Source organism: Oncorhynchus kisutch, linkage group LG8, assembly GCF_002021735.2.
Source record: "Oncorhynchus kisutch isolate 150728-3 linkage group LG8, Okis_V2, whole genome shotgun sequence".
Lineage (NCBI taxonomy): Eukaryota > Metazoa > Chordata > Actinopteri > Salmoniformes > Salmonidae > Oncorhynchus > Oncorhynchus kisutch.
Genome location: NC_034181.2, coordinates 50,531,533 through 50,603,621, shown reverse-complemented (window position 1 = coordinate 50,603,621; position 72,089 = coordinate 50,531,533).

Genomic DNA, 72,089 nt, shown 5'->3' with positions numbered 1-72,089 from the left:
TTGTATCATCATCTTTACAATGAACAAGATAAAACAAACATTCAGATAGGATGATGGGGACAATTTCAGTGAAAAATATAAGAGGGCAACAGTACTTGTGCAAAGTTTCAGAATGATAACTTCCAAAATGAGTGTGCTACTACATGACATTTATCATGAAGTCACCCAGGTGTCCCACACAAGTAGCCCAAATGTACCCAAGTGGCCAAATTGGTGAAGGTATACATTTTGAAACAAATAACTATATAGTATTCTAACACACACACCCCAAAAAATTGAGGGAAAAAAATTGAAAAAGAAATTGAAAAAAAGTGTTATTGATAAAAACATATATATGAAAAAAATATATATATACATTTACAAAATAACATGGGTAACTATTTACACACTTTCAATATTTGGAAGACCCTCAGTCCTCTATCAAATCAAATCAATTTATATAGCCCCAGCCTAAATCCCCAAACAGCAAGCAATGCAGGTGTAGAAGCACGGTGGCTAGGAAAAACTCCCTAGAAAGGCAAAAACCTAGGAAGAAACCTAGAGAGGAACCAGGCTATGAGGGGTGGCCAGTCCTCTTCTGGCTGTGCCGGGTAGAGATCACAGTGGTTGTAGAGGGTGCAACAGGACAGCGCCTCAAGAGTAAAAATGAACAGTTTAGGGTTCCATAGCCGCAGGCAGAACAGTTGAAACTGGAACAGCAGCAAGGCCAGGTGGACTGGGGACAGCAAAGGAGTCATCATGCCAGGTAGTCCTGACGCATTGTCCTAGGGCTCAGGTCCTCCGAGAGAGAGAAAGAGAGAAATTCACACAGGACACCGGATAAGACTCCCATTCGGAGTCAGTGTCACTGTGAAAGAAAATGTTCAGTTAGAATAGTTTCACATATGAGTCCTGTATCAACAGGTATAATAAGCAGATATATATAGAGAGAGTTGAAGGTTGAAGGTTGAATATATTAGGTTGAATATGTTATTATAACCTGCTAGATCTACTGTCTCTATTATATTATGACAGACCAGCTAGATCTACTGTCTTTATTACAGATAAATATAGAGTTGAAGGTTGAATATATTAGGTTGAATATATTATTATATTATTATTACCTGCTAGATCTACTGTCTCTATTATATTATGACAGACCAGCTAGATCTACTGTCTTTATTATATTACAACAGACCAGCTGTATCTACTGTCTCCATTTCACTTTGGCCATTGATGTGGTCCTGCCCTCTCCTCAACAGCCTCAAATAGGCTAATACATATGGGGTGGGGTGGGGCGCCAGACACACGCATCTCACATTTCATGACATTACATGTTTATATATTGCTTCTAAAATAAAATAAAAATCACAAATATTTTATATTATTAATTTCAAACAAGGGCATTAGCATGATAAGAATTTACCAATCCAAAACGATGTCCTCTCCCGTTCAAAAAATATTCCTCCACAAATGAATCGTCCTACAACAATTTCTGTCTCACCTTCCCAATCAATTTATTCAAAAATTGTGTGTACATCTGTATATCTAGACTTAGATGTAGCTTTCCCTGACTTAGTCGCCATAATGTTTGATATATAAACAGCTGAATCTGCGCTTTCACCAAACAATGCAGTGCGTGATATTTGTTTCTCCTTCCGGTATGAAACTTCAATAGCGAATGACTCACTTTACGCTGGAGCTTACTACATGGGTTGGTCTTGCAACACATAAACATGGTGTATTGCCGTTTAGCTCAGCTCATTGGCTATCTACCCAGCTAGATTTCAAGACGATCAGTGGTCATTGGGTTAAAAGACAGTTAATCAACGAAACAGCGGGCAAATCATTGGTGCACAATGATGTCATGACTTGTTGTCTTCAAATCGGTTTCTTTCAGTCATTACGTCCCGCGAAATGGCCCATCAGGTTTGATTGTGTTACAAACAAACCAGTTGATTGCAGTGAAACCAAACTTGACTGGAAGTCACATTCTGTGTGGGTTATTTACCTGGAATGTGTCATCGAAAATAAAATGAGACAGAATTCACGACACAAGCGGTTCACAAAATGTTTTGTGTTAGGCTATAAAAACGGATTTTATCAAACAAAAGATCATTCATTGTGTAACAATGAGCATTGGAATTGCAAACAGACGAAGATCGTCAAAGGTAAACGATTTATTTTAATGCAGTTTGTGATTATGTTACGCCTGTGCTGGTTAACTTTTTGTTTATTTATGGGGCTCAGATAATCGCATCGTATTCTTTCGCAGTAAATCATTTTTTAAATCTGACAACGCAGTTGGATTAGCAAGATTCTAGGCTTCCGATACATGTGAGATACTTGTATTTTCATGAATGCTTAATATGACTATTTATGTAGCGATCACCGTATGTTGTGGAATTTCAGCCCGCTAGCGGGTTCCGTGCGCAGGGGGGTTAAACAACACAATGTAACTCCAAGTCAATCACACTTCTGTGAAATCAAACTGTCCACTTAGGAAGCAACACTGATTGACAATACATTTCACATGCTGTTGTGCAAATGGAATAGACAACAGGTGGAAATTATAGGCAATTAGCAAGACACCCCCAATAAAGGAGTGGTTTTGCAGGTGGTGACCACAGACCACTTCACAGTTCCTATGCTTCCTGGCTGATGTTTTGGTCACTTTTGAATGCTGGCGGTGCTTTCACTCTAGTGGTAGCATGAGACGGAGTCTACAACCCACACAAGTGGCTCAGGTAGTGCAGCTCATCCAGGATGGCACATAAATGCGAGCTGTGGCAAGAAGGTTTGCTGTGTCTGTCAGCGTAGTGTCCAGAGCATGGAGGCGCTACCAGGAAACAGGCCAGTACATCAGGAGACGTGGAGGAGGCCGTAGGAGGGCAACAACCCAGCAGCAGGACCTCTGCCTCCGCTTTTGTGCAAGGAAGAGCTGGAGGAGCACTGCCAGAGCCCTGCAAAATGACCTCCAGCAGGCCACAAATGTGCATGTGTCTGCTGCTCAAACGGTCAGAAACAGACTCCATGAGGGTAGTATGAAGGCCCAATGTCCACAGGTGGGGGTTGTGCTTACAGCCCAACACCGTGCAGGATGTTTGGCATTTGCCAGAGAACACCAAGATTGGCAAATTCGCCACTGGCACCCTGTGCTCTTCACAGATGAAAGCAGGTTCACACTGAGCACATGTGACAGACGTCGTGGAGAACGTTCTGCTGTCTGCAACATCCTCCAGCATGACCGGTTTGGCGGTGAGTCAGTCATGGTGTGGGGTGGCATTTCTTTGGGGGGCCGCACAGCCCTCCATGTGCTCGCCAGAGGTAGCCTGACTGCCATTAGGTACCGAGATGAGATCCTCAGACCCCTTGTGAGACCATATGCTGGTGCGGTTGGCCCTGGGTTCCTCCTAATGCAAGACAATGCTAGACCTCATGTGGCTGGAGTGTGTCAGCAGTTCCTGCAAGAGGAAGGCATTGATGCTATGGACAGGCCCGCCCGTTCCTCAGACATGAATCCAATTGAGCACATCTGGGACATCATGTCTCGCTCCATCCACCAACGCCACGTTGCTCCACAGACTGTCCAGGAGTTGGCGGATGCTTTAGTCCAGGTCTGGAAGGAGATCCCTCAGGAGACCATCCTCCACCTCATGAGGAGCATGCCCAGGCGTTGTAGGGAGGTCATACAGGCATGTGGAGGCCACACACACTACTGAGCCTCATTTTGACTTGTTTTAAGGACATTACATCAACGTTGGATCAGCCTGTAGTGTGGTTTTCCACTTTAATTTTGAGTGTAACTCCAAATCCAGACCTCCATGGGTTGATACATTTGATTTCCATTGATAATTTTTGTGTGATTTTGTTGTCAGCACATTCCACTACGTAAAGAATAAAGTATTTAATAAGAATAATTCATTCATTCAGATCTAGGATTTAGTGTTCCCTTAATTTTTTTGAGCAGTGTACATATTTGGGATTGAGGGGTTTTAAAACTAATTGTTTTTAACTTGCCCTATCTTGGTTACTTTTTACTGTTCAAAGTTCACAACTTTAAATTACTGATCCCTCGTAAACTATGTCAATATGTGATGACACAGTTCATGAATGCTTTATGACATTAACTCCTCTTCAACCATCCCACACACAATCTTTTCAATTTGTAAAGTGTTCAACACCAGACCTGGGTTCAAATACTATTTGACATGATTTAGCTGGGCTTGATTGAGCTTGCCTGGCACAATGGAACCAATAGAATAGTCACAAAACTGCAAACCCGGTCTATCTGGCACTCTGTGAATATTAGCTAGAGCTAACATTAAAAGTATTTGAAAAATGTCCAATAGTATTTGAACCCAGGTTTGTTCAAAACATCACACATCTCCTATTACTATGAGTGACATTTATACAACATTGTGGTATTCCGTGATTACACCAATTGAAATAATGCACTACACCTGCACATCCAGGGTTTCCTGTCTGTACTCCAATTCCTCAACAGGCACCACTTAATTTTATGCCACATAATTATACATGTTCACAATTTGCTGACACCTGCTAAAATCCCAGCAATTACCAATCACGTTGCTCAATAGGGGCACCCGGCTGTGTAATTATTGTTGTGCTATGAACTGTAATAGCCGGTGATGGTGAAACCCCCTACTCATGGTCTGTCAGAGAAGCTGTCTGGATATAGTGTGATACCCCTAATTGTCATTGATTGTGGGGGTTGAGAGGTAAATATTTATGGTGGTGTGCCACATGGGGGCAAAATTCATCCTATGGATGAATTTACAGTGAAAGGTGTACAGTGTACAGTGAAAGGCCACAGTTTTTACCACTGACTCATGTATGTCACCATTGGAGGAGAGCTGCAGGTGAGTCTGATAGGGTAACTAAGGTCGTGCACATTAATGACTACGCCATTGCTTTGGGGTGGCGGCAAGTTTGAACCTTTTTGTTTTATTTCAAATACATTTTTAAACTCCATTTTGGGAACTTCCCCCAGAACTGCTGGTGCATTTTGTAACCCATCTAAATTGATGCTGTTGTTCCTCCTCTCCAGAAATGTCACATATTTGATCAGAACAGTAAGAAGATCAGAAAATCTAAATTAGTCACTCACAAAATGAGACATTAGATAAATGCTAGCCTCAGCCAAGTCCCCAACAACCGGATATTCTGGTTTTCAGGGAAAATGGAGCCTGTGATGCAACTTCCACTTTTAGACTTTAACAAGGCGACACTCCATCTGAACACCTCCACATTTACTGGATTGGTTGAACAGTTCAGAAGAGAACCTCCCACGACAGTTTAAAAAATATATATATTGTCTAGTAGGGGTGAGCCAAGTATCGTAACAGATATGGATAATTTTTTCGGTGAACAGAAAAAATTATTTTCAGCTGCCAGCTTTTGGGTTGTTGTTTGAAAGACCTGCTATATTAGAAGTTAATGGTTAATGTATGTTGAATGTATATGGTGGGGTCAATGGTGGGTGCATAAGAAGTATTGGTCTGGAAAGTTACTAAGTGAGGGAAAAGGCAATCCCTTGGTTGCGGTCACTGATAAGGTTAGATAGCTGTAGATTAGTAAGGATTGTGGGCCGAGGTCAGGTCAGATGAAGGTAGAAGGAACAGTTTTATTACACACATCACTTAACTTCCTGCCTAGCAACAAAGATGTAGTGTTTACAGGTGCAAGCATGAGACTCTTCCAAAAGGAGGGTATAAATACTTGTGCTGGTGGAAATATGTCTTTGTCTTTTCAGCTGTTTGACCCAGTGGGTGAATAAACTTGGTTTGAGCTTTGACTAGTTGTTTGTTAGTTTTTCACTCTGTTTGTCAGAATATAACACAGCATGTATCTCTCTTTCACTCAAACAGTGTGAAGCACTGTGTGCTCTGAACAACTATTGACTAGTTCTTCTGTCTGTAAAGAAATGAGTGGAGTATCGGTTGAGCGTGCTGCAATGCTCTCATTTCCCCACACAGACACACTCTGTTTCACTCACTCACAGTCACTTGTCTCACAGCACAAGTCTCCCCATCTCCAAACATTGTGTATGAATCAGAATCCGTAGCTAGTCATTGTTGTTCAATCTAGTCATTTCCTGTCAACTTTTCTGAGGCTATATGTTTGTTTTTGTCTGTTTACTATGTGTTGTTTAGTATGCCTACTTTGTCTGTTCGTACAATTATTCCATTGCTGACGAGATATGTCATTATGCTGTGATCCAAGCCCATGCTTGCTTGCTTGCTATTATTTTTTATTCTCTCCCATACATGTTTACTGAGCGATAGATCATTTGAAAATAAAATGACAAATGTAGATAGTTTATTTTGATTGTACAAATGTAAACCCTATTCAGGAAACTAGGCATATGTCGCAAGTCACGACTTCACAAGAGAGCCGTTTGAACGTTTTTTTTTAGCAGAAATGCCTTCTCGAACATGTGAACTTTCATGCGCCTTAATAACAAATGTGTATGCCTTCTGTAAATACAAATACAATTCTTAAAATACGAGCCTTGTTGGTTAAGACACAGAAAAAGCCAGCGACCTTCCCACTGGCCATTATTGGCTGAGATAATGAGTGGGCTGGACAAGCCGAGAGAGGAGTTTGGATTGGTCTGCCATATTGAAGGCTTGTGTCTATTTGAGCTCGTCAGTCTGTGTTGGTAATCCTGTCGAACGCGGCTATTTAAAAAAAAAGTATTGTGTAGTGGAGCTGCATAAGTGTTGCTCTCTACTTTCTGGAGGATCCGTGGAATTAGAGTATGATAGCTAAAGAAATGGAGAAAACACCTGTCTCCGGATTACATCTTCAAACTAAGGGCAACCGTGGTATGGCATTCCTGACAGGGAGACACGTCCATCGATACATTTTCAGATATTACACATTTCTAATTTTGACAGAAAGTGGTTTCATTTCAAGCTAAAGTACTGTTAACTAGCTGGCTTGTTAGCTAATTTTACGTGACGTGCGATTTTAAACTTTGTTCAACTAGGTTAATTATTTACCTAGCTAGCTTGCTACATGTCTTAAGCTAAAGTGTACTGTTAGCTAGCTAACGTTAGCTGGCTGGCTCCCTAGCTGAAGTTATTTTTGTATCGAAACGAGATGGGTGGGAATGATGTTGAATGGGTGTAGACAAAGAAGAGTTCTTCACTAGATACCAAATCATTCAAATGCCATTTTCTCAAAAGTGAGTTTACAAGCTGAGTTTACAAGCTTTCAAAGCTGAATTTCTTTCCCATTGTTCCTTTCGGTTTGTCATTTTAGGCAAAAATTGAAAAAAAGGGTCTAATCCTTAACAGGTTTTAAGTATCAAAAGTAATAGTATAAATCATTTCAAATTCCTCATATTAAGCAAACCAGATGGCACAATTTTGTTGCTTTTTAAATTTACACATAGCCAGGGGCATGGCACAACACATGGTACAACACAACATTTCCAATCAAAGCATTTGTGTTTTGTGAGCCCGCAGTAGGGATGAACCGGGATGTTCCCTTGATTAGTGAGTGAATTGGACCATTTTCCTGACCTGCTAAGCATTCAAAATGTAAGGACTACTTTTGGGTGTCAGAGAAAAGGTATTGAGTAAAACGTACATGATTTTCTTTAGGAATGTAATGAAGTAAAAGTAAAAATTGTAAAAAATATAATTAGTAAAGTACAGATAACCCAAAAAATGACTTAAGTAGTACTTTAAAGTAGTTTTATTTACATCCTTTACACCACTGATAATCCACAATTCCTGGCCATCAACCTCTCCTCATGGTGTAAAAGTTGAGGTTGGTGCACTGTACAACCTGCCGTATAGCCTGCTGTCTAGCTTCCTGCTTCTCCACCGACAGATCCATGCCAGCCCATGCCAGCCAGGATGCCTGCATGCCCCAGATGTGCTTGTTTTTTAAAATAATGTCTGGCATAGACAGGGGTGACAGGGAGGGCACCAGTTGTTCTGGCTCAGGTTCAAGAAGCCATGCCATTCCACTGAACCTGCAGGGGTGACAGTTCCTCAGCCACTGAAGGTCCTGCTCTGTGGGATCTCGGAACAGAAGGTTGTAGTCGTCGGCTAGGTACAGGTCCTCCACTGACTGCACCTGGTTGGGCACGGCTAGCCTCCACTCGCATTCCACATCTGTATGGGCGATAGTGGGCCGCAAAAATAGCCAGCTACACTTATGGGCTCCACGGGGGCATTCGCATGTGGTGGAGAGAAACCCCTGGCCACCCATAGAGACCTGCCAAGAGGATGTTAACCAGTTGGATATAGGGGGCGCTCTTTTAATTTTTGGATGAAAAACGTTCCCGTTTTAAACAAGATATTTTGTCACGAAAAGATGCTCGACTATGCATATAATTGACAGCTTTGGAAAGAAAACACTCTGACGTTTCACAGAACTGATGTTACAGGCGAAACCCAGATAAAAATCCAATCAGGAAGTGCCGCATTTTTTGAAACCGCCTCATGCCAATGACTTATATGGCTGTGAAGGAGCTAGGAGTCAGCTTACGTTTTCCATGTTTTCCCCAAGGTGTCTACAGCATTGTGACGTCTTTTTAGGCATTTCCATTGGAGAATGGCTGTAAGAGACCATATAGGGCGAGTGGTCGCATGGTGTCTCCCGGAGAAAACCTTGCGTAAACTACTGAGGTAGCCATTTTTCCAATCGTTTCTTATGAGAAACCAACTGCCTCGACGGATATATTATTGAATACATATGTTAAAAACACCTTGAGGATGGGATCCTAAACAACGTTTGCCGTGTTTCTGTCGATATTATGGAGTTCATTTTGAAAAAAGTTCGGCGTTGTAATGGTAGCATTTTCCGGTCGATTTCTCAGCCAAAAGCATGATGAACAAACGGGAGCTATTTCGCCTACAAAAATAATATTTTTGGAAAAAAGGAACATTTGCTATCTAACTGGGAGTCTCCTGAGTGAAAGCATCCGAAGTTCTTCAAAGGTAAATTATTTAATTTGGTTGCTTTTCTTATTTTCGTGTTGCCTGCTGCCAGCAGAGCTAGCATAGCATTATGCCATGATAAACTTACACAAATGCTTGTCTAGCGTTGGCTGTAACGCATATTTTGAAAATCTGAGATCACAGTGTTGTTAACAAAAGGCTAAGCTTGTGTTTAAATATATTTATTTTATTTCATTTGCGATTTTCATGAATAGGAAAAGTTGCGTTATGGTAATGCGCTTGAGGCTATGATTACACTCCTGGATACGGGATTGCTCGTCGCTAGAGGTTAAGAGCCACATGCTTTTCAGTGCATGACCTTGAACACCTTGAAATGCATTTGTTGTAATTAATATGCTATATAAATAAAGTTTGATTTGATTGATGACATATCAGCTCTAAAACAGTAGCTGACAGTGTCGGCTAAAGATGAAGTGCAAGAGCTTCCTCAGGGATTTGTATTATGTCTACTAATATTGCTAATGTTGCTAATTAGCATTTATTTTTTTAATTGTTTTTTTTTTACTAATATATTGATAGTACTCACATTGTCCAAGAGATTTTTACACAGTTATCGAATCGTAAGCCTACACCAAAGACAGACATATTTTGCAGTGTTTGATGTATTTCCCCTCAAGGGAAAATGAATGGTGAAAAAATTAATGAAACCATTTCAGTGTTTGACCGCTAGGTTTTATGGGTATTATGACGACAACACTGTGGGGCTCGCTTTTGTCATGACTGGCCTGTGAGGGTCAGGTTACAGTGATTCAGCTCTACAGAGATATCTCTCTCCCGCTGGGCTTTAATGACACCTAGTTTGGGTGTCTGGAATGTTGTGTGCCTTTTGAGAGTCTACTGCCCAAAACTAAAACATCATATAAATGGACTTTGGGACAATATATTTGATCAGCCAAATGGTGGAAAAATGATGCATGTAATATGAAAATGAATGTATGTTTTATGATGTTATTAAAAGTTAAATGAGGACGTCATAACGAAAACATCGTAACTTGAAGAGTTTTCATGTGTATATGATGTTTACATCCTTTAAGTTGTGTATATCCAGATTAACCTGTCATGGCTGCAATCCTGATATCGGGATCGATATGTCAACTACCAGTGAAAATAGAGGGTGCCAAATTCAAACGACAGAAATCTCATAATTACAATTCCTAAAACATACATGTGTCTTATATCATTTTAAAGCTATTCTCATTGTTAATCCCACCAAAGTGTCCGATTTGAAATAGGCTTTTCAGCGAAAGCACGAGAAACGATGAAGTTCGGTCTCCACCAAACCACAATAAAGCACAGCCATTTTCCAGCAAAATATAGCATTCACAAAAAGCATAAATAAAGATAAAATGAATCACTAACCTTGAATTATCTTCATCAGATGACACTCATAGGACTTCATGTTACACAATACATGCATGTTTTGTTTGATGAAGTTCATATTTATGTAAAACAATCTGAGTTTACATTGGCTATTTAGAATTCACCAGTTCCAAAAACATCAAGTGATTTTGCATAGCCACATCGTTTCAACAGAAATACTCATCATAAATGTAGATGATAATACAAGTTATACACATGGAATTATAGATATACCTCTCCTTAATGCAACCACTGTGTCAGATTTTTTTTAAGTTTACAGAATAAGCAACCCATGCAATAATCTGAGACGGCACTCAGAACAGTAGCCATATTAGGCTCCATGTTGGAGTCAACAGAAACCAGAACATACATGATAAATGTTTCCTTATCTTTGATGAACTTCATCAGAATGCAGTCCTAGAAATCCCAGGTCCACAATAAATGCTTGATTTGTTCAAAAATGTCTGTTATTTATGTCCAAATGGCTACTTTGGTTAGCGCGTTTGGTAAACAATTCCAAAGTCACAAAGCGCATCCACTATAACGTGACGAAATGTCAAAAAGTTCCGTAACAGTCAGTAGAAACATGTCAAACGATGTACTGAATCAATCTTTAGAATGTTGTTTACATATATCTTGAATAACGTTCCAACCGGAGAATTAGAATTACTTCAGATGAGTGGTGGAACGCAAGTCCTTCCCCTGTGAACGCGCCTGGTGAAAGCATTGTTCCACTCATGGCTGTGGTGACTATTTCCTGTGTCAATTGACCCCCCTTCAAATGAGTCATCAGACAAAGTTCTATTGACTGCTGACATCTAGTGGAAGGCGTAGGAAGTGAAAACTCCTCCATATCTCGCTGTAATTTCAAAGAGACCTTGGTTGAAAATCTGCTACCTCCAGAAAAAAAACCAGGAAGTGGAATTTCTCAGGTTTTTGCCTGCTATATGAATCTGTTATACTCACAGACATAATTCAAACAGTTTTAGAAACGTCAGTGTTTTCTATCCAATACTAATAATAATATGCAAATATTAGCAACTATGACTGAGGAGTAGGCCGTTTGATATGGGCACCTTTCATCCAAGCTACTCAATACTGCCCCTGCAGCCATAAAAAGTTAAAGATAATGTTTTTGTAACGACAAGACTGTGATTATAGTTGTCTAAACGAGATCATAGTAAATTCTAATACCTTGCCTCATAACAAGCTACGCCTCAGGGAACCGAGAGAGCGTGTAATAAAGGTGGAAACACCCCCTTTTGACCCGAGGGTATTTATCATGTGAGTTAATTAAGAATTAACATACTCGACTAAAACTGACCATAGCTGCAGGGTGATCTAAGATAGTCACAACGCAATACAAGGTTGAAGACAAAGAAAATCTCTGGACAATCAAGGCTATGGTGGAGTAGCTATTCTAAGTACTGTATCTAGGAAGGTGAATTTAAGCAGGACCCTCCGGCTATTTTCTTCAAATCATCAGTTGTCTACGGGGCTTCCATCCCCACGCTGGGATCATCAACACGGCTGATTAGCCGTCCTCAGAAGACCCCATCTCACAGAACGAGTGCAAGGAAACAGACAACTTCTCTCTCTTTAAATCTCCATCTTGTGTAACATGTCATTTTGTGTTGGTCTGCTAGGGACCAGTTGTAATCAGTTCTAATCAATATCTTATGTTATAATTTAGCTTGTTAGTAAATAAATAATCAACTCCAATTTGTATGGTACTGAATGATTGGTGAGACCTGGGTTTGTGAAGAATTAACAGATTATGCAACGTTCAGAATGAGACTGATATGAGGAAATTATTGCCTGCTATGATCGAGATTCTGATATTCTTGAGATAATTCGGGAAACGGTAACTCATTAATCAAACTTTTACCTTGGTGCCCCAGGTTACTAATGAGTTAATTGTTACATGATTAATTCAATCACGTAATAATTAAACAGTACATTATTCAATAAATAGCATTTCATCACATGAATGATAGCCACGTCAAGACACTGTCATATGATTGCGTTTGAGGGAAAATGTTGGGTAGCACTTTACATTAAGTTGCCCCTACAACATATTAGTTATATAGGTAACACTTTGTTAATACATTATAATAGGGTTTCGTGGTAGTAGCTATTACAAAATTAATTACACATCCCCTCGCTGAAAGGTATTCAACATGTGTAATTAATGACACTCACGACAGCAGTCCAACATTGTACAATTTATGTCTGACATAGTTTTTCTTTGGAATGCAACTCCTCTTACACTGTTTAAGCTAGAAAGACAATGTCAACTTTGAAACCTGTAGACAGACTGGTCAGGACCATACAACTTTTTAAAACATAATTTAAAAAAATATATATATTATGCTTTTTGTCCTTTGTCCTGTCCTGGGAAACACCTGGGATTTCTTCAACATTCTAAAGCTCCCATTGTTAACTCCCATTCTAAAACTACGACGACATTCTATTCACTGTAAACAATGTGATTTTTGACACAAATCAGCTTCTTTGACAACAATCTCAACAATTTAGACAAGTTCAAGTGTATGAAAATCTTAGTATGCGTCTCTGCTATTCAAATCTTAAATCTGTTTTAGTAACCGTGTCAACTACCTTTTCTCTTAACCTCTAGAAACAACTGACATTTCTACCACTTTCCCAACAACTTGGACAAAAATGTACAAGAGCGTATCACATCTTAGTCTACTTCAGACTTCAGACCAGCGTTACAGCTAAAGCATTCGTAAACCTTGACTTCTTCCACACAGCCTTATTCTAAAATAGATTAAATAAATACAAATTCTCATCAAACTAAACACAATACCCCATAACGACAAAGCGAAAAACAAGTTTTTACAGAAATACATTACTTACATAAGTATTCAGACCATTTGCTATGAGACACAAAATTAAGCTCAGGTGTATCCTGTTTCCATTGTTCATCCTTGACATGTTTCTACAACTCTATTGGAATCAACCTGTGGTAAATTCAATTGATTGGACATGATTTGAAAGGCATACATACTAAATCTGGCTGTCTGGTCAAACTGAGCAATCGGGGGAGACCAAGAACCCGATGGTCACTCTGACAGAGCTTCAGAGTTCCTCTGTGGAGATGGGAGAACCTTCCAGAAGGAAAATCATCTCTGCAGCACTCCACCAATCAGGCCTTTGTCGTAGAGTGGAAGCCACTCCTCAGTAAAAGGCACATGACAGTCCACTTGGAAACCTGGCTCCATCCCTACGGTGAAGTGTGGTGGTGGCAGCATCATGATGTGGGGATATTTTTCAGCGGCAGGGGCTGGGAGACTAGTCAGGGTTCAGAGATGAACGGTACAAGTACAGAGAGATCCTTGATGAAAACCTGCTCCAGAGTGCTCAGGACCTCAGACTGGGGCGAAGGTTCCCCTTCCAACAGGACAACAACCCTAAGCACACAGCCAAGAAAACGCTGGAGTGGCTCGGGACAAGTCTCTGAATGTCCTTGAGTGACCAAGCCAGAGCCCGGACTTGAACCCAATCGAACATGCTGAGACTTGTGCAGCGAAGCTCCACATCCAATCTGACAGAGCTTGAGAGGATCTGCATAGAAGGATGGGAGAATCTCACCAAATACAGGTGTGCCAAGTTTGTAGCGTCATACCAAAGAAAACTTGAGGCTGTTATCACTGCCAAAGGGGAGTCTGAATACTTGTGTAAATGTCATATTTCCAATTTTTTATATTAAAAATATTTAAAAAATATCTGTTTTTGCTTCGTCATTATGGGGTATTGTGTGAAGATTGATGATGGGAAAAAACAATTGAATCCATTTTTGAATGAGGCTGTAACATAACAAAATGTGGAAAAAGTCAACGGGTCTGAATACTTTCTGAATACAATGTATTGTAGTGCTTTTCACAGAAAATGTACACGTCATTAAATGTTGTAAAAAATATGTTGTGGATAGAAACTTTTCCTACGTCCCAACTTTGGTAGACAAGATTCACATTCTCACTGAAGTTTCTATGCACAAGCATAACCTAATTAGCTGTGAAAGGCTCATCAGGACCATTTACTGAACTGAGTCTGTTAGTCTCCACTCAACTCTCAGCTGCACTACATACAGTATATCATCAATTTGGGCACCAGGTGTGTCCATATAGTCTCTCTGTCAAACCACCTCAAAACTAGACATGGTATCAAGAATAAGATACTAGCTGAAACAAGCCACCTAGTCACATAGCACCACATAGCAGATTCTTATCAGTGTTGCTGCCTATCTGACCGTTCAGAATCCTAACAATGCACTGCCTTTTGCCTGCGAGATCTACGTGCATCGTTGTCGTGACGTTGTCAGGCAAGCCGTCTATGGGGCAGACTAAGAAGCATACTGTGTATAAAAGAAATGGGCTCAAATCGACCTCTAGGATATCTCTTTTCCACATGTATTATGTTCTCCTAAATCCATTTCTGCCTTTCATTGATTTAGGAGCAATAACTGAATATATGTGTGTGTGTGACTGTGTATGTGTGATAGACTATATGAGTAGACTATAGGAGTGTGTGTTAGAGGGAATTAATGAGTGTGTGTGTGTCTTTAATCTAGGTGAACTCCACCTTGGCCAACATGATTAATGGAATTCCCATGCAGTAGGATCCTTACTCTAAGGTGATTTAATGCTATAATAATCCTTCACTATATTGCTGCGTGGTTTCCAGACCATTAAAATAATACTGCATGAGTCAGTTGAACACAAACACCTCATTTAAAAAATATTGCTGCCCAGACTCTGGGGAGCTACTGCCAAGATGCCATTTCCCAGGCTATTATAGAAGAAAAAATATAACTTTTAATGTCAATCCTGTTATATTTTCTTTGTAATTCTCACAATTTAGATTTAAACATAAATTTACCCTGCTCTACTGTAATTCTCATGATTCTTTATTCGTTCTAGTTGTCCCACTGAATATGATGATGCTAAATCAAGGTGGAATTGAAATAACATAAAACCAAATGAGCCAAAGTTGTACAGGAATTACTATATATATATATATATATATATGAAACTCATAGTACACTTTCACTTCAGTGAGAAAAATAACCGAAATACATAACCATGCAAGTCTGTAAAAATTAACTTGAAGTGAAGGGTACTACATGCACAGGGACTTACATGACATTACACACTCCTAACCCATACATGAAACAAAACGAAAATATAAACTTGCTCTCTCTAAGTAAAATATGTACTGTATGTACTGCTTGTGAATGCAATATGCATGGGTTATGAGTGGGGTATTTATGAGTTATTAACTCCTTATGCAGATAAAGAAAATAAAGAATAAAAACACTGTTTAAGGGATTGTTTTAAAGTTGAAGTCGGAGGTTTACATACACCTTAGCCAAATACATTTAAACTTTTCACAATTCCTGACATTTAATCCTAGTAAAAAAATCCCTGTCTTAGGTATGTGATGGTCACCAGTTATTTTAAGAAAGTGAAATGTCAGAATAAAAGCAGAGAGAATTTCAGCTTTTATTTCTTTCATCACCTTCCCAGTGGGTCAGAAGTTTACATACACTCAATTAGTATTTGGTAGCATTGCCTTTAAATTGTTTAACTTGGGTCAAACATTTCAGGTAGCCTTCCACAAGCTTCCCACAATAAGTTGGGAGAATTCTGGCCCATTTCTCCTGACAGAGCTGGTGTAACTGAGTCAGGTTTGTAGGCCTCATTGCTCAAACACGTTTTTTCAGTTCTGCCCACACATTTTTGATGGGATTGAGGTCATGGCATTGTGATGGCCACTCTAATTTCTTGACTTTGTTATCCTTAAGCCATTTTGCCACAACTTTGGAAGTATGCTTGGGGTCGTCCATCTGGAAGACCCATTTGCGACCAAGCCTTAACTTCCTGACTGATGTCTTGAGATGTTGCTTCAATATATCCAAATAATTTTCCTTCTCATGAAGCCATCTATTTTGTGAAGTGCACCAGTACCTTCTGCCATAAAGCACCCCCACAACATGATGCTGCCACCCCCACGCTTCACGGTTGGGATGGTGTATTTCGGCTTGCAAGCCTCCCCTTTTTTCCTCCAAACAGAACGATGGTTGTCATGGCCAAATAGTTCTATTTTTGTTTCATTTTAGGTTATGTCGATAAATGACTCATTTTACTATGGATATAAATGTTTTTTTACCCGTTTCCTCCAGCATCGTCACCAGGTCCTATGCTGTGTTTTGCACCAAAACACGTTCTGTCTCCTAGAGATGAACGCGTCTCCTCCTGAGAGGTATGGCGGATGCGTGTTCCCATTGTGTTTATACTTGCGTAACTTTCTTTGTACAGATGAACATGGTACCTTCAGGCGTTTAGAAAAAGCTCCCAAAGATGAACCAGACTTGTGAAGGTGTACGATTTTTTTATGAGGTGGTCTTGGCTGATTTATTTGGATTTTCCCATGATGTCAAGCAAAGAGGCACTGAGTTTGAATGTAGTCCTTGAAATACATCCACAGGTACACCTCCAATTGGCGCAAATTATGTCAATTAGCCTATCCGAAGCTTCTAAATCCATGACATAATTTTTTTACAAGTTGTTTAAATGCACAGTCAACTTGGTGTATGTATACTTCTGACCCACTGGAATAGTGATACAGTGAATTATAAATTAAATAATCTGTCTGGAAACAATTGTTGGAAAACTTACTTGTGTCATGCACAAAGTAGATGTCCTAACCGAATTGCCAAAACGATAGTTTGTTAACAAGCAATTTGTGGCGTGGTTGAAAAAACAGTTTTAATGACTCCAACATAAGTGTATGTAAATTTACGACTTCAACTGTATGCCATTTGGGTGAATCTCTTTAACATAGGTGAGACTCCAGACATCAAATCCTTTACTGTAAACTCATACTATATGATCAATTCTAAGTGTTCTCTCTCAGTTTTAAAATATAGCTGTTGCCATGGGAAGGAATAAAGCCCAAAATAACCATCTGTCACCAGGGTTCTTCATATCTGCCACTAAGAAAGCAGCAAACCTGTAAGAGGTCACACAGTGGGACACATCTCATTGTTCCAGGCTGAACGAAATCACTTCGTCTAGGTTAGGAACCGGTTGATGAACAAAGGAAGCAGGAAGTTTGTTTTCCTCCACAAACCAGGCAGGAGTCTTACTTGAGGCAACATAGGCCACTTGAGGCAGCATAGGCCTCACTAACTGTCATTGAGGAACTGAAGACTGAAAAAGTGAACATTAGCCCTCCCACTTCGCGACTTGAAGCACCACAAGGTGCTTAACAGTGATTGATGAAATTTGCTGCAGACAAGACTTTAAAAGTGTACATTAGCCTTTTGTCACTGACAAAGACTCTGTTTAAGATCGAATTGTTGTCCTAGTCATATTAAATACTCAGGGATTATCATACCAGTGTGCAGGTTTACTTTTTGTTCTTTGATATCCTCTTGGATCCAGCACCTGAAGAAAGTTTGAATGTGCGCATACCACCTGTGTTATGGTAGAGAGAGGTGGGAAGGTTTTTCTGTCATTCAACTGATCTTGCTTTGTCTCTTGGCTGAGGAGGTGAAGAATTAGCAACACATTCCCATGAATCCAAATAAATGTTGGGGGAAAACCCTGAATCCAAATAAATGTTGGGGGAAAACCCTGATATAAAAACAAAACATTTCAAATCTCACTGAAAATCTAGACAAGCGAAAGAAGCTTCAGCTGGAGTGTCTTAAGACTGTTCGAAATCAAGCTTTAAGCTCATGGAATTTTAAGGATAAGTATGCGCCAACACAAAAACAGAAACAAAGGAGCTTAGTCAGTTCTCGGGTGGGTCTCCTGTTTGTAACCTTGAGTGTTGGAGAGCCCAGTGTTTCGGAGCCAACAGACGGCTAGGCTGTACCGTCATGGGAGATGAGGCAGTGCGTTCAATGTCACTGACTGGGGAGAAAGAGAGAGATGGATCAATGGGTAGAAACTGAAAAATGATGGTGCCCCGTCTTAAAGCAGGCAAGAGCTGTGTTCAGTGTGTGTGTGTGAGAGTGTGTGTGAGAGTGTGTGTGAGAGTGTGTGAGCAAGCAAGCTCGAATGTCTCTCTGTAAGGATATCTTTTCCATCAGATGTACAATTCTTAAACCTGCAATGCAAGCAACTCTAAGCACTCAGAATATTGACAGTGCACCTCTATACAATAAGTAATGGCTATGTGCTATGAAGGTGACATTGTAATGGCCGCCAGGAGGCCTGTGGCAAATTGTTGAATTGATTTGCAGTTATTTTCCCTGTGTGCTTAAGAGTCATGCAATAGATATTGCTGTATGTATATGGTTGCGCTCAAGGTCGTTTGGCATATCAGAAATGATATAGTCTGATGATACCCACGGTCTCCGAATGGGCAGATGCTCTGCTTCTGAAAGTAGGTTGCCAAGTGTCTTGCTTAATAACTTATCGGGAAAGCTTGAGAGGAGTTGGCAGCCTCTTTGCGGAAACCCACCCTACATTTACCCCCCTGCGCACGCTTGGCTTATGTTGCATTACAATGTAGAGTACCAGTTAAACCTTTATGAATACAGAGAGAGCATAGTACAGCTGTGCGACACATTGGATGTTAGCCAAAAACCCCACTTCAGTACTCTATCCAAGACACACACAGCAAAAAATATAAATAATTAAAAGGCAATTTCTTGCTTGCCTGTGGTCGACAGATCTAATCCATTTGTAACAAACTTGTCTGAAATAAAAGATTGGGGAACGTGCTCAGTGCAACAATAGTATATTGATAGCAAAGTTAGAGCAGTTCAACAAACAACAAAATAATGATTAAATTCTCAACAAATTAATAGTTATGCCATAGGCTGTCTGTAGACAGATCCTGTTATTTTTGATGGATGGATACTCTCTATAGAGGGTTCTAGCTTTGGAAGGGATATGGATAGGGGGACCATTTTCAACTTAACTTTATGATACTTTCCGATAACGAAGAAATATTCAGAAAGATATTTAAACCACTTTTTGTACACTGAGAAATGCTTTGCATGTGTGTAGATCTTTGTTTGTATGGTTTGCTGTGTGACCCACTGTCATCTTCTACAGGCCACTTAAATGGCTAGTTACAGCAAAGATGTTGGTAAATGCATGATGTTCGGCAGCTAAAATGGTGAGGGAACTCTTCACTTTCTGAATATTCTCTGGTTTTTGGAGTTTCACCTGTTTTCCAAATCAAGAACGAAAGAAGCATCGCTAAGTAAAGATTAGTTTAAAATTGGTTCACCGTATTGTCAATGGACTGGCAGCTCAAATTTAGGCGAAAGCTTAATTTTAAACTATGCCACTGCTGGTTCGAGTCTGCTTGGCTAGTCAGAGGTAACAGTCCAAAAAGCAAATCCACAAAATAGCGGAAAACGTTTGTCTGACCAGAACCTCAGGATGAGAATTTGACAGAAAATGCTAGAGAATACATACAATCCAAATAAAATAAAATAAAAGTAATCCCAATGCAATCCCAGGTATGAAGTCAATAATCCAACAGAAATCCAAAAAGTCCAATTGAAACAAATGGCTTAGAATTATTATTAATTGTCTTTTCCACCAAAATAGTCTGGAATCTAGGAGGAAATAGGCCTGAAATCCTTCTTAGTAGCAAACAATACTAGGCGGTCGTTACTAGTTCCATAGTCACAAACCATGCCTATTTTTTTTTACAATTGTTTACATTTTTTAACTAGGCAAGTCAGTTAAGAACAAATTATTATTCCAATTACAGCCTAGGAACAGAGGGTTAACTACCTTGTTCAGTGGCAGAATGACAGATTTTTACCTTGTCAGCTTTGGATTCGATCTTGCAACCTTTTGCTTGCTAGTCCCAACGTTCTAACCACTAGGCTACCTACCACCTAATTTCTACAATTTCTATGATTTCTCAAACTAATATCACTCTACATTTAGCCAAACCGCAAACCTTATGCCTAACCCCAACCTTTAATTAAGACAAAAAAAGCACATTTTGGTATTCATAAATGTTTAGGTTGTAGACAATTCAGACTTTGTGGATATGGCATCTAGTGGAATCCATGCTCTCTAAACAAGAGGACAGCCGTTTATCAAGATGGCACATATAGGTTGGACCTATACTCCAACCATACCCATACCCAAGGCCTTCAAATGTAAACTTTTTGACATTTTGTCCAAAGAGCAATTCAAGTCAATTTCACCTATATTTCATGTCCACATCTTGAAGTAACATTATTGAGATACACAGTCAATTTTAGACACTGGGATGATTTGGACATGAAGCACAATTTATTTTCTGAAATGTGACATTTTATTTACATTTTTATTACATTTTTCCACTGCAGATACACACGTATACTGTACATACGAACAAGAACTTACTGACAAACACAAACAACGATTACATCTCATCTGCCCAGACCCGCATGCTCACACCCCCATCCCTAATGCCTGCAATAGTGTTTGCTACTAGGACTTAAATACCATCAATTTGTTTTTCTTGGTCGCTCATGCTCTTTCAATAATTAATCATTCGATTTTTCCATTGTGTTAATGATGGCGGATTGATAGATTTCAATGTTTTTACAATATGAGTGATGAGAAGAGAATCGTCCAGCCCATTGGGTATCTTACTACACCCCCGTATGCCATGTCTTGAAATATGCAGACAGACGGATTGTAATATTTTGACAGCAAACGTTCTAGCTCCGTCAATTACATTTGGAATTCATAATTTTACACTTAAGCCATGACTCTGCCATTGTGCTGTAGAATTTGTGAATTTTGTCTTTTGTATAATAAATTATATACATTACTTTATACTGGACTGTAATTTTGTTAGTTATGCTCGAACTTTCCCTCCATATTGTGACAACATCAGTTATATTTAAGTCTTGGTTCCAATACCTTGTATTTCTTTTCTAAGAGATTGTCAGACTGATATGCTCTCTGCAAGGTTTTGTATATCTTATATTAAAAGATTTAAAGTCGAATTTCATGATATGTGTAACGGCTTTCTTCCTGGGAAGGAGAGGACCAAAGCGCAGCATGGTAAGTGTCCATGGTTCTTTAATGACAGAAACTCAACATGAACACACTACAAAACAATAAACGTGGCAAAACCCAAAATAGTCCTATCGGGTGTAGAGAACACAAAGACAGGAAACAATCACCCACAAACCCCAACACAAAACAAGCTACCTAAATATGGTTCCCAATCAGAGACAATGACTAACACCTGCCTCTGATTGAGAACCATATCAGTCCATACATAGAACCAGACAAACTAGACACACCACATAGAATGCCCACCCAGCTCACATCCTGACCAACACTAAAACAAGGAAAACACACAAGAACTATGGTCAGAACGTGACAATATGTAACTTTTTTATTTTTATTTACATATATTTTAAACTATCCAATAAATGTATTTCCTGTTATCAAGTCATTTACAATTTGTATGCCTTTAGTTTTCCATGTGGACCAATTTATCGGTGAGTTCTGAAAACCTATCCGAGGATTGTTCCATAAGGTTGTGTTTTTAGGGAGTGATATTGGTTCTTGTAGAATACGCTTCATTTTTTTCTATATTGTTATGTTGTTCTTAACTATTAAGTTGTTAATGTTAGCTTTATCCATTGACACGTGAAATGATTCTGGGGATGAGCATGCCCATCTTCAATATGTACCCATTGTTCCTCTTTAGTGAAATTAACTATATGTCACCAGTAAAAGCCTTGGATAGCGAGTTAATACAATTCAAAGCGTGGAAAGTTAAAACCACCCTCAGACTTAGGAAGATGTAAAACGTTCCTTTTTATTCTATGAATTGTATTTGCCCATATAAAGTTTGTTATGACCTAGTAAACTTTTTCAAAGAATGTCTTCAGTAAATTGTATTAACGAAAATAAATACAAAACTTTGGGTGCCATGCAATTCTACAGAGGTTTATTCTGCCTGTAAGTATTATGGGAAGATTATTCAATTTAATGCAATCTGCTTTCATATTGTTCAGTAATGGCATAAAGTAATCTTTATATATTTGTTGTTACATATTAAGTATCCTAAGTATTTTTTAAATGGTCTACGGAAAGTATTTAGATCCCTTGACTTTTTCCACATGTTGTTACCTTACGGCCATCTTCTAAAAATGTATTAAATAAAAAAATGGCCTCATCAATCTACACACAATAACGATAATAACGAAGTGAAAACAAGTTTTTAGAAATTGTTATTTACATATGCTATCGTTCAAAAGTTTGGGGTCACTAATAAATATTATTGTTTTTGAAAGAAAAGCACATTTGTTGTCCATTAAAATAACATCAAATTGATTTAAAAAAATACAGTGTAGACATTGTCAATGTTGTAAATGACTATTGTAGATGGAACCGGCAGATAAAAAAAAATGGAATATCGACATAGGTGTACAGAGGCCCATCATAAGCAACCATCAATCCTATGTCCCTATGTCACGTTGTGTTAGCTAATCCAAGTTTATAATTTTAAATGACTAACTGATCATTAGAAAACCATTTTGCAATTATGTTAGCACTGCTGAAAACTGTTTTTTTTATTAAAGAAGCAATACAACTGGCCTTATTTAGACTAGTTGAGTATCTGGAGCATCAGAATTTGTGGGTTCGTTTACAGGCTCAAAATGTCCAGAAACAATAAATAACTTTCTTCTGAGACTCTTTAGTCTGTTCTTGTTCTGAGAAATTAAGTCTATTCCATGCGAGAAATTGCCAAGAAAATGAAGATCTCATAAAATGCTGTTTACCACTACCTTCACAGAACAGCGAAAACTCGCTCCAGCCAGAATAGAAAGAGGAGTGGGAGGCCCTGGTGCACAACTGAGCAAGAGGACAAGTACATTAGTGTCTAGTTTGAGAAAAGACGCCTCAAGACCTCAACTGACAGCTTCATCAAATAGTACACACAAAACACCAGTCTCAACGTCAACAGTGAAGAGGCAACTCAGGCCTTCTAGGCAGAGTTCCTCTGTCCAGTGTCTGTGTTCTTTTGCCCGTCTTAATCTTTTATTTTTATTGGCCAGTCTGAGATATGGCTTTTTCTTTGCAACTCTGCCTAGAAGGTAATGTAATGTAATTTACATAAAATATGACCAGTCCCTGCCCCCTTATTGACGTATGCCTAGTTAGCGCGGTCAGATGACGATCCCCCAACTCCAAGTCGAGGTTATGCTGATGCCAGACAGGTAGCCAGCTAGATTTGTGTGGTTGACAGATTTAATAATGAGTGAAGGGAAGGATACAAAAAATAGAAAACATATAATTTCCACAAGGAATTGGAGGATTATTTTTTCGTCATATCATTCTCAAAAAGTGTGTGCCTCATCTGTCATAATAGCATCGCTATCCCAAGATAAGGTAACATTGATTGACATTTTAAACCACACACACAAAACGCAGGATTTATTTTTCCAGAAAATACCTAATTACAAAGAAGAAAGGTACAAGAACTAAAAAAATCAATTGGCAGCACAGCAGTCAATTTTCACATGGCCTGTGACCAAAGGGAAGGCGGCAACCATAGCATCTTATCGTGTGAGTCCCATTCTTGCTAAGTATACAATGTTGTTCAAAGATGGGGAGATGATCAAGGAAGCATTAATTGAGGCTAAAATCTCACCGTTTGGGGATTTTAAGAATAACATTGAAATTATGGCTGCCATAATGACATTCGGTTGTCCAGAAATACGGTAACAAGAAGATGTGAGGGAATAGCGGGGAGAACCTCGAGGATCAAATGAAAGATATTGACAACTGCGTGTGGTGCCAGAAAACTAACCTCTCACTCAATGTCAACAAAAGAAAGGAGATGATCGTGGACTTCAGGAAACAGCAGAGGGAGCACCCCCCTATCCACATCGAAGGGACAGTAGTGGAGAAAGTGGAAAGTTCCTCAGCATACACATCACGGCCAAACTGAAATGGTCCACCCACACAGGCAGCGTGGTGAAGAAGGCGCAACAGCGCCTCTTCAACCTCAGGAGGCTGAATAAATTTGGCTTGTCACCTAAAACCTAAAACTTTTACAGATGCAGAATTGAGAGCATCCTGTCAGGCTGTATCACCGCCTGGTATGGCAACTGCACCGCATTCAACCTCAAGGCTCTCCAGAAGGTAATGCGGTCTGCATAACGCATCACCGGGGGCAAACTACCTGTCCTCCAGGACACCTACAGCACCTGATGTCACAGGAAGGCCAAAAAGATTATCAAGGACGACAACCACCTGAGCCACTGTCTGTTCACCCCGCTATCATCCAGAAGGCGAGGTCAGTACAGGTTCATCAAAGCTGGGACCGAGAGACTGAAAAACAGCTTCTGTTAGACTGTTAAACAGCCATCACTAACATAGAGAAGCTGCTGCCAACTTACAACACTGGCCACTTTAATAAATGGAATTAATAAAGGTATCACTAGTCACTTTAAATAACGCCACTCTAATAATATTTACATATCCTTGCAAATATTATTTACATAATATATCCTTGGCGCTATTCCATTCTTGCATTCCAACCTGTAATTTAAATTGATTTTTATTTGGGATTTCATGTAATTGCCATACACAAAATAGTCCAAATTGGTGAAGTGAAATGGGGAAAAAAAACTGGTTTTAAAACAATTCTAAAAAATGTAAAACGGAAAAGTGGTGAATACCTATATATTCACCCCCTTTGCTAAATAAGATGCAACCAATTAAGTCACAATATTAGTCACATTATTAGTTTTAAAAAAGTCCACCTGTGTGCAATCTAAGTGTCACATGTTCTGTCACATTATCTCAGTATATATACACATGTTCTGAATGGACCCAGTCTGCAACACCACTAAGCAAGGGACACCACCAATCAAGCGACACCATGAAGACCAAGAAGCTCTCCAAACAGTTCAGGGACAAAGTTCTGGAGAAGTACAAATCAGGGTTGGATTATTAAAAAAATATCAGAAACTTTGAACATCCCACGGAGCACCATTAAATCCATTATTAAAAAATGGAAAGAATATGACAGAGGAGAGGGCCACCCACGAAAACTCACGGACCAGGCAAGGAGGGCATTAATTTGAGAGGCAACAAAGAGACCAATGATAACACTGAAGGAGCTGCAAAGCTCTACAGTGGAGATTGGAGTATCTGTCCATAGGACCACTTTAAGCTGTACACTCCACAGAGCTGGGCTTTACGGAAGAGTGGCCAGAAAAAAATAAGCAAGCTCATTTAGTGTTCACCAAAAGGCATGTGGGAGACTCCCCAAACATATGGAAGAACGTACTCTGGTCAGGTGAGCTTTTTGGCCATCAAGGAAAATGCTATGTCTGGCGCAAACCCAACACTTCTCATTACCCAGAGAACAGCTTCCTCACAGTGAAGCATGGTGGTGGCAGCATTATGCTGTGGGGATATTTTTCATCTGCAGGGACTGGGAAACTGGTCAGAATTAAAGGAATGATGGATGGCGCTAAATATAGGGATATGCTTGAGGGAAACATGTCTTCCAGAGATTTGAGACTGGGACAGCAATTCACCTTCCAGCAGGCAACACTCGAGTGGTTTAAGGGGAAACATTTAAATGTCTTGGAATGGCCTAGTCAAAGCCCAGACCTCAATCCAATTGAGAATATGTGGTATGACTTAAAGATTGCTGTACACCAGTGGAACCCATCCAACTTGAAGGAGCTGGAGCAGTTTTGCCTTGAAGAATGTGCAAAAATCCCAGTGACTAGATGTGCCAAGCTTATAGAGACATACCCCAAGAGACTTGCAGCTGTAATATCTGCAAAAGGTGGCTCTACAAAGTTTTGATTTTGGGAGGCGTGAATAGTCATGCACACTCAAGTTTTCATTTTTTTTGTCGTATTTCTTGTTTGTACCACAATTCTATTTCTATTTCCATTTAAATTCTATTCTATTCTATTTTAATTCCAGGTTGTAAGGCAACAGAATAGGAAAAATGCCAAGGGGGGTGAATACTTTCGCAAGCCACTGTACCACCTGGAGTGTATAGTGTCATCAGCTGACCTGAATGAGTTAACTTAAGTAATTAATATCTGGCTATATTGAATTGTGCGAGGATTTGATGATACCCCAAGAAACATGTAAGATATTTCCTAACAACAAACCATTTGTGACCAAAGAATTGAAAGTGGTGCTTAATAAGAAGAAACAAGTGTTTGCCTCCTGGAATCCATTCGAAAGAAAATAGGTATAGAGCGAGGTGATCAAAGAGATAAAAAAAAAGGTGAGATGCCAGTACAAGGACAAGGTGCAACACATAATGTGACATGGACACTCTCCATCTATCTGGTTGGGCATTAAGAATATGGCAAATGCCCCCTTCAAAAGGTAGGCAATGTATCGATCCTTGACTGTATGAGAGGGTGTGCTTCTCTACAGCCAATAAAACTAAACAATTTCTTCACCCGCTTTGAAACAGGGGTCGTCCCCGCTCTCCTGGTTTGTCTGGAGGAGGATGTCATGGCAACCAAGAGCATGATGAGGAAGTCGTACAATGAGTGTTCAAAAGCACTGGAGCACAAAAGAGCCCGGGGCCTGATAACATAAGTGGTCGTGTCTTGAAACACTGCTCCACTCAGATGAGCAGTGTCTTCTGCTCTCTCTTTCAGCGGTCCCTGGATACATTGGAAATGACATCTTTATGGAAAGAATCTACTGTTGTACCTGTCCCAAATACCTCTCCTCCGTCTGAAACAAATTATTACGGACCTGTCGCTCTGACCTCTTGATTAAATCTCTTGAAAAGACATACATCATCAACACCACCAGTCACCTTCTTGACCCCCTCCAATTTGCATACCGGTCAGAGAGAAGGACATTTGATGCCAACTTACATCTGGTGTACATTCATTTGGAGGGCAGAACAACCCATGTGTGTATCATGTTTACAGATTTCCCCTCTGAATTTAACACAATCAATCCATTGGTCCTTGCAGACAGACTGAGAGGAGACTTCGGACTTGATGCTATGCTTATCACATGGATCACCAACTTCCTAACTGATAGGTCTCAGCAGGTACAAGTTGGCAACACACTCTGAGGTGTGCACTACTTCAGTTGGAACACCACAGTGTTCTTTCACCTGTACTATACATACTGTATACAGACAGCTGCCGGAGCCGGTTCCCAGGGTGCCAACTGATCAAATATGCTGACGATACTGCTTTGGTCAGACTTCTTGAAGTGGATGAGACGGAGCACAGACCGGCTCTGAATGATTTTACTGTCTGGTGTGAGTCGTCCCATCTAATTTTAAATAGATCAAAAACAAAGGACATGGTGATTTGACATTATTAGCCAATGCCAGTCATGTGATCGGGTCCTTCTCACAGGCTAGTAGTGAACATAGACACATCAGGGATGCAAAAGCATGCCGAGGCTCATATTGAACCTGTTGGAAGAACTGTCCACATTCACTTTTCCTCAGCAATAAGATGAGTAGGCCTAACGAACAGAAAAAGCACGAGCCTATGTCAATCTAGTACTGTATCCCCCATAGTAGAAAAGTACCTATTCTATTCTGTGCGAGAAATAAATATTCCAAACATAGTCTTGGACAGTTGTGGGAGGTGATAGATCCCAAATTAATATGACCACTAGCGTCAAATAACCTTTAAAAAACAATGAGGCTGACGCAACAGATCAGAATGTTAAGCTTAAAATGTTGGAACAAATTAGTTATTTCCAAACATTATATGCACAGCAATCACTGCACAGCAGTAAATGAGAATGTTCCAATTAGCAGCAAAACGCCATTCTCAAAAGTGACCGCAAATGCGATAATGCATGTTATACTTTTATTATAAAGGTGCATTTTTATGGTAAATTATCTAATCCATACTCACACGCAACGTATGTACAGCCCTACACCTGTTCTAAGGCAGATTATTGTACATCATTTTAAGAACTTTTTTGGCCACTTTGGTTATGATACAAACCAAGGCTACATGGTTTATGATGATTAGAAAAAGTTGCAAAAAAAGGCATGCTCATTTGGGCATCATTCACAAGTGACAATATAGCATTCACAAGTGATAGGCTAATGTTGTCACCCATCAGACTATTATTGATTTAATCTAGTCTTTACATGAATAATGTGTGAAATTTGTTTTGACTGGAAATTGACTAATATTATGCACCTAACTATTGCAGACTACAAAGGGAAGCACAACCAAGAGCTGCCCAGTGACACAAGCCTACCAGACGAGCAAAATTACTTCTATGTTCGGTTTGAGGCAAGTAACACTGAAAGAGAGCATCAGCTGTTCCGGACGACTGTGTGATCACGCTCTCCGCAGCCAATGTGAGTAAGACCTTTACTTTATATGGCTGCAGGGGCAGTATTGAGCAGCTTGGATGAAAAGGTGCCCATTGTAAACAGCCAGCTCCTCAGTCTCAGCTGAGGTATAGCTCAGCTATGCATATTATTATTAGTATTGGATAGAAAACACTCAGAAGTTTCTAAAACTGCTTGAATTATGTCTGTGAGTATAACAGAACTCATATTGAAGGCAAAAATCTGAGAAATTCCACTTCCTGTTTGGATTTATTCTGGGGGTGGCAGATTATCAACCAAGTTCTCATTGAAATTACAGCGAGATATGGATGAGTTTTCACTTCCTACGCCTTCCACTAGATGTCAACAGTCAATAGAACTTTGTCTGATGACTCTAATGTGAAGGGGGGGTCGAATGAGACAGGAAATAGTCACCACTGCCACGAGTTGACCATGCGTGTTCAAAAGGGAAGGACCTGTGTTCCACCACTCATCTGAAGTCATTCTAATTCTCCGGTTGGAACGTTATTCAAGATGTATGTAGACAACATTCAGTACATCGTTTGACATGTTTCTACTGACTGTTATGGAACTTTTGGACATTTCCTCACGTTATAGTGGACGCGCTTTGTGACTTTGAAATTGTTTACCAAAAGCGCTAACCAAATTAGCCAATTGGACATCAAGAACGGACATTTTCGAACAAATCAAGCATTTATTGTGGACCTGGGATTAATAGGACTGCATTCTGATGAAGTTCATCAAAGATAAGGAAACATATTATTTTCTGGTTTCTGTTGACTCCAACATGGCGGCTAATTTGGCTATTGTTCTGAGCTCCGTCTCAGATTATTGCATGGGTTGCTTTTTCCGTAATGTTTTTATGAAATCTGACACAGTGGTTGCATTAAGGAGAGGTATACCTATAATTCCATGTGTATAACTTGTATTATCATCTACATTTATGATGAGTATTTCTGGTGAAACGATGTGGCTATGCAAAATCACTTGATGTTTTTGGAACTAGTGAATGTAATGCGCAAATGTAAACTCCGATTTTTTTATATAAATATGAACTTTATCAAACAAAACGTGCATGTACTGTGTAACATGAAGTCCTATGAGCGTCATCTGATGAAGATAATTCAAGGTTAGTGGTTCATTTTATCTCTATTTCTGCTTTTTGTGACTGCTATATTTCGCAGGAAAATGGCTGTGCTTATTGTGGTTTGGTGAAGTCTTAACATAATCATTTGTAGTGCTTTCGCTGCAATGCCTATTTGAAATCGATTAACAACAAGATTAACTTGATTAACTTAATTATATAAAACACATGTATGTTTTAGGAATTGCAATTATGAGATTTCTGTGCTTTGAATTTGGCGCCCTCTATTTTCACTCGTAGTTGTCATATCGATCCTGGTAGCGGGAGTGCAGCCATAACAAGTTAAACAGGTCGACATTCAAAAGGCTGCAGGGCCAAAACGGATTACCAGGATGTGTCCTCCGAGCATGCGCTGACCAACTGACAAGTGTTCTGTTCTGCCTTATTATTATTCGACCATGCTGGTCATTTATGAACATTTGAACATCTTGGCCATGTTCTGTTATAATCTCCACCCGGCACAGCCAGAAGAGTACTGGCCACCCCACATAGCCTGGTTACTCTCTAGGTTTCTTCCTAGGTTTTGGCCTTTCTAGGGAGTTTTTCCTAGCCACTGTGCTTCTACACCTGCATTGCTTGCTGTTTGGGGTTTTAGGCTGGGTTTCTGTACAGCACTTTGAGATATCAGCTGATGTACGAAGGGCTATATAAATAAATTTGATTTGAAGTGTCTTCACTGACATTTAACCTCTAACCTGTCTTAGTCTGTAATACAGTTTTGGTTCCCAGCTGGCGAACCAAAACAACGATGCAGTAAAAGGGGCAGACAAAGCGGTCTTCTGGTCAGGCTCCGGAGACGGGCACATCGCGCACCGCTTCTGAGCATACTACTCGCCAATGTCCAGTCTCTTGACAACAAGGTTGATGAAATCCGAGCAAGGGTAGCATTCCAGAGAGACATAAGAGACTGTAACGTTCTTTGCTTCACGGAAACATGGCTCACTCGAGACATGTTATTGGAGTCGATATAGCCACCTGGTTTCTTCACGCATCGAGGCCGAAAGAAAAAAGCATCTTTCTGGTAAGAAGAGGGGCGGGGGGTTATGTCTTATGATTAACGAGACGTGGTGTGATCATAACAACATACAGGAACTCAAGTCCTTCTGTTCACCTGACTTAGAATTCATCACAATCAAATGTCGACTGCATTATCTACCAAGAGAATTCTCTTAGATTAAAATCACAGCCTTATATATTCCTCCCCAAGCAGACATATCGATGACCCTGAACAAACTTCATTTGACTCTATGTAAACTGGAAACCACATATCCTGAGGCTGCATTCATTGTAGCTGGGGATTTTAACAAGGCTAATCTGAAAACTAGACTCCCTAAATTCTATCAGCATATCGATTGTGCAACCAGGGCTGGTAAAACCCTGAATCACTGTTACTCTAACTTCCGCAAAGCAAATAAGGCCCTCCCCCACCCTCCTTTCGGAAAAGATGACCACGACTCCATTTTGTTGCTTCCAGCCTATAGACAGAAACTAAAACAGGAAACTTCTGCACTCAGGTCTGTTCAACGCTTGCCTGACAAATCTCATTCCACACTTTAAGATTTCTTCGGTCACGTGAATTGGGATATGTTCCGCATCGCGTCAAACAGCAGCATTGACAAATACGCTGATTCGGTGAGGGAGTTTATTAGCAAGGGCATCTGCGATGTCGTACCCACAGCAACTATTAAAACATTCCTAAACCAGAAACTGTGGATTGATGGCAGCATTCGTGCGAAACTGAAAGCGCAAACCACTGCTTTTAACCAGGGCAAGGTGACCGGAAACATGACCAAATACAAACAGTGTAGCTATTCCCTCCACAAGGCAATCAAACAAGCTAAGCGTCAGTATAGCGACAAAGTAGAGTCGCAATTCAACGGCTCAGACACAAGAGGTATGTGGCAGGGTCTACAGTCAATCACGGATTAAAAAAAGAAAACCAGCACCGTTGCAGACCAGGATGTCTTGCTCCCAGACAGACCAAAGAACTTCTTTGCTCGCTTTGAGGACAATACAGTGCCACTGACACGGCCCGCTACCAAAACCTGCGGACTCTCCTTCACTGCAGCCGACATGAGTAAAACATTTACACGTGTTAACCCTCGCAAGGCTGCAGGCCCAGACGGCATCCCCAGCCTAGTCCTCAGAGCATGCGCAGACCAGCTGGCTGGTGTGTTCACGGACATATTCAATCAATCCTTATCCCAGTCTGCTGGTTCCACATGCTTCAAGAGGGCCACCATTGTTCCTGTTCCCAAGAAAGCGAAGGTAACGGAGCTAAACGACTACAGCCCCGTATCGCTCACTTCAGTCATCATGAAGTGCTTTGAGACACTAATCAAGTACCATATCACCTCCATCCTACCTGACACCCTAGATCCACTCCAACTTGATTACCACCCCAATAGGTCCACAGTCAATAGGTCCATCGACTACAGCTCAGCATTTAACACCATAGTACCCTCCAAACTCGTCATCACCCTGGGTCTTGACCCCGCCCTGTGCAACTGGGTACTGGACTTCCTGACGGGCCGCCACCGGGTGGTGAGGGTAGGTAACATCTCCACCCCGCTGATCCTCAACACTGGGGCCCCACAAGGGTGCGTTCTGAGCCCTTTCCTGTACTGCATGCACGCCTCCAACTCCATCATCAAGTTTGCAGACGACACGACAGTGTTAGGCTTGATTACCAACAATGACGAGACGGACTACAGGGAGCAGGTTAGGGTCCTCGGAGTTTGGTGTCAGGAAAATAACCTCACACTCAACGTCAACAAAACAAATGAGATGATCGTAGACTTCAGGAAACAGCAGAGGGTCACCCCCCGAACCACATTGAAGGGACAGTAGTGGAGAGGGTAGTAAGTTCCTCGGCGTACACATCACGGACAAACTGAATTGGTCCACCCACACAGACAGCGTGGTGAAGAAGGCGCAGCAGTGCCTCTTTTCAATGTTTAAAGTGGCTGTATTTGAGTCAGTATGTTGGCAGCAGTTTCTAAAACTGTTTGAATGATGTCTGTGAGTATAACATAACTCATATGGCAGGCAAAAACCTGAGGGGACATCTGAGGTTTGTAGGTTTTCCACTCTTTGCTTATCTAAGATACAATGAAAATGGGGTCATGTTGCACTTCTGATGCCAATAGATGTCAACAGTATTTAGAACCTTGTATGATGCTTCTACTGTGAAGTGGCGCCGAATGAGAGGGGAATGAGTGAGAGGTCTGCCAGAGAGCCACGAGCTGGTCACGTGCATTCACATGAGAGGTAGCTTGCGTTCCATTGCTTTTCTACAGACAAAGGAATTCTCCGGTTGGAACATTATTGAATTTATGTTAAAAACATCCTAAAGATTGATTCTATACATTGTTTGACATATTTCTACAGACTGTAATGGAACTTTTTGGACTTTTCGTCCATACTCTCCGCTGGACTTGCACGCGCGTCGTGAGTTTAGATTGTGTACTGAACGTGCAAACAGCAAGGAGGAATTTGGACATAAATAAAACAAACATTTATTGTGGAACTGGGATTCCTGGGGGTGCATTCTGATGAAGATCATCAAAGGTAAGTGAATATTTAAAATGCTATTGCTTACTTTTGTTGACTCCAACATGACGGATATCTATTTGGGTTGATTTGTCGTCTTAGATTACTTAGATTATTGCTTGGTTAGCTTTTTCTGTAAAGTTTTGAAATCTGACACAGCGGTTGCATTAATAAGGAGAAGTGGATCTAAAATTTCTTGCTTAACAATTGTATTTTCATCAACATTTATGATGACTATTTCTGTAAATTGATGTGGCTCTCTGCAAAATCACAGGATGTTGTTTTGGAACTACTAAACATTACGTGCCAATGTAAACTCAGATTTTTGGATATAAATATGAACTTTAGCGAACAAAACATACATGGCTTGGGTAACATGAAGTCCTATGAGTGTCATCTGATGAAGATCAATATATTTCTGCTTTTTGTGACTCTTTGCTGTGTTTTTCTGTGACTTGGCTCTGACCTGACATAATCGTTTGGTTTGCTTTCGTCGTAAAGCCTTTTTGAACTCGGACACTGTGGCTGGATTTACAACAAGTGTATCTTTAAAATGGTGTAAAATATATGTATTTTTGAGAAATTTGAATTATGGTATTTCTGTTGTTTTGAATTTGGCACCCTACAGTTTCACTGGCTGTTGATGAGGTGAGGCGCTACCGTCCCACATACCCTAGAGAGGTTAAACAATGCCACTTAATATAATGTTTACATACCCTACATTACTCATCTCATATGTATATACTGTACTCGATACCATCTACTGCATCTTGCCTATGCCGTTCTGTACCATCACTCATTCATATATCATTATGTACATATTCTTCATCCATTTACACTTGTGTGTATAAGGTAGTTGTTGTGAAATTGTTATGTTAGATTACTCTTTGGTTATTACTGCATTGTCGGAACTAGATTCACAAGCATTTAGCTACACTCGCATTAACATCTGCTAACCATGTGTATGTGACAAATAAAATGTGATTTTATTTTGATTTGCATACCACCCCAACAGATGATGCAATCTCTATTGCACTCCACACTGCCCTTTCACACCTGGACAAACGGAACACCTATGTGAGAACTACAGCTCAGCGTTCAACACCATAGTTCCCTCAAAGCTCATTACTAAGCTAAGAATCCTGGGACTAAACACCTCCCTCTGCAACTGGATCCTGGACTTCCTGACAGGCCACCCCCACGTGGAAAGGGTAGGTAACAACACATCCACCAGCTAATCCTCAATGTGCGGGCCCCTCAGGGGTGTGTGGTCAGTCCCCTCCTGTACTCCCTGTTCACTCATGACTGAGCGACCAGGCACGACTCCAACACCATCATTAAGATCACCAACATGCCGAGACAGCATATAGAGAGGAGGTCAGAGACCTGGCAGTGAAAATAACCCAAGTTGCACACTATTACTGGTTATTTCACTGTGGGCATTTGATTACACGCATGCAGCATCATAACTTGAGATCTCAGTAACATTCTGTGAGTAGCAGCGCATTCATGAGAGGATCCGAATCAGATTATGGGATAAAGAGGCTATACCGGGATAGGGCTATCCCAGACATACAAAATCTTGGTCGACCAAGAGTCGTCTGTTCCTCCGACCATTCGACTGGTCTACATCTTTAAATGTGAATTTTTCCATATATGTGACCGACCAAAAACTGTGTTTTTTACTTTGGATACAAGTAGAGACTCAGAGATAGAAAATCGTATATCATACAATACAGTTAGGGAACAATTGGAAAGTACTTCTGCTTTGAAAGTTGATAAACTTGTAACCGAACTTTTGAAAAAATGGCCCTTGAATGTTTTGGTAAACCCACTGGAGAGCTCTTCTTTGTCTACAGCCATTCAGCATCGTTCACACCCTCTTAAGCCTTAGCCCCACCGATCTCTTTAATGATTCACATGTGAGGCCATGTACTAAACCAAAGATTAAGACTAAAGACTGGTTTATACTACATCTATTGACAGGTGTCGCACTGACATCATGAAAATTCAATTGTCATCCAACATCAACCTTGTCGTTATTGTTAAGACAAAGTATAAACACAAAAATTACAGGCCGCATGACATCAGACTCGGTCGAAAATAGCTTAACTAGTGTTTTATAACACCAATAAACCCACCCATTTAAAATTGAATTTAGTATGTGTCAATCTAGCAAACCAGGTGACTAAAAGCAACTTTGTAAACAACATTTTGTTTCATATTTAGCTTGTTAGCTAGCTAGCTAATGTAAAGTTAGCTAGCTAGTCCGTTCAAATAACAACCATATCATATAGCTGACAACGTTGGGAACCAATATACACAGGCAGTTAGGAAAGCAAAGCCTAGCTTTTTAAAACAGAAATTTGCATCCTGTAGCACTAAGTCCAACAAGTTCTGTCACACTGTAAAGTCCATGGAGAATAAGATCACCTCCTCCCAGCTGTCCACTGCACTGAGGCTCTCAAACACTGTCACCACCGATAAATCTACGATTATCTAGAATTTCAATAAGCATTTTTCTACGGCCGGCCATGATTTCCACCTGGCTACCCCTACCCCAGTCAACAGCTCTGCACCCCCCACAGCAACTTGCCCAAGCCTCCCCCACTTCTCCATCAACCAAATAGCTAATGTTCTGAAATAGCTGCAAAATCTGGATCCCTACAAATCAGCTGGGCTAGACAATCTGGACCCTCTCTTTCTAAAATTATCTGTCGCAATTGTTGCAACCCCTATTACTAGCCTGTTCAACCTCTCTTTAGTATCGTCTGAGATCCCTAAAGATTGGAAAGCTGCCGCGGTCATTCCCCTCTTCAAAGGGGGAGACACTCTAGACCCAAACTGTTGCAGACCTAACCCCTAACTTCTCAGATAGAGTTCAGTGTGTCAAATCGGAGGGCCTGTTGTCCGGACCTCTGGCAGTATCTATGGGGGTGCCACAGGGTTAAATTCTCTGGCCTTCTTTGGACACTGTGTTAACAAACCTCCAGACGAGCTTCAATGCCATACAACACTCCTTCCGTGGCCTCCAACTGCTATTAAATGCAAGTAAAAATAAATGCATGCTCTTCAACCGATCGCTGTCCGCACCCGCTCGTCTAGCATAACTACTTTGGACGGTTCTGAATTAGAATATGTGGACAACTACAAATACCTAGGTGTCTGGTTAGACTGCAAACTCTCCATCTAGCATCTCCAATCCAAAATTAAATCTAGAATCGGTTTCCTATTTCGCAATAAAGTATCCTTCACTCATGTTGCCGTACATACCCTCGTAAAACAGACTATCCTACTGATCCTTGACTTTGGCGATGTCATTTACAAAATAGCTTCCAATACTCTACTAAGCAAATTGGATGTAGTGCCATCCGTTTTGTCACCAAAGCCCCATATACTAACCTGCTCTCGTTGTCTGGCCTTCGCTTCATATTCGTCGCCAAACCCACTGGCTCCAGGTCATCTATAAGTATTTATAACCTATTTTCTGTAATTGGCTCGCCATTAACTTGTAAATAATGATCTTGTTGTGAGTTTATTTTCATGTTATAATGAAGACAAATGAGCTGAAGGGAATTTTTTATTTTTATTATTTTGATTTAACTTATTTAACAAGGTAGGCCAGTTGAGAACAAGTTCTCATTTACAACTGTGACCTGGCCAAGATAAAGCAAAGCAGTGCTACACATAAACAAACGTACAGTCAATAACACAATAGAAAAATCTATATACAGTGTGTGCAAATAAAGATGCGGGAGGTAAGGTAATAAATAGGCCATAGTGGCGAAATAATTACAATTTAGCTATTAAACACTGGAGTGATAGACGTGCAGAAGATGAATGTGAAAGTAGAGATCCTGGGGTGCAAAGGAGCAAACAAATGAATGACAATATGGGTATGAGGTAGTTGGGTGGACTATTTACAGATGAGCTATTATACAGGTGCAATGATCGGTGAAGCAGCTCTGACAGCTGATGCTTAAAGTTAGTGAAGGAGATGTAAGACTCCACCTTCAGTGATTTTTGCAATTTGTTACAGTCATTGGCAGCAGAGAACAAGAAGGAAAAGCGAACAAAGGAAGAGATGGCTTTGGGGATGACCAGTGAGATATACCTGCTGGAGCGCGTGCTATGGGTGGGTGCTGCTATGGTGACCAGTGAGCAGAGAAAAGGCAGGGCTTTACCTAGCAAATACTTATAGATGACCTGGAGCCATTGAGTTTGGCGACGAATATGAAGCGAGGGCCAGCCAACGAGAGCATACAGGTCGCAATGTTGGTTAGTATATGGGGCTTTGGTGACAAAACGAATGGCACTGTGATAGACTACATCAAATTTGCTTAGTAGAGTATTGGAAGCTATTTTGTAAATGACATCGCCGAAGTCAAGGATCAGTAGGGTAGTCCGTTTTACGAGGGTATGTACGGCAACATGAGTGAAGGATGCTTTGTTGCGAAATAGGAAACCGATTCTAGATTAAATTTTTGATTGGAGATGCTAGATGGAGAGTTTGCAGTCTAACCAGACACCTAGGTATTTGTAGTTGTCCACATATTCTAATTCAGAACCGTCCAGAATAGTTATGCTAGACGAGCGGGTGCGGACAGCAATCGGTTGAAGAGCAGGCATTTATTTTTACTTGCATTTAATAGCAGTTGGAGGCCACGGAAGGAGTGTTGTATGGCATTGAAGCTCGTCTGGAGGTTTGTTAACACAGTGTCCAAAGAAGGCCAGGGAATTTAACCCTGTGGCACCCCCATAGATACTGCCAGAGGTCTGCTACATTTTTGTTTTAAAAAGCTAGCCTTTGATTTCCTAACTGCCTGTGTATTTTGGTTCCCAACATTGTCAGCGATATGATATGGTTGTTATTTGAACGGACTAGCCAGCTAACTTTACATTAGCTAGCTAGCTAACAAGCTAAATAAGAAACAAAATATTGTTTACAAACTTGCTTTTAGTCGCCTGGTTTGCTAGATTGACACATACTAAATTCAATTTTAAACGGGTGGGCTTATTGGTGTTATAAAACACTAGTTTATGCAGGTTGCAAATGCACTTATTTTAAAAGGAATATTGTCGCAAATATTGTACATTTTAGTAAGTGTTGTTTTGCGAGGGATTGTCTTTTGTTACGTGTGTGCATTTAGGTAGAGGTGTAATATTTTCTGGACTTGGCACCCTGTGTTTTGGGTAGTCTCGTTTTACTGTCCGCGCCGTGTGTTGTTGGGCTTGTCTAATTTTGTGCAACATTAAAGAGCACTCTTTTCCGAGTGGCACTCTCTGCGCCTGATTCCTTCCTCACCCACCTAGTCCCGCACCCAACAATGGAATCAGCAGGAGCCACCGCACCTCCTCTCCCATCGATGGAGGAAAGGGTCCTCCATCATACCAGTGTTCTCCACCGGATTGGATCAGCGATGAATCTAATGATGGGGAGGACGGATCGATGGGAGAGGAGTGGCCTTCCCAACTCATCTCCAGCACCCCCCCCCTCCTCCTCCTACCCCTGCTACTGCATCCGGCTCCGGGGCTCTTCGGCTGGTGCTCCCACGGGAGTATGATGGAACGGCGGCTGGGTGTCAGGGGTTCCTCCTACAGCTTGAACTTTACCTGGCGACCGTTCGTCCTACTCCCTCAGGAGAGGAGAGCGTGAGCGTCCTCGTCTCCTGTCTGACGAGACGAACCCTAGAGTGGGCAAACGCAGTGTGGAATGGACCAGACTCGGCGAGGAATCACTACCCCGATTTCACCCGCCGATTCCGAGCTGTATTCGATCACCCAACAGAGGGTCGTGCGGCGGGTGAACGGCTGTTCCACCTGCGTCAGGGGACGAGGAGCTTGCAGGTCTTCGCCCTGGAGTTCAGGACTTTGGCTGCAGGAGCGGGGTGGAATGACAGGGCTTTGATAGACCATTTCCGATGTAGCCTAAGGGAGGTAGTCCGGAGGGAGCTAGCGTGTCGGGACACCACCCTCACGCTGGATGAGCTCATCGACATGTCCATCCGTCTTGACAACCTGCTGCCTGCCCACGGGCATTCGGAACAGGTCCTGTCGTTTCCACCTCCCGGCCGTCCTGCTCCTATCCCCATGGAGTTAGGGGGGGCTGCTTTGAGGGGGACCGGGGGAGGAGTTTCCTCCTGCACCAGTTGTGGTCGGCGAGGACACACGGCCGACCGGTGCCGGAGGAACTTGTCAGCACCAGACTCACCCAGAGCCTCCTGTCGGTCATATGTATGTCTTAACCCAGGGAAAGAGGTTTTCTCCCTCTCTACAGCATAAGGCTCTAGTCGATTCAGGCGCAGCTGGGAACTTCATTGATCGTGTATAGGAGTTTCCATTGGTGTGACTACGGTGGAGAGTCCAGACCAGGTTTCCACCGTGCGCATTCCCTCTGAATATGCCGATTTGGCTATCGCCTTCAAAAAGTAAGGCGACCCAATTACCACCCCATCGTCGAGGGGACTGCGCGATAGACCTCCTGGAGATCGCGGCACATCCTAGGAGTCACGTGTACCCATTGTCCCAGGAGGAGACAGCAGCTATGGAGACATATGATGCTGAATCGCTGGGACAGGGGTACATTCGGCCCTCTGCATCACCCATCTCCTCAAGCTTGTTTTTTGTGAAGGAGGGAGGTCTGCGTCCGTGCATTGATTATCGAGGTCTAAATTCTATCACAGTGGGGTGTAGTTACCCACTACCTCTCATCGCTAGGGCGGTGGAATCATTTAACAGGGCGCGCTACTTCACAACTGGACCTGAGGAGTGCGTATAATCTGGTGTGTTTCCGGGGAGGAGATGAGTGGCAAACCGCATTTAGTACTACATCTGGCCAATATGAGTACCACGTCATGCCATATGGGTTTAAAAATGCTCCAGCTGTCTTCCAATCCTTTGTAGATTTGATACTCCGAGACCTGCTCGGGCAGGGAGTGGTAGTGTACATCGATGACATCTTGATCTATTCTGCCACATGCGCGGCACTAGTGTCTCTGGTGCGTAAGGTACTTGGGTGACTGCTGGAGCATGACCTGTATTGCAAGGCTGAGAAATGTGTGTTCTTCAAACAGGCCGTTTCCTTCCTGGGTTATCGTATTTCCGGGGTGGTGATGGAGTGTGACCGCGTTACAGCCGTGCGTAATTGGCCGACTCCGACCACGCTGAAAGAGGTGCTGCGGTTTTTAGGGTTTGCCAATTACTACCGGAGGCTTATCCAGGGTTTTGGTCAGGTGGCTGCTCCCATTACCTCACTTCTGAAGGGAGGACCGGTGCGCTTGCGTTGGTCAGCAGAGGCGGGCAGAGCTTTCAGTCGTCTGAAGGAGCTGTTCACCAATGCGCCCGTGTTGGCGCATCCGGAGCTATCTTTAGCGTTCATAGTGGAGGTGAACCCGTCCGAGGCGGGGGGGGGGGGGCTGTGCTCTCCCAGCGCTCGGGTGTGCCACCAAAGCTCCACCCTTGTGCCTTCTTTTCGAGGAAGCTCGGTCCGGCGGAGCGAAACTTTAATGTGGGGGACCGGGAGTTGTTAGGTGTAGTCAAGGCTCTGAAGGTGTGGAGAGGGGCGAAGCACCCTTTTCTCATCTGGACTGATCATCGTAATCTTGAGTATATCCGGGCAGCGAGGAGACTAAATCCGCGTCAGGCTAGATGGGCCATGTTTTTTCCCCGTTTTCTTCTCACCATCTCGTACCGGCCAGGCTCCCAAAACACCAGAGCCGACGCACTGTCCCACCTCTGACAACGAGGAGCGGTCCATTGAGCCAACTCCCGTCATTCCACCTTCATGTCTCGTGGCACCGGTAGTATGGGAGGTGGACACGGAGATAGAGAGGGCCTCATGGTTAGAGCCGGCCCCCCTAACTGTCCAGCGGGGGCTCAGTACGTACCGAGGGGGGTCCAGGATAAGCTGATCCGTTGGGCTCTTACTCTACCCTCCTCGGGTCATCCTGGCCTCGAGAGGACAGTGCGGGGAGGGAGAAACTTTGAGGGAGAAACTGGTGGCCCAAGTTGGCTAAGGATGTGAGATTTTATGTCTCCTCCTGCTCGGTGTGCACTCAGAGCAAGGCTCCTCGACACTTGCCTAGAGGGAAGTTACAGCCCCTCCCCGTTTCACAACGGCCGTGGACACACTTATCGGTGTACTTTCTTACCCACCTTCCCCCGTCCCAGGGAAGTACTACGATCCTGGTCGTTGTGGATCGGTTTTCTAAGTCCTGCCGTCTCATCCCGTTGCCCGGTCTCCCTATGGCCGGAGGGCGTTTATGGAGAGACTGGGGGTCTCAGTCAGCTTGACCTCGGGTTTTCACCCCGAGAGTAATGGGCAGGTGGAGCGCGTAAACCAGGAAGTGGGCAGGTTTCTGCGGTCATATTGCCGGGATCGGCCTGCTGAGTGGGCGAGGTATGTTCCTTGGGCTGAACTCGCTCAGAACTCCCTCCGCCACTCCTCAACGAACACGTCCCCTTTTGAGTGTCTGTTGGGTTACCAGCCGGTCCTGGCCCCAAGGCATCAGAGCCAGACCGAGGCTCCTGCGGTAGAGGAATGGGAACAGCGCGCCATGGACACCTGGAAAGCCATCCAGGAGTCGCTAAGGCTAGTGGGGGAATGGCAGAAGAGGAGCGCTGACCAGCACCGCAGTGAGGCCCCCCGTGTTCGCACCGGGGGACCGGGTCTGGCTTTCGACCCGAAACATGCCCCGCCGCCTGCCCTGTCGGAAGCTGGGGCCGCACTGTGTGGGGCCATATAAAGTCCTGAGGAGAATAAACAAGGTGTGTTACAGGTTACAACTTCCTAGGTATTACCGTATTAACCCCACCGTTTCATGTCTCTCTCCTCAGGCCGGTGGTGGCTGGTCCCCTGCAGGAAGGTGAGGTGCCTGAGGTCCCTCCGCCCCCTCTGGACATCGAGGGGTCCCTGGCATACACAGTACGTGGTATCCTGGACTCGAGATGCCGGGTGAGGGGCCTACAGTACCTCGTGGACTGGGAGGGTTACGTTCCGAAGGAGAGAAGCTGGGTTCCGGTGGGGAACATTTTGGATCCTTCTCTCCTGAGAGACTTCCACTGCCTCCGCCTCGCCCTCGAGGCCGGTGGCGGCGTGCTGCGGGAGCATCGGGGGGGGGGTCTTCTAACATGGCCACCAGGAGGAGCCGTACGTAAACTGCAAGCCCTTACTAATACCTGACAAAACACCGTAATAACACAAATTAGAATGGCTATCCCAGCAATTGTCCAAATCCCACGTAAATTGAACTTGGTTCCATAAAGCAGGTATAGTTTCACTTGTTTTCCTGCCTTCACAGCAGTAGCCACAGCCTCTACTCATCATGGCGTGTGAGTTGGGAAAAGCGGATATCCTCCACAGTATTTCTTGTGCCAGTGTGGGTTATCTGTAAAATGGGCAGGGATAGCCAACCCTCCTAGAAAACTACTAGGTATAGAGGTTGTTGCTTACAGCCCTGCTCTATAATACCTGATTCAGCAGGACCTCAGAAATACAAACACATCGGAAATGAAGGTTATTGAGAACACTCAAATGTCAGTTACTTTGATAGAAAATATTGATGAGTATTTATATTTTTTTCTAAATGTAAGCAACAGTTGTTTGTTTGCACTCTACAGAACTAATTTTGTTCCCCATTCCCAGATTTATATTTTTAGTCCGTAACTCAAAGATTTGTTTGTATCTTTGAAGTTCTACTGTTTTCCAAGGTTCTGATGAGCAGCAGATTAATGGAATAAGGTGGCAATTGCAAGGTATGTGAATATTCACTCTCCACTATTAGCGTAGAGCTGAAAACACCTTTAGCAAATTACCGAATAGCTATTTCTGTAGTTTATGCTATGAAATATTTATATTAAAAAAAATGTGTAGCCCACCAACTGAAATCTGAAGACCAAATGCCAGATCAAATGTCCTGGTATTTCTTCCTGTGATTGATCTACTAATTCCTCTCTACCTCACTCCTCTAAAGCATTATGCACTCAAAACGACAACTTGTTCATTATCATGACTCATCACGGACTCAGTATAAATCAATTGCATGCATAATGGAAAGAGTCTAGCATTCAGCCATCACATTTTCTGGGAGGTGCCAAAAGTGCTTTCTCCCCTCATTGGGGAGAAAGATTGACTGATCTACAGATCTGACGTTTTACATAATTTATCCCCCCCCCCATCTTCTGACTGTCACTTCTTTGTTACATTTGCCTGTGCTCAAGGGTTTGAGTAGCCAATTCCCTCGTGAGGATCTCCCCGATCAAATAACAAATAAACCAGGACTCTGAGGGCAATAAATGGAAACACCTGGGAGGGAAGGTCAATACGTTTTCATTTAGCCGTGATGTGAAACTGGTCCTAGGTCAGTGATTCAGTGAGAGAGCTTCATTTAGCTGGAATGAGAATGTGATGCGTGAGATTGCTCCTTGGTCAGTGACTCACAGAGGCTAATAATAAAACAGGCCTTCAAAGCACAAACATACATGCAAAGGGATGAAAAACATCTTAGCAGTGACATTCGTAAAAAACTATTTCTTAAAGAGTCTATAATACCATTGGCCAATATAAATAACTGAAAATGGTGTTGTGTGATGCAAGAAACTCCTGCCGATCTCTGGTCTCTGCATGTACAATCTCCTGCCGTTGTACCCTTCAGTAAGGCATTTAACCTCCCGCAAAGTAAAATACCTGCAATGATAGGCTACCGTGTAGTCAATCCTCAATCTAGAGAGTTACTGGGTGTGCAGGCTTTTTCGTCCAGCCCTGCTGAAACAGAGTCAGCTAATCAAGGTCATATTGAGTAGTTGGTTTTTTACAATATGGTGTGAACAAATGTAAGAATTTTAGAAGGAGGCACTATGTTGCTACACTTGCCAGCATGTTATAACCATAACATTCTATACCTAGTAAGGATTATATATTTGCCTCCACACACACACTGTACACACATCGTTCGGCACATGCTGGTGGTATTTTACAAGAAAGAAAATTCATACAAGCTCATTGGCTTGTAGCGGCCATGTTCTTTGATGTAGTCTTGGAAAATAGTGTGTTTAAATACATCCGTGGATAGATGCCAAATTGGGTGTTGATCGGTCCAGCGGTTCTGGAGAAGCAGACTTAAAATAATTGACATCATTGGAAAAGGTCCAAAAACAGACATTTTGTGTAATCTGTTCGATGTAGACTTCTGATATATGGCAAGTGCAGTATAAAGTACAAAGTAGCTCATCCTACAGGAATGTGTCCAATTTGTTCTGATGGTAATACTATGTAGCCAACAATGCACCAACAGCTTGGACCACACAAACATACTCATTGACAGACCAGACCCTCCAGGATTCACCTTAGATTCTTTGTGATATCTAAAAAGTCCATAGTTATAAATAATGATCATGCTGCTTAATAAAGGTTCTTGATACAGTGCATTGGGAAAGTATTCAGACCAGTAAACTATTTATTTGTTTGCCTTATTCTAATATTGATTAAATATCAACCTACACACAATACCCCATAATGACAAAGCAAAAAATGTTGATTAGTAATCTTTGTAAAGGTATAAAAAATTTAATTAAACGTAAACACCTTTTTTACTCAAGTATTCAGACCCTTTACTATGAGACTCGAAATTGAGCGTAAAAAAGAGGGGTTGGGGGGGCACACAATGCAAATTGTCCAGGTAGCCATTTGATTACCTGTTCAGGAGTCTTATGGCTTGGGGGTAAAAACTGTTGAGAAGCATTTTTGTCCTAGTCTTTGCACTCCGGCACCGCTTGCCAAACGGTAGTAGATAGAACAGTCTATGACTGGGGTGGCTTGGGTCTTTGACAATTTTATGGCCTTCCTCTGACAACGCCTGGTGTAGAGGTCCTGGATGGCAGGCAGCTTAGCCCCAGTGATGTAGACCAAGTAATTGCCGTACCAGCTGTGATGCAACATGCTCTCGATGTTGCAGCTGTAGAACCTTTTGAGGATCTCATTACCCATGCCAAATATATTTTGTTTCCTTAGGGGGAATAGGCTTTGTCGTGCCCTCTTCACAACTGTCTTGGTGTGTTTGGACCATTCTAATTTGTTGTTGATGTGGACACCAAGGAACTTAAAGCTCTCAACCTGCTCCACTACAGCCCTGTCGATGAGAATGGGGGCATGCTAGGTCCTCCTTTTCCTGTAGTCCACAATCATCTCCCTAGTCTTGAGGGATAGGTTATTATTCTGGCACCACCTGGACAGGTCTCTGACTTCCTTCCTATAGGCTGTCTCGTCATTGATCAGGCCTACCACTGTCATCAGCAAACTTAATGCTGGTGCTGGAATCATGCCAGGCCATGCAGTTGTGGGTGAACAGGGAGCACAGGAGGGGACTGAGCATGCACCCCTGGGGAGCTCCAGTGTTGAGGATCAGCGTGGCAGATGGGTTGCTACCTACCAGGCCCGTCAGGAAGTCCAGGATGCAGTGGCAGAGGAAGGTGTTTAGTCCCAGGATCCTTAGCTTAGTGATGAGCTTTGAGGGTACTATGGTGTTTAACACTGAGCTGTAGTCAATGAATAGCATTCTCACGTGTCCCTTTTGTCCAGGTGAGAAAGGGCAGTGTGGAGTGCAATAGAGATTGCATCATCTGTGGATCTGTTTGAGCTGTATGCAAATTGGAGTGGGCGTAGGGTTTCTGGGATAATGGTGTTGATGTGAGCCATTAATCACTTTTCAAAGCACTTCATGGCTACGGACGTGAGTGCTACAGGTCGGTGGTCATTTAGGCAGGTTGCCTTTGTGTTCTTGGGCATAGGGACTATGGTGGTCTGCTTGAAACAGGTTGTTATTACAGACTCAATCAGGGACATGTTGAAAATGTCACTGAAGAAACCTGCCAGTTGGTCAACACATGCCCGGAGCACACGTCCTGGTAATCAGTAGCAGCCTTGCCTGTATGTTGACCTGTTTAAAGGTCTTACTCACGTTGGCTACGGAGAGAGTGATCACACAGTCATCCGGAACAGCTGATGCGCTCATGCAGGCCTCAGTGTTGCTTGCCTCGAAGCGAGCATAGAAGTGATTTAGCTCGTCTGGTAGGCTCTTGTCACTGGGCAGCTCTTGGCTGTGCTTCCCTTTGTAGTCTTTAACAGTTTGCAAGCCCTGCCACATGAGACGAGCGTCAGAGCCGGTGTAGTATGATTCAATCTTAGCCCTGTATTTACGCTTTGCCTGTTTGATGGTTCATCGCAGGGCATAGCAGGATTTCTTGTAAGCTTCCGGGTTAGAGTCCCGCACCTTGAAAGCAGCAGCTCTGCCCTTTAGCTCAGTGAGAAAGTTGCATGTAATCCATGGCTTCTGGTTGGGGTATGTACGTACAGTCACTGTGTGGACGACGTCCTCGATGCACTTAGTGATAAAGTCAGTGACTGATGTGGTATACTCCTCAATGCCACCGGAAGAATCCCGGAACATGTTCCAGTCTGTGATAGCAAACAGTCCTGTAGTTTAGCATCTGCTTCATCTGACCACTTCTTTATAGACCGAGTCACTGGTGCTTCCTGCTTTTTTGTTTGTATGCAGGAATCAGGAGGATATAGTTGCGGTCGGATTTACCAAATGGAGGGTGAGGGAGAGCTTTGTACGCATCTCTGTGTGGGGAGTACAGGTGATCTAGAATTTTTTTTGCTTTGTCATTATGGGGTATTGTGTGTAGATTGTTGGGGGGAAGCTATTGAGTCCATTTTTGAACAAGGCTGTAACGTAACAAAATGTGGAAAAAGTTAAGTGGTCTGAATACATTCCGAATGCACTGTATGGATTATATTGGCAAAGGACAAATGCGAATTTACAGGGAGCAAAACACATTTGTGCACACATTTTAGAGAAATAAGCTTTTTGTCCATATGGCACATTTCTAGGATCTTTTTTTCAGCTCGTCAAGCATGGGACCAATACATGTTGTGTTACGTTTATATTTTTGTTCAATGTAGCTAGCTAACTTCAGTTAACACGGTTGATTGTGCGTGGGTATTGTAGAAAATAATGTTTGTGTCTGATAATGGTACCAGTTGTATCTGAGCTGGTCATACTTTTTAAAGTTTAACTTAGTGATTAACGTTAGTGTCAGAGGTGTCAGTATGTGTCAGTATGTGTTTTTGACTAAGTGCATTTCTAAAGACTCTGCCCCCAGTTAAATGCCGCAACATGCCTACTTAATCATTTCATAATTAGAAAACAGTGAATGAAATTGTTACGAGATTCCACAGAAAAAGTCTTCCTTTGATGATTATTTTCAATAATTGGGGATAGCCCTACCAGTCTTTAAATTGTAATTCCAAAAGTGCAATCCTTGTAGTTATTCTCATTAAGTCCAATGATTTATGCTAGTGTAGTTGGAGGGGTTTGTGTCATTCTGACTGAATCTAAACCACATGAATTAATTGGGTTATAGTAGATGGCATCAGTAGAGTTACCCTGTAGGCGCTGCACTGTTCGATCAGAATAGCCAACAGGGACATACGCAGGATGCTACCCTCCACAGCATGGCCTTCACTCCAGATCAAAACTCCAAATCTACAACCTAATTTTGGACAAAACACCTGGAAGGATTACTGCTACCAAAGATTCATCCAAGCTATAACAAGGGTGCTCTGGCAAACAAACATCAGAGAACTGAGGACACCATCCAACCTGGAACTGAGTGAGTAGTGTTTGGTCTGATGCCATTTTGAAAACCAAGCAGAAGAAAAAAAAGCTTCATGATATATTTTACTTTATGGGGACTGAATGCTGAGTTAAGGCTGCCAGGCTTGATAGGACAGACCAGATACAACTTCAATTAGCACGGAGGTGTGAAGTGTCGAGGCCTTTGGGCCCAATGAGTGGCAGGAGTCTTTAAAGCTGTTCAAAGACCATCCACTGGTAGTTTAGCATCTGCTTCACTCCATTCAACCCATCACATCTCAGCTCTTAACACCATCCTTTTTGAATTTCTATTTGCCATATATTTTGCAACTGTGCAGTTACAGTGCCTTGCGAAAGTATTCGGCCCCCTTGAACTTTGCAACCTTTTGCCACATTTCAGGCTTCAAACATAAAGATATAAAACTGTATTTTTTTGGGAAGAATCAACACCAAGTGGGACACAATCATGAGGTGGAACGACATTTATTGGATATTTCAAACTTTTTTAACAAATCAAAAACTGAAAAATTGGGCGTGCAAAATTATTCAGCCCCCTTAAGATAATACTTTGTAGCGCCACCTTTTGCTGCGATTACAGCTATAAGTCGCTTGGGGTATGTCTCTATCAGTTTTGCACATCGAGAGACTGACATTTTTTTCCCATTCCTCCTTGCAAAACAGCTCGAGCTCAGTGAGGTTGGATGGAGAGCATTTGTGAACAGCAGTTTTCAGTTCTTTCCACAGATTCTCGATTGGATTCAGGTCTGGACTTTGACTTGGCCATTCTAACACCTGGATATGTTTATTTTTGAACCATTCCATTGTAGATTTTGCTTTATGTTTTGGATCATTGTCTTGTTGGAAGACAAATCTCCGTCCCAGTCTCAGGTCTTTTACAGACTCCATCAGGTTTTCTTCCAGAATGGTCCTGTATTTGGCTCCATCCATCTTCCCATCAATTTTAACCATCTTCCCTGTCCCTGCTGAAGAAAAGCAGGCCCAAACCATGATGCTGCCACTACCATGTTTGACAGTGGGGATGGTGTGTTCAGGGTGATGAGCTGTGTTGCTTTTACGCCAAACATAACGTTTTGCATTGTTGCCAAAAAGTTCAATTTTGGTTTCATCTGACCAGAGCACCTTCTTCCACATGTTTGGTGTGCCTCCCACGTGGCTTGTGGCAAACTTTAAACAACACTTTTTATGGATATCTTTAAGAAATGGCTTTCTTCTTGCCACTCTTCTTCCATAAAGTTTGAAATATCCAATAAATGTCGTTCCACTTCATGATTGTGTCCCACTTGTTGATTCTTCACAAAAAAATTCAGTTTTATATCTTTATGTTTGAAGCCTGAAATGTGGCAAAAGGTCGCAAAGTTCAAGGGGGCCGAATACTTTCGCAAGGCACTGTATGCTTCACAAAAGTACTGAACCTTTCTATTCCCCTAGCTTCTACAGATTGTAAAATAAAGATTTTTGCTAAAATAATTATTATATTATTGATTTATTGACTATGACTTTCCAAATCACCCAATATTGCTATCTGCAGCGTTAGTTCTAGGCAAATGTTGCAATTCTTCAGCCATTCCTGGACCTGTGACCAAAAATGACAGTACAACCATAAATGATTTAATGACACTGCCTCCTCACAGCAAAATCTGCAGAGCTGGGAAGATTGTATTCCCCATATATATAACATTATTGGTTGCAAGAATTTTGTATAATAATTTAAAATTGAAAAATGTGAAGTTTTAAATCTGTGGTTGTTTTGCATGGCAAAACATGGCAAAAATGGCAAAAATGTGCCATTGAATGGGTCCATCGAAAATCTCTTCCCAGTTATTTTGCAATTTATATGGCACAGCTTCATTTTTTTGGACCCTAAATGAAATTGGTCTATATTTTTATATAACAATTTTTGGTCTTTATTAATGCAGGGTGGACAGACAAGTTCCTTACTTTTTCCCCCCTTCCATTTTTTGTGGTAATGCTGCAATTAGTTTGTTGTAATTTTGGGTAGAGCAGACATTTCCATATGTCTCAGTTAGCTACGTGTGACATAATCCCACCAGTCCTATTTATGATATAATTCACTAAAATGACACCGTTTTTTTTTTTATTATAAAAAAATACATTTACATTTTTTACCTTTATTTAACTAGGCAATTCAGTTAAGAACAAATTCTTATTTTTAATGACGGCCTAGGAACAGTGGGTTAACTGCCTGTTCAGGGGCAGAACGACAGATTTGTACCTTGTCAGCTCGGGGATTTGAACTTGGACTTACTTCCGGCGCCGACAGAGATGGCCGCCTCGCTTCGCGTTCCTAGGAAACTATACAGTTTTTTGTTTTTTTACGTTTTATTTCTTACATTAGTACCCCAGGTCATCTTAGGTTTCATTACATACAGTCGAGAAGAACTACTGAATATAAGATCAGCGTCAACTCACCATCAGTACGACCAAGAATATGATTTTCACGAAGCGGATCCTGTGTTCTGCCTTTCAACCAGGACAACGGGATGGATCCTATGCGGCGACCCAAAATAACGACTCCGTGAAAGAGGGAAACGAGGCGGTCTTCTGGTCAGACTCCGGAGACGGGCACATCGTGCACCACTCCCTAGCATTCTTCTCGCCAATGTCCAGTCTCTTGACAACAAGGTTGATGAAATCCGAGCATGGGTAGCATTCCAGAGGGACAACAGAGACTGTAACGTTCTTTGCCTCACGGAAACATGGCTCACTGGAGAGACGCTATCGGAGGCGGTGCAGCCAGCGGGTTTCTCCACGCATCGCGCCGACAGAAAAAACATCTTTCTGGTAAGAAGAGGGGCGGGGGCGTATGCCTTATGGCTAACGAGACGTGGTGTGATCACAGAAATATACAGGAAGGCAAATCCTTCTGTTCACCTGATTTAGAATTCCTCACAATCAAATGTTGACCACATTATCTACCAAGAGAATTCTCTTCGATTATAATCACGGCCGTATATATCCCCCCCAAGCAGACACATCTATGGCTCTGAATGAACTTTATTTGACTCTTTGCAAACTGGAATCCATTTATCCGGAGGCTGCATTCATTGTAGCTGGGGATTTTAACAAGGCAAATCTGAAAACAAGACTCCCTAAATTTTATCAGCATATCGATTGCGCAACCAGGGGTGGAAAAACCTTGGATCATTGTTACTCTAACTTCCACAACGCATATAAGGCCCTGCCCCGCCCTCCTTTCGGAAAAGCTGACCACGACTCCATTTAGTTGATCCCTGCCTACAGACAGAAACTAAAAAAAGAAGATCCCACGCTGAGGTCTGTTCAACGCTGGTCTGACCAAGCTGACTCCACACTCCAAGACTGCTTCCATCACGTGGACTGGGAGATGTTTCGTATTGCGTCAGATAACAACATTGACGAATACGCTGATTCGGTGTGCGAGTTCATTAGAACGTGCGTTGAAGATGTCGTTCCCATAGCAACGATTAAAACATTCCCTAACCAGAAACCGTGGATTGATGGCAGCATTCGCGTGAAACTGAAAGCGCGAACCACTGCTTTTACTCAGGGCAAGGTGACTGGTAACATGACCGAATACAAACAGTGCAGCTATTCCCTCCGCAAGGCTATCAAACAAGCTAAGCGCCAGTACAGAGACAAAGTAGAATCTCAATTCAACGGCTCAGACACAAGCAACGGCTCAGACACAAGAGGTATGTGGCAGGGTCTACAGTCAATCACGGACTACAAGAAGAAAACCAGCCCAGTCACGGACCAGGATGTCTTGCTCCCAGGCAGACTAAATAACTTTTTTGCCCGCTTTGAGGACAATACAGTGCCACTGACACGGCCTGCAACGAAAACATGCGGACTCTCCTTCACTGCAGCCGAGGTGAGTAAGACATTTAAACATGTTAACCCTCGCAGGGCTGCAGGCCCAGACGGCATCCCCAGCCGCGCCCTTAGAGCATGCGCAGACCAGCTGGCCGGTGTGTTTACGGACATATTCAATCAATCCTATACCAGTCTGCTGTTTCCACATGCTTCAAGAGGGCCACCATTGTTCCTGTTCCCAAGAAAGCTAAGGTAACTGAGCTAAACGACTACCGCCCCGTAGCACTCACTTCCGTCATCATAAAGTGCTTTGAGAGACTGGTCAAGGACCATATCACCTCCACCCTACCTGACACCCTAGACCCACTCCAATTTGCTTACCGCCCAAATAGGTCCACAGACGATGCAATCTCAACCACACTGCACACTGCCCTAACCCATCTGGACAAGAGGAACACCTATGTGAGAATGCTGTTCATCGACTACAGCTCGGCATTCAACACCATAGTACCCTCCAAGCTCGTCATCAAGCTCGAGACCCTGGGTCTCGACCCCGCCCTGTGCAACTGGGTGCTGGACTTCCTGACGGGCCGCCCCCCAGGTGGTGAGGGTAGGCAACAACATCTCCACCCCGCTGATCCTCAACACTGGGGCCCCACAAGGGTGCGTTCTGAGCCCTCTCCTGTACTCCCTGTTCACCCACGACTGCGTGGCCACGCACGCCTCCAACTCAATCATCAAGTTTGCGGACGACACAACAGTGGTAGGCTTGATTACCAACAACGACGAGACGGCCTACAGGGAGGAGGTGAGGGCCCTCGGAGTGTGGTGTCAGGAAAATAACCTCACACTCAACGTCAACAAAACTAAGGAGATGATTGTGGAATTCAGGACACAGCAGAGGGAACACCCCCCTATCCACATCGATGGAACAGTAGTGGAGAGGGTAGCAAGTTTTAAGTTCCTCGGCATACACATCACAGACAAACTGAATTGGTCCACTCACACAGACAGCATCGTGAAGAAGGCGCAGCAGCGCCTCTTCAACCTCAGGAGGCTGAAGAAATTTGGCTTGTCACCAAAAGCACTCACAAACTTCTACAGATGCACAATCGAGAGCATCCTGGCGGGCTGCATCACCACTTGGTACGGCAACTGCTCCGCCCACAACCGTAAGGCTCTCCAGAGGGTAGTGAGGTCTGCACAACGCATCACCGGGGGCAAACTACCTGCCCTCCAGGACACCTACACCACCCGATGTTACAGGAAGGCCATAAAGATCATCAAGGACAACAACCACCCGAGCCACTGCCTGTTCACCCCGCTATCATCCAGAAGGCGAGGTCAGTACAGGTGCATCAAAGCTGGGACCGAGAGACTGAAAAACAGCTTCTATCTCAAGGCCATCAGACTGTTAAACAGCCACCACTAACATTGAGTGGCTGCTGCCAACACACTGACACTGACTCAACTCCAGCCACTTTAATAATGGGAATTGATGGGAAATGTAAAATATATCACTAGCCACTTTAAACAATGCTACCTAATATAATGTTACATACCCTACATTATTCATCTCATATGCATACGTATATACTGTACTCTATATCTACTGCATCCTTATGTAATACATGTATCACTAGCCACTTTAACTATGCCACTTTGTTTACATACTCATCTCATATGTATATACTGTACTCGATACCATCTACTGTATCTTGCCTATGCTGCTCTGTACCATCACTCATTCATATATCTTTATGTACATATTCTTTATCCCCTTACACTGTGTATAAGACAGTAGTTTTGAAATTGTTAGATTACTTGTTGGTTATTACTGCATTGTCGGAACTAGAAGCACAAGCATTTCGCTACACTCGCATTAACATCTGCTAACCATGTGTATGTGACAAATAAAATTAGATTTGATTTGATATGATTTGAACACTAACCACAGGCTACCCTGCCACCCCTAAAAATAAGTTTGTTCATCAATTAGTATATTTCAGTTTAACCACGACATTTTTGTGTTATTTGTTCAGTCTTGGATTAAACTGAAATTACAACCAACTTCCTAAGGCTTGTTTAAAAAATAACGATTTTCAAACAACTGAAAGTGAGCAGTTGTAATCTGAATTAAGGGGAAAAGACCATTCTTGAAAATGGGGTGAGACGTTCCTAAAATGTTTCATAAAGGTTGGCTAAACAAACTCACTATAGAAAGTAATGCACATAAGATTCTACAACCTGGGCTTGCCTATTCTGCTGGGGAAACTACTGTAGTGACTCGTAAAAAATATGTGCAGGCAGCTGGCAGGGAGTCCAGTGTAACTGATGTGAAATGGCTAGCTAGTTAGCGGTGGTGCGCGCTCTGAGACCTTGAAGTAGTGGTTCCCCTTGCTCTGCAAGGGCAGTGGCTTTTGTGGAGCGACAGGTAACGATGCTTCGTGGGTGACTGTTGTCTGTGTTCAGAGGGTCCCTGGTTCGAGGCCGGGTAGGGGTGAGGGACAGAAGCTAAACTCTTACATTGATGCTGTTGACCCAGAACACTTGTTGCTGCGCGAAAGGGGGGTGAGTGTAACCAATGTGAAATGGCTAGATAGTTAGCGGTGGTGCGCGCTAATAGTGTTTCAGTCGGTGACGTCACTCGCTCTGAGACCTAGAAGTTGTTGTTCCCCTTGCTCAGCAAGGGATGCGGCTTTTGTGGCGCGATGGGTAACGATGCTTCGTGAGTGACTGGTTGATGTGTGCAGAGGGTCCCTGGTTTGAGCCCAGGTTGGGGCAAGGAAAGGGACGGAAGCTATACTGTTACACCAGCATGGTCATCAGATTGCTGAATTTTTCTTTCTTTACTGGAAGAGGAGACTCATAGGCCCCGGGGTAGTGGCTTGACTACTAGGACTTCCATCCCTCATACTGGCTGTGGCTCTGGTGTGTATATTCCAAGAATTATCAGCAGAAATGATGAGGGACAGCAGAAACAATACTCATCATACAATTCTAATGACTATTTCAACAAAATGCCCTACCATGACTTTTGGTATAAAGCAGTGTGCTGGGGTTAAAGAACCCCTCTAAAAGACCTACTTTTTTTAGTACCTGGCTAAATCAGTGAGGTAGTGTGTAGTCAAACTAATCCAGCTAGTCAAGGTGGCCAGGGCCCCATTGTGAACATATTTCTGCCCAGTGTGGATGCAGGCCACTGAAAGCACATACATTAACTTTAAGTTAATCTGAATAGCAAGAAAATTAAGAGGACTCAATATAGACATTAGAGCCACATCCAGCTCACATGTAAGTATCACGTGTGGATGCACTTATTGGGATCAGAGAATGTTATGATTTAAGTAAGAAATATAGACATAATACATAGCCTAATCATACCTGTAGATGGCTATTTGTATTTTTACATGAATGACATGAATGTCTTCTTGTAGGCAGTCAGTCGCTGGCCTCCCTGTTGAAGGTGCATTGAAAACTTTATTTTCTTTTAGGCTGGTCCTGAGGCTGCCTTCTTCACTTCACTTCACTTCACTTTGTCCTGGATTGTAAACACACACACAGGTTTGCAACAGTTATCCAGGTTTGCAACATTGTATCATATCAGTCAGACAGTGAGAAGTCTGATCCCACTGTCTCCCTCAATTATTATTATATCCCCCTGCTCATTCCTGGGCTGAGACTACACAGATGCGCACACTCACACTCTCTAATGTTACAATGTTTGCAACATTACTGCCTGACCAGGACCTCCATCCCTGTGTCTGTAAATCAACACATTAAGAGCCTTGACAGTTTTAATGATGTTCTCATCAGGGCGCCATCCCACTTGACAGTCACAAAGACCCGGGTTCACGTACAAGTCAGGCACTTATATCTCATTGAGCTACAAAAATAAACTGATGTCTATAATCCTCTACAGCCATTTTACTGATTGTATAACATAGCTCAACATGTCCCTAACTGGCCTAGAATAATAATATTATAATAATAAGAAAAATAAGCCATTAACAGGTCCATTAACCATTTAACAGTAAAAACTACGACAGACAATCTGCTTGGATATCCTTGTCTAGCTTGCACTTCATGAGTAATGGTCACACACTCCCTCTTTAGACAAGTGCAGCAGGATTGCAACTTAATCTGCTTAAATTTTCAATGAGTGTACAATAATCTGGCTATTGCAGTGAAAACTCGGGGAGAAAAAGGTGTAGATTCATGCGCAGAGCACGGCAGGCATTTATTTCTCCTTCGCAGAAGGCAGGAATCGCGGTCACAGGCATGCAATTGTCATACACAGGTAGGCAAACAGGCAGTTGAATCAAATCTAGGACTGAAGGTTAACTGGTTCTCACAAAAAAAGCTAGGAAAGGCTTAGTAGAGCCAAAATGAATAATACCTCAAACAGAATGAACTGAACTAAATAAGGAGCCGATGAGACTAGGTGAGTAACTAACAGGTGAAAACAATGAACAAAAATGAAAGACAGGGCTACGTTCCAGAACACAAAGGAACAGGGCTACGTTCCAGAACACAAAGGAACAGGGCTACGTTCCAGAACACAAAGGAACAGGGCTACGTTCCAGAACACAAAGGAACAGGGCTACGTTCCAGAACACAAAGGAACAGGGCTACGTTCCAGAACACAAAGGAACAGGGCTACGTTCCAGAACACAAAGGAACAGGGCTACGTTCCAGAACACAAAGAAACAGGGCTACGTTCCAGAACACAAAGAAACAGGGCTACGTTCCAGAACACAAAGAAACAGGGCTACGTTCCAGAACACAAAGAAACAGGGCTACGTTCCAGAACACAAAGAAACAGGGCTACGTTCAAGAACACAAAGAAACACAAGGTTGACTAAGAAAATACAGAACCTTGCATCTATTCAGTTGTTTCGGATCACACCTGCTCCAAGCCTGAGAGAATCAATGCTTGCTGCTTCTTGTATGGGACTGTGTAGCAGCTGCTGAAAATCTGCAACTTGCGCCTGTCTGTCAACATTATACAATCCCTTCTGCACGTGAAACTATAGGCACACTATTCTCTAATGCAGGAAACAGTGTAACGTTGCCGATAGCCATGAATCATCAGGTGGATAGATAAATGTAGATTATACATTTCTCCTGGCTAATCTATCAACAACTTTCTTAATGTATAGGCTATTAGCTGATATGTTTCGCTTTAACTAGCTACTCAAGCCGTAAGGTTCTGCTTTTCTTTTCTTAGTCAACCTTGTGTTCTTTTTCTTTGTGTTCTGGAACTTAGCCCTGTCTTTCATTTTTGTTCATTGATTTCACCTGTGCTCGTTTCTCACCTGGTCTCATCAGCTCCCTATTTAGTTCAGTTCTTTCTGTTTGTATGGTTGTGGTATTGTTTGATTTGGACTGCCTACCTGTGTTTGACCATTGCCTGCGACACGATTCCTGCCTTCTGCGAAGGTGTAATAAACATCCGCTGTGCTCTGAGTGTGAATCTACACCTTTTTCTCCCTGAGTTTTCATTACACAAATGGGGCAACACTGGTCAAAATAAAGTAGTTAGCTAGCTATGTTGGCTAGCTAGCTAGCTTGGTGCTTCCTCGTTGACAAGTTTTTCTTCATGCCCCTTTCAATTAGTTTTGGGTTTCTACACAGGCCTCTGTCTTTCATGATGTTTTTATCCATTCCTTTAGTTTGGTTTTTATTGTCTTACTGACATTTTCTTATACACCTCATCACTGTGGATTGCTCCCTAAAACAAATTCAGCAAGCAGGCCATTCTAATCGACCTGGCCCGGGTATCCTGGAAGGATATTGACCTCATCCCGTCAGTAGAGGATGCCTAGTTGCTCTTCAAAAGCGCTTTCCACTCCATCTTAAATAAGCATACCCCATTCAAAAAATGTAGACCTAAGAACAGATATAGCCCTTGGTTCACCCCAGTCTTAACTGCCCTTGAGCAGCACAAAAACATTATGTGGCATTCTGCATTAGTCTCAAATAGCCCCCGCGATATGCAACCAATATACTCAGTCAGTTAGGAAAGCTAAGGCTGGTATTTTCAAACAGAAATTTGCTTCCTGTAGCACTTATTACAATAGGTTTCGGGACACTAAAGTCCACGGAGAATAAGAGCACCTCCTCCCAGATGCCAACTGCACCAAGGATAGGAAACACTGTCATAATCAAGAATTTCAATAAGCATTGTTCGACGGCTGGCCAAGCTTTCCACCTGGCTACCCCTACCCCGGCCAACATCTCAGCACCCCCTGCAGCAACTTGCCACGATCAAGGTCCAAAACGATATCATAACCGCCATCAATAAAAGACAGTACTGTGCAGCCATCTTCATCGACCTGGCCAAGGCTTTCGACTCGGTCAATCACCACATAATTTTTCGGCAGACTCAATAGCTTTGGCTTCTCAAATGACTGCCTCGCCTGGTTCATCAACTACTTCTCAGATAGAGTTTAGTGTGTCAAATCAGAGGGCCTGTTGTCCGGACCTCTGGCAGTCTCTATGGGGGTGCCACAAGGTTGAATACTCTGCTCTTTTCTCTCTATATATCAATGTTGTTCCTCTTGCTGCTGGTGATTCTCTGATCCACCTCTATGCAGACGACACTATTCTGTATACTTCTGGCCCTTTTTGGACACTGTGCAAATAAACCTCCATGAGCTTCAACGCCATACAACACTCCTTCCGTTGCCTCCAACTGCTTTTAAATGCTAGTAAAACTAAGTGCACGCTCTTCAACCGATTGCTGCCCGCACCTTCCCGCCTGACTAGCACCACTACTCTGGACGGTTCTGACTCCTAAATTAAATCTAGAATTGGCTTCCTATTTCGCAATAAAGCCTCCTCCACTCATGCTGCCAAACATACACTTGTAAAACTGACTATCCTGCCGTTCCTTGACTTCGGCGATGTCATTTACAAAATAGCCCCCAACACTACTCAGCAAACTGGATGTCTATCACAGTGCCATCCGTTTTGTCACCAAAGCCCCATATACTACCCACCACTGCGACCTGTATGCTCTCATTGGCTGGCCCTCACTACATATCCGTCGCCAAACCCACTGGCTCCAGGTCATCTATAAATCTTTGCTAGGTAAAGCCCCGTGTTATCTCAGCTCACCGCTCACCATGGTAACACCAAGCCGTAGCACGCACTCCAGAAGGTATATTGCACTGGTCATCCCCAAAGGCAACACTTACTTAGGCTGCCTTTCCTTCCAGTTCTCTGCGGCCAATGACTGGAATGAATTACAAAAATCACTGAAGCTGGAGTCTTATATTTTCCTCACTAACTTTAAGCATCAGCTGTCAGAGCAGCTTACCGATCTCTGTAAATAGCACACCCAACTACCTCATCTCCATATTATTACTTACCCTCTTGCTCTTTTGCACCCCGGTATCTCTACTTGCACATCATCATCTGAACATCTATCACTCCAGTATGCTAAATTGTAATTATTTTGGCTCTATGGCCTATTTATAGCCTACCTCCCTAATCTTCTACATTTGCATACATTGTGCATAGATTTTTCTATTTTACTTTTCTATTGTGTTATATTGCTGTATGTTTTTTTATGTATAACTCTGTGTTGTTTTTTGTCACACTGCTTTGCTTTATCTTGGCCAGGTGTAAATGAGAACTTGTTCTCAACTGGCCTACCTTGTTAAATAACGGCGAATAAAAAAATAAAAAATATTCACCGATTTTAATCGGCAGTAGAAAATGAAAGCACTTGTCCATCCATTCTTGTTTTCATAATTTTTTTTAGTATTCGTAATGTGATGAGAAGATTTGATAGTCATAATTTAGGCTAATAAATTATGCTGTTCACAAGAACGACTGTTCTTTCTTTGTAAGGGAAAAATGTGGCCTTTTATAAACACTTTTCACGCAAATCTACTACACTTTATACAAAAATTACAGGGGAGCCTGTATATGGTGGATGACTTTGTCCACCATATAATAGGCCTACAAGAGTGGGAGACGCAAATGGAACAAGATGTCCATCTAAACTTCAGGATATTGCGATATTCACGGCTGGGCCTTTACTTTCCATAAACAAAATGTAAGGTGCAATATGCAGAAATTGCTCCGCCATTTCCTGGTTGCTAAAATTGTAACAGTTCAGCTATATTCAGTTTGTGACAAAACAAGCAGTCATTGTGTAGAGATTCATTGTACCATCTAAACCACTGTGAAATGTATTTTCAGCTGTTTGAAGCTGTTGTACAAAACTGGAAGTTAAATATGTACAAATTTTACTTAAGAACATGAGCATAGAAGTAGCACACATAGAACATATCTACCTCTTCTTAGACGTGCTTTCAATTAAAATGACAGATCTATAACTCACATTTCTATGTGAATTTGATCAGGTCACTCAAGAAGTTACATATTGGAGCTTTAAAAGGAGCTAATGATCCGCTGTGGCCAAATAATGCTTAAATTCCCTATTTTTAATTATTAAATGAATTTATGTGTAATCATTTTGTCTGTTTCATTCAATTTACTTTAGGGAAAGCGTAGCTACCACGAGCCTTATGGACAATGCTGCCTATGCTCGCATATTAAAAATGTAAGCGCACATAACCATGATTCGCTATTCTAGTATAGGCTACTGATGACCATTTTTGTGTGGGCCATTCTAAATCAAACATAATTCCACACATATTGGTAGGCTATATGTGAAGACCAGATTAAATTCAGAATAGTCTGATGGGTGAGAATATTATCAAGTGCTTGTCAAATTGTGAATCAGCGACTGATGAAGTGTATGCAGCCTGCGCAAGAAACAGAGAAGAGCTCATGCCTTTTAAAGTATATTTTTTCATTAGCCGCGTCATGCAGCCTCAGAATGTATAAAAATCTAAACGTGACGTTTGGATCACAGTTTAAATTGCATAAATAACTCTAAATATGACATATAGGATGACCTGTTTATTTGTTCATGTGCGCACTCCCTCTGAAATAGTTTTGGGAAAACATTATTTCTATGTTATTCAGCTATGTTCAATTGTATTCTTCTCACTATAAAATAATGACACAGAATTATTGTTTTCCAAATTAATTAGTTTAGCCCACGGCCATATGGCATAGCCACATCAGGACCTAACATAAAGATAACTCAGAATATGCTATTCTGTTCTTCTGAAAGAGGCCACATTTACTTCATGTTTCTTTAGACCTGCCTAAAATAAATCATGGATTTATTGTGATGGTGTAAGCTGTATTAAAAGGAATTATAAGACTTTATGTAGATGTTCCAAAGGTCCGTGGCTTGTAGGCTATTGTCACACCCTGACCTTAATATTCTTTGTTTTCCTTGTTATTTTGGTTAGGTCAGGGTGTGACATGGGTTATGTATGTGTTTTTGTCTTGTCTAGGGGTTTTGTATGTTTATGTGGCTGTCACTTATCTAGGTATATTGTATGTCTATGGTTGCCTAGATTGGTTCTCAATTAGAGGCAGCTGTCTATCGTTGTCTCTGATTGGGAACCATATTTAGGTAGCCATATTCTGTGGGTACTTTGTGGGTGATTGTTTCCTGTCTTTGTGTTCTCTGCACCAGATAGGACTGTTTTGGTTTTTGTAATTGTTCATGTTGAGTTTCTCAAATTAAACGAATTGTAAAATATACAATACTGTAGTTTTGTTACTGTTTCTAGTGTAATATGCTTTGTTCTTCTACATAGATGGTTGTACATTATTAGAGTAATGAAAGGAGCCAATTACCATATGAATAACAATTAGCTATATGGTTTGGCATCATGCCAGATGCATGGTACCTTAGCGCGTGCTTTGTATTTATGAAATGTTTAATGTACAGCTGCAGCATGTCGGTGTGAATTGAATACTAAAGTATATTCTTTTCTGTATTTGCAGTTTCACAACATAAACGTTTTCAATATATTCATTCAAGAAAAGTCACGCCTTGGGAGTTGTATTGAAGACTTAGTTGTTAGCTATCTATCTAGTTTTGCATGGGAACGCAACTCGAGGGCAGAATAAAGCCATTTTATAAATGTTCTACAGCTAAAGTATACCTAAATAATACATTATCTGATGAAATTGCTTTAAAGGGGAACAAGAGAGGGATGTCCCTTCTCCCTCCCGTTTGTACTGGCAATTGAACCGCTTGCAGAAAGAATTAGACAGGACCCAACATAACAGGTATATACAGTGGGGCAAAAAATTATTTTGTCAGCCACCAATTGTGCAAGTTCTCCCACTTAAAAAGATGAGAGGCCTGTAATTTTCATCATAGGTACACTTCAACTATGACAGACAGAAAATCACATTGTAGGATTTTTTATGAATTTATTTTCAAATATTGGTGGAAAATAAGTATTTGGTCACCTACAAACAAGCAAGATTTCTGGCTCCTCTGTCCTCCACTCGTTACCTATATTAATGGCACCTGTTTGAACTAGTTATCAGTATAAAAGACACCTGTCCACAACCTCAAACAGTTACACTCCAAACTACACTATGGCCAAGACCAAAGAGCTGTCAAAGGACACCAGAAACAAAATTGTAGACCTGCACCAGACTGAATCTGCAATAGGTAAGCAGCTTGGTTTGAAGAAATCAACTGTGGGAGCAATTATTAGGAAATGGAAGATATACAAGACCACTGATAATCTCCCTCGATCTGGGGCTCCACGCAAGATCTCACCCCGTGGGGTCAAAATGATCACAAGAACGGTGAGCAAAAATCCCAGAACCACACGGGGGGACCTAGTGAATGACCTGCAGAGAGCTGGGACCAAAGAAACAAAGCCTACCATCAGTAACACACTATGCCGCCAGGGACTCAAATCCTGCAGTGCCAGACGTGTCCCCCTGCTTAAGCCAGTACATGTCCAGGCCCGTCTGAAGTTTGCTAGAGAGCATTTGGATGATCCAGAAGAAGATTGGGAGAATGTCGTATGTTCAGATGAAACCAAAATAGAACCTTTTGGTAAAAACTCAACTCGTCGTATTTGGAGGACAAAGAATGCTGAGTTGCATCCAAAGAACACCATACCTACTGTGAAGCATGGGGGTGGAAACAACATGCTTCGGGGCTGTTTTTCTGCAAAGGGACCAGGACGACTGATCCGTGTAAAGGAAAGAATAAATGGGGCCATGTATAGTGAGATTGAGTGAAAACCTCCTTCAATGCAAGGGCATTGAAGATGAAACGTGGCTGGGTCTTTCAGCATGACAATGATCCCAAACACACCGCCCGGGCAACGAAGGAGTGGCTTCGTAAGAAGCATTTCAAGGTCCTGGAGTGGCCTAGCCAGGCTCCAGATCTCAACCCCATAGAAAATCTTTGGAGGGAGTTGAAAGTCTGTGTTGCCCAGCAACAGCCCCAAATCATCACTGCTCTAGAAGAGATCTGCATGGAGGAATGGACCAAAATACCAGCAACAGTGTGTGAGAACCTTGTGAAGACTTACAGAAAACATTTGACCTCTGTCATTGCCAACAAAGGGTATATAACAAAGTACTGAGAAACTTTTCTATTGACCAAATACTTATTTTCTACCATAATTTGCAAATACATTCATTAAAAATCCTACAATGTGATTTTTCAGGATTTTTTTTTCTTCTCATTTTGTCTGTCATAGTTGAAGTGTACCTATGATGAAGATTACAGGCCTCATCTTTTTAAGTGGGAGAACATGCACAATTGGGGGCTGACTAAATACTTTTTTGCCCCACTGTAAGTATTGCCGATGATACACAGTGCATTCGGGAAATAATTCAGACATTTTCCACATTTTTGTTACATTGCAGCCTTATTCTAAAACGTAATATAGTTTTTTTCCCTCATCAATCGACACAAAATACCCCATAATGACAAAGAAAATTTGAAATTTTAACAAATGTTTTGCAAGTAAAAATGTAAATATTACATACACTACTGGTCAAAAGTTTTAGAACCGCTACTGATTCATATTTGAGATTCTTCAAATAGCCACACTTCGCCTTGATGCCAACCTTGCACACTCTTGGCATTCTCTCAACCAGATTCATGGGGTAGTCACCTGGAATGCATTTCAATTAACAGCTGTGTCTTAAAGGCACAAGAAATCTGAAGGTTTCTTCAAGTGCAGTTGTAAAAACTGGCTTTCATTAGGAAGGGAAGACCCAGAGTCACCTCTGCTGCAGAGGATAAGTTAATTAGAGAAACCAGCCTCAGAAATTGCAGCCCAAATAAATGCTTCACAGAGTTCAAGTAACATCAACTTTTCAGAGGAGACTGTGTGAATCAGGCCTTCATGGTAAAATTGCTGCAAAGAAACCACTGCTAAAGGACACCAATAACAAGAGACTTGCTTGGGCCTATAAACACGAGCAATGGACATTAGACCTGTGGAAATTCCTCCTTTGTTCTGGAGTACAAATTTGAGATTTTTGGTTCCAACCGCCTTGTATTTTAGAGACACAGTGTGGGTGAACGGATGATCTCCCATATGTGTATTTCCCACCGTGAAGCACGAAGGAGGAGGAGGTGTTATGTTGGCTACCACAGCATTCTGCAGCGATACGCCATCCCATCTGGTTTGGGCTTAGTGGGACGATCATTTGTTTTTCAACAGGACATTGACCCAACACACCTCCAGGCTGTGTAAGGGCTATTTTACCGAGAAGGAGAGTGATGGAGTGCTGCCTTATATGACCTGGCCTCCCCAATCCCCGACCTCAACCAAATTGCAATGGTATGGGATGGACAGCAGAGTGGAGGAAAAGCAGCAAAAAAGTTCTCGGCATATGTGGGAACTCCTTCAAGACTGTTGGTGAAGCATTCCAGCTGAAGCTGGTTGAGAAAATACCAAGAGTGTGCAAAGCTGTCAAGGTGGCTATTTGAAAGGGTGGCTATTTGTTTAAAACTTTTTTGGTTACTACATAATTCTATATGTGTTATTTCATGTCTTCCCTCTTATTCTACAATGTAGAAAATAGTACAAATAAAGAAAAACCCTTGAATGAGAAGGTGTTCTATATATTAGTATAATATCACAGTAATTATTTGCTGTTTCTATCAGCAGAACATGCTAATTATATTTTGCCAAATACCAAAAGGAGCAGTATTGTCACGACCACTTTAAAAAGTGAAATAATGAGTAGCAGGCCATTTTGTGGTCACATCCCATGCATTATATATAGTATGTATCCTTACACTCCATACACTGAACGCCTTACCTTACATGGATGTTGCCCCAGGAAGGGTTTTGAAATGCCTGCAAGTATTTGGAGGAGCATGGTCTCTTTTAGACCTGCTTTTATGAATTAATGCTCACACTGTCTGTGATGAGGGGGCAAATGATGAGGGCAATTATAGTAGCTCCCAGAAAAAGAACCAGGACCCATGGCAGATAGTATAGCATGTCGTTAATCTTCCTCCTGCCCCTTTACAGCATGATGAGTGTGTGTCATGGAGAGTGTATGAGTGTTTGAGTCATTTCAAAACAAAATCACTATAGGCAAAGGTTGAGCTCCGCAGACACCCACTGTAGTCTAGATATGGTCTCAATAAGACCAATGCTATTGGAGCTCTTGAATGGGCTTGTCTGTGTCACACAGATTTACAGGGGGCAAAGCCAATCATTACAAATTTCCTCGGCCAGAGATTGTGTGGGCCTTTATTTTTGTGTGTGTGCGCGTGGATATGCGTCAAAGCATCAGACTTTACAATTTAACTACTCAGTTAAGAATCTACCAAGGGCTGGGGCGAATTATTGAATATTTTTCCAGCCTGCCATCTGTCACCCAGACCACTGACTTTAGGACCCGTAAAACAACGTAGGTATACAGACAGGACTTAACCAAGGCTAACCCTAACCCCAGGGTTCCTCATGTGTATTCTCATAACAGTAAATACAGTAACTAGGGTTGCAAAACTCCCAGTAATTTACCAAGGTTACTGGAATTTGGGTAATTTATACTTGTACAGTGCCTTCAAACTATTCAGACCCCTTGACCTTTTCCACATTTTGTCGTGTTACAAAGTGGGATTAAAGCGACTGTAAGCACAACCCCCACCTGTGGACGTCGGGCCCTCATTACCACCTTCATGGAGTCTGTTTCTGACCGTTTGAGCAGACACATGCACATTTGTGGCCTGCTGGAGGTCATTTTGCAGGGCTCTGGCAGTGCTCCTCCTGCTCCTCCTTGCACAAAGGCAGAGGTAGCGGTCCTGCTGCTGGGTTGTTGCCCTCCTATGGCCTCCTCCACGTCTCCTGATGTACTGGCCTGTCTCCTGGTGGCGCCTCCATGCTCTGGACACTACGCTGACAGACACAGCAAACCTTCTTGCCACAGCTCGCATTGATGTGCCATCCTGGATGAGCTGCACTACCTGAGCCACTTGTGTGGGTTGTAGAGTCCGTCTCATGCTACCACTAGAATGAAAGCACCGCCAGAGCCTGACCAGTTGTGCTGTTTATTTGTGTTTATTACCCTTAACAATTTTGTTTTACTTTACCACCACAAACTGACGCTAACACTAAAGATTGTACTCAATAAGCTGTATAAGGCCAGAAGCAAAGAATAAAATGCTCACCCAGAGGTGGTGCTCCTAGTGGCCGGGGACTTTAATGCCGGAAAACTGAAATCCTTTTTACTTCATTTCTACCAGCATGTCACATGTGCAACTAGAGGGGGAAAAAGACAAACTTTACTACCTGGGCTCCTGAGTGGTGCAGTGGTCTAAGACACTTCATCTCTGTGCAAGAGGCCTCACTGCAGTACCAGGTTCAAATCCAGCTGCATCACATCCAGCTTTGGAGTCCCATAGGGTGGTGCATAATTGGCCCAGTGGCATCTGGGGTATGCCATAATTGTACATTAGAATTTGTTCTTAACTGATTTGCCAAGTTAAATAAATGTTAAACACAGAGAGAGGATTACAAAGCTCACACTCCATTTGGTAAATAGAACCCTAACTCTATCTATCCTGATTCTTGCTTACAGGCAAAAACTCAAACAAGAGGTACCAGTAACCCGCTCAATATGGAAATGGTCCAATAATCTGGATGCCAACATACAGGACTGTTTCGCTAGCACAGACTGGAATATGTTCTGGGATTTTTCCAATGATATTGAAGGGTAAACAACATCAGTCACTGGCTTCATTAATGAGTGCATCGACGAAGTCATCCTCACAGTGACGATGCGTATACATATCCCAACCAGAAGCCATGGATTACAGGCAACATCCGCACTGAGCTAAAGGCTAGAGCTGCCGCTTTGAAGGAGAGGGACACTAATCTGGACGCTTAAAAAAATCCTGGTACACCATCAAACAGGCAAAACATCAATACAGGACGAAGATCGAATCGTACTACACCGGCTCTGACGTTCGTTGGATGTTTATTTGTTTATTTAACCAGGTAGGCCAGTTGAGAACAAGTTCTCATTTACAACTGTGACCTGGCCAAGATAAAGCAAAGCAGTTCGACAAAAACAACAACACAGAGGTAAACATAGGTTAAACAAATGTTCAGCCAATAACACGATAGAAAGTAAATCTACTGTGTGTGCAAATTGAGAAAGATTAGGAGGGTAAGACAATAAATAGGCCATAGTGGCGAAATAATTACAATTTAGCAATCAAAAACTGAAGTAATAGATGTGCAGATGATGATGTGCAAGCAGGGATACTGGGGTGCAAAAGAGCAAAAATAAATAACAATATGGGGATGAGGTAGTTGGGTGGGCTATTTACAGATGGGCTGTGTACAGGAGCAGTGATCTGACAAGTTAGTGAGGGAGATATGTCTACAGCTTCAGTGATTTTTGGCAATTCGATCCAGTCACTGGCAGCAGAGAACTGGAAGGAAAGGCGGCCAAAGGAAGAGATGGCTTTGGGGATGACCAGTGAAAAGAGAGCATACAGGTAGCAGTGGTGGGCAGTATACAGGGCTTTGGTGACACAATGGATGGCACGGTGATAGACTACATCCAATTTTCGTGTTGGAGGCTATTTTGTAAATGACATCGCCGAAGTCAAGGATCGGTAGGATTGTCAGTTTTACAATGTTATGTTTGGCAGCATGAGTGAAGGAGGCTTTGATGCAAGTTAGGAAGCCGATTCTAGATTTAATTTTGGATTGAAGTAGCTTAATGTTAGTCTGGATGAGTTTACAGTCTAACCAGACACCTAGGTACTGTATTTGTAGTTGTCCACATTTTCAGAACTGTCCAGAGTAGTGATGCTAGTCGGGCTGGAGGGTGCGGGCAGCGATCGGTTGAAGAGCATGCATATTGTTTTATTAGCATTTAAGAGCAGTTGGAGGCCATGGAAGTAGTGTTGTATGACATTGAAGCTCGTCTGGAGGTTTTTTAACACAGTGTCCAAAGAAGGCCAGAGAATTGAACCCTGTGGCATCCCCATAGAGACTGCCAGAGGTCCTGACAGCAGGCCCTCCGATTTGACACACTGAACTCTATCTGAGAAGTAGTTGGTGAACCAGGCGAGGCAATCATTTGAGAAACCAAGGCTATTGAGTCTGCCGCGGTGATTGACAGAGTTGAAAGCCTTGGCCAGGCCGATGAAGACTGCTGTACTGTCTTTAATTGATGGCGGTTACGATATCATTTAGGACCTTGAGCGTGGCTGAGGTGCACCCATGAACAGCTTGGAAACCAGATTGCATAGCGCAGAAGGTACGGTGGGATTCAAAATGGTCGTGATCTGTTTGTTAACTTGGCTTTCAAAGACTTGAGAAAGTCAGGGCAGGATAGATATGGGGCTATAACAGTTTGGGTCTAGAGTGTCTCCAGCTTTGAAGAGGGAGATGACCGCTGCAGCTTTACAATCTTTAGGGACAATCTCAGACGATACGAAAGAGAGATTGAACAGGCTAGTAATAGGGGTTGAAACAGTTACGGCAGATAATTTTAGAAAGAGAGCATCCAGATTTGTAGGGGTCCATCATATTTTGCAGCTCTTTCAGAACATCAGCTATCTGGATTTTGGTGAAGGAGAAGCGGGGGGACGGGGGGGGGGACGGGTGCTTGGGAAAGTTTCTGTGGGGGGTGCAGAGCTGCTGGCCGGGGTAGGGGTAGCCAGGTGGAAAGCGTGGCCAGTCGTAGAAAAATTCTTATTGAAGATCTCGATTATCATAGATTTATCGGTGGTGACAGTGTTTCCTAGCCTCACTGCAGTGGGCAGCAGGAACTTTACTGTGTCCCAATTTGGGGGGGAATTTGTGCTACAAGATGCAAATTTCTGTTTGAAATAGCTAGCCTTTGCTTTCCTTACTTCCATGAAAAGTTGCATAGCGCGGGGGCTATTTGACGCTAATGCAGTACTTCACAGGATGTTTTTGTGCTGGTCAAGGGCAGTCAAGTCTGGAGTGAACCAATTTTATTGAATGGGGCTTGCTTATTTAAAATGGTGAGGAAACACTTTTAAAGAATAACTATGCATCCTCTACTGACGGGATGAGGTCAATATCCTTCCAGCATACCCGGGCCAAGTCGATTAGAAAAGCCTGCTCACTGAAGTGATTTATGGAGTGTTTCACAGTGATGAGGGGTGGTTATTTGAAAACGAGCCCATTACGGATGCAGGCAATGAGGCAGTGATCGCTGAGATCCTGGTTGAAAACAGAGGTGTATTTAGAGGGCAAGTTGGTCAGGATGATATCTTTGAGGGTTCCTGTGTTTACGGATTTAGGGTTGTACCTGGTAGGTTCCTTGATAATCCGTGTGAGATTGAGGGCATTTAGCAAATATTCTAGTACACACTCTGAAGATAAATGGGGGGGCAGTCAATTCACATATGGTGTCCAAGGCACAGCTTGGGGCTGAGGGGGGTCTATAACAAGTGGCAACAGTGAGAGACATTTCTGGAAAGGTGAATTTTTAGAAGTAGAAGCTTGAACTGTTTGGGCACAGACCTGGATAGCATGACATAACTCTGCAGGCTGTCTCTGCAGTAGATTGCAACTCCTCCCCCTCTGGCAGTTCTAGCTTGGCGGAAAACGTTGTAGTTGGGGATGGAACTTTCAGAATTTTTGGTTGGCTTAAGTCAGGATTCAGACATGGCTAGGTCATTAGGGTTGGCAAAGTGTGCTAAAGCAGTGAATAAAATAATCTTTGGGAGGAGGTTTCTGATGTTAACATGCATGAAACCAAGGCTTGTATGGTTACAGAAGTCAACAAATGAGTGCCTGAGGAAAAGGTGTGGCACTGGGGGCTACAGGGACTGGGTTAACCTCTACATCACCAGAGGAACAGAGGAGGAGTAGGATAAGTTTCCGGCTAAAGGCTATAAGAACTGGTCATCTATTACTCTTGGAACAAAGAATATAAGAAGCAGATTTCTGGGCATGGTAGAATAGATTCAGGGCATAGTATACAGACAAGGGTATGTATGGTAGGATGTGTGTACAGTGGAGGTAAACCTAGGCATTGGAACATTGCTGCTGGGAGTTGCTTCTATTCAGCCACTGGAGCAAGTCGGGCACGGCTCGCAGTCGGTTTTTCAATTCATCCCAAAGTTGTTCGATGGGGATTGAGGTCAGGGATCTGTGCAGGCCAGTGGAGTTCTTCCACACCTGTCTTGACAAACCATTTCTGTATGCACCTCACTTTGTGCACGGAGGCATTGTCATGCTGAAACTGGAAAAGGCCTTCCCTAAACTGTTTTCGCAAAGTTGGAAGCACAGAATCCTCTAGAATGTCATTGTATGATGTAGCGTTAAGATTTCCCCTCACTAGAACTAAGGGGCCTAGCCCGTACCAGCCCAAGACCATTATTTCTCCTCCATCAAACTTTACAGTTGGCACCACGCATTGGGGCAGGAAGCATTCTCCTGGCATCTGCCAAACAGATTTGTTCATATAACTGCCAGATAGTAGAAGTGTGAATCATCATCCCAGAGAACGTGTTTCCACTGCTCTACAGTCCAATGGCGGAGAGCTTTAGACCACTCCAGCCGACCATTGGCATTGTGCATGTTAATCTAGGCTTGTGTGCAGCTGCTTGGCATTGGAAACCCAATTCATGAAGCTCCAGATGAACAGTTCTTGTGCTGACACTACTTCCGGAGGCAGTTTGGAACTCGGTAGTGAGTGTTGCAACTGAGGACAGATGATCTTTACACGCTTCAGCACTCGGCAGTCCCATTCTGTGAGGTTGTGTGGCCTACTACTTTGTGGCTGAGCCGTTGTTACTCCTAGACGTTTCCACTTCACAAAAATAGCACTTGCAGTTACGGGCAGTTCTGGCAGGGAAGAAATTTGACATCCTATGATGGTGTTACGTTGAAAGTCACAGAGCTCTTCAGTAAGGTCATTCTACTGACAATGTTTGTCTATGGATATTGCATGGCTGTGTGCTCAATTTGTATACACCTGTCAGCAATGAAAATGGCTGAAATAGCTAAATACACAAATTTGAAGGGGTGTCCACATACATTTGTATATATACTCTATATGCTTGGTGTTGATGTTTGATGTGAAACTTGGGGAATAACTCTCAGATGAGCAAATCCTGTCTTGATCACTTGGTTGGTGAGCACATCAGCAGTGGAGCAGGAGCACGATTGATTGCTCTTTCTCAAGTAAACAGTTGCAGTGTGTAGCTAACTAGTTGGTTGTTTTGTACTGTTTCCACCAATGTAATACATATAGAATTGGCCCAAGCTGCTTGCTATAGCTAGCTTGTCTGTCAGGCAAGAAAAGTTGTGTAGCAGTAAATTTGGCCTGCGCTTCCAAAGCGGCAACCTCAGCTGTCACTTTCACTAGCTAGCCACACAGACAACCAGCCACCTAAATGGAGATTAGAGTAATTTGTGTGTCTCTGTTGGGCTAAGGTCATGGTTTGTCATGTTTGCTAGGTATAAATATTCATAGGCTATACATCATCTTGTTTTCCTATTATTTGACATTGTCACTGTCGTTTTAGGGTATATGCCCGTGCAGTGGATTGTTAAGCGGTGAATGGACCAAAATATGTATTGTTACACAGGGAGATATGGAGTTCAGTTCCAGGGAAGCTTGGATGAGTTTTTAGAAAAAACAGATGTGGGGACTGAGGTTGGAGTTAGCTGAGTAGAACAGGGTAAACAGGTCCTGAGGGGAATCCAAGGTAGTGGTGAGTAAAATCCAGAGCAAGGTAGTTGGGTGATGAGATGTGGAACAGGAGCCAGAGACAGAGCGGTAACTGCAATGATAAGATAAACAGTGTCAGGCAGGGAAACT